A 72089-nucleotide genomic window follows, 5' to 3' on the forward strand; every position below is an offset into this window, starting at 1 on the left:
GACCTGAATCCTACAGAACACCTATGGGATGTTTTGGAACGCCGACGTCGTGTCAGGCCTCACCGACCGACATCGATACCTCTCGTCAGTGGAGCACTACGTGAAGAATGGGCAGCCATTCCCCAGGAAATTTTCCAGAACGTGATTGAACGTATGCCCTTGAGAGTGGAAGCTGTCATCAAGGCTAAGAGTGGTCCAACACCATACTGAATTCCAGCATTACCGATGGAGGGCGCCACGAACTTGCAAGTCATTTTCAGCCAAGTGTGTAGATACTTTTGATCGCATAGTGCATGTGTCAGTCGGTGATATAGAATCAGCGCACTGAGGTGGGCCGATGTGACATCGTGACTGAACGGCATAAAAGTGCTGTCGATTTGGACGGCCGCGACCACACCGTGTATGAAGTTGCTCTATTCGTTATTGCATCAACTCGGACTGTCGAAAATATCTACAACAAGTGGTGTACCAGACACGGTTATGTAACACTACGCAAGAACAAATGTAGTGAACAGGTCCTAAAAGACAATGAGTGATGAATCATGCACCTGTTTCAAACCAGGCAGGAATTTCTTCTGTCAGTAAATGCAGCTCCATCACCTCCAGTTTCCAAATGAACGTCGTGCGAAGGGACTGCAAGCAATGGAAGTTGCTCACAACGGCACATAAACGTGCACGTCTTCAATGGGCCAAAAGACGTGGAAACTGGACAGTAGCTGACTGGAGGTGTGTACTGTGGTCCTACCAGTCGCGACTTTTGTCTCTTTTCAAATAATGTATGGCTGCCCAATGAGGTGAATAACCTGCTGTGTTTGGATAATGGAGTTCAAGCTGGAGGTGGTTTTATGGCGTGTTTCTCGAACCATGCCGTGGGACCAATCATTCAGGTTTACATGGGTGTAGGTATTTCAATATTATTGATTGTTGTTTCCCTTCTTTCTACTGCTGTTTACGCTGTAGACACTCTCATCTTCCAAGATTACAACAGCCGTGATGGCAGGGCTGCATGCATAATCTCCACAGTCTGTGAACACTCAGGCATCCTATTGCACCTCGACTGGGCCTCTACATCATCCCATTTGGCACAATGGGTGAATGAAGAAATCAGCGTCCCTCTGCTTCCCCCTATCACATATGAAAGCTGATCGTCAATGAATGACTTCATTTGCCTACGGCATGCCTGAAGACATTTGTGAACTCTGTTTCTACAGTCATTATCACCTCAAGAGGCAACGTAACGCGGTACTAGAGAGATGTGTCGCTAGGGTGGTCGGGAGGTACTATTTATATATCTGGTGACATTTATTAGTGACTGAGGACAAAATACTGAACAACATTGCATCAGTACTTAGGTAATTCGCAGACTAATAATTATAACTATTAAGAGCAGTACGTTTTTAAGTTGGTTAGTACCTCCAAGTACATGTGGCAAGACCAAGGCATAAATGTCATTTTCGCATGGGCAGCAAGTCAGGTGTTGAAGTGTGGACACTTGTATGCAGAACGGTTAGTGCATGCTGTCAGATGTGGCCCACTTAATGGGGAAGTTAAGGACGAGCAGAAAGCATCAGTTAGTAAATTATGTGATGTGCTTGCAGGAAGACTGCTGGTGTAGAGAAAAAACAGCTGACACACTGAATTGGGTACATATTAAGGTAGAAGTGATGACAATATCTGCACTGGTACCCCATACATTCTGTATAAGCGCCGACATGTAGGCAAGGGGTAAGTGTAGCATTTTTGTCTTTCTGACATGCGTAAGGCGAATGCAGAAACGTGAATATACACTGTCTTTCGGGAAGTGCTCTAACATCTTAACACTGAAAGATACGACAGAGTGTTTCGACAATTTAAAAGATTCGTTAGGGCCAACATGTGCCTTGGTACAAAGTAACGTAGGCTTAGACTCGTCATGTCATGCCCTGCTGGCGATTTTCGTGTCAGTGTGACGGTACGAAGATAAGGACAACACAACACAACATCCACTGCCCGAGAGCAGAAATTCACCGACCCCGTCGGGAATGGAACCCGGACCATTTTTGTTAGCAATCTGCCGCTGTGACTCCACAACTACAGAGACGGACAACGTAGACTACATCGACGTTAATACCTAATGCGGCCAAACAGTACTACGTGCTGTTATTCTTTTCTTGGCTGCCGAAATACAGATATTGGTGTATATCCATCGGAAGCTCACTCATTTGTTACATAGTTTAATTCTTAATTTCTTTGCGTGTTTTTGGTACTTGCATTGTTTAATTCGTAAATTTCGGGCGTATTATAGTATTTGAGAGTTGTAGCATCGCGTTTTAGTACCTGAATAGTGTAAATTCGCGTAGTCGTTTGTCTACTGTTTTGTTTTGAACGGCCAGTGTCGGTTGGTCGCAGTCAGTGTGCTCCCTGCCGCCGTTGGATAAGCAGCTGCAGCAGCAAGTCGTATACTCCTAGCTCACTCATTTGTTACATAGTTTAATTCTTAATTTCTTTGCGTGTTTTTGGTACTTGCATTGTTTAATTCATAAATTTCGGGCGTATTATAGTATTTGAGAGTGTAGCATCGTGTTTTAGTACCTGAAGTGTAATTTCGCTTAGTCTCCTTCCGCCGCCGAGCAGTGTCAGCAGTGCGCAAGTAGCAGCATTACTGCATTTACTAGGCAATCTTGTATTTTAATAACCGTTTAAATTTTGTCGATTTGTTTGCGCTCTCTGTAGATTAGTTCAGACGTTCTTTGCAAAACAGTTTTTAGCATGGATAGGGACTGCAACTGCTGTGTTCGGATGCAGGCTGAGTTGGCATCCCTTCGCTCCCAGCTTCAGGCAGTGTTGGCTTCGGTCACACAGCTTGAGGCTGTTGCCAATGGGCATCACTGTGGGGGTCCGGATGGGGGTTTGTCGGGGACGGCCAGCTCGTCCCACGCATCCCCTGATCGGACTACGACTGTGGTTGCCCGGGATACTGCCCGCATTGAGGCTGATCCCTCACCTGTGGTAGAGTGGGAGGTCGTTTTAAGGTGTGGCAGGGGGCGAAAGACATTCTGGAGGGCTGAACGGAAAGCCTCTCCAGTTTGTCTGACGAACCGGTTTCAGGCTCTGTCTCAGGCTGATACTGATCTTCGGCCTGGCATGGCTGCTTGTCCTGTTCCAGAGGTTGCCCCTCAGTCTGCAAGATCCGGGCAGTCGCAGAGGGTGGGCTTACTGGTAGTTGGGAGCTCCAACGTCAGGCGCGTAATGGGGCCCCTTAGGGAAATGGGTACAGGATGCACCTATCTGCAGGTGGTCGCTCATGTCGGCACCAATGATGTGTGTCGCTATGGATCGGAGGAAATCCTCTCTGGCTTCCGGCGGCCATCTGATTTGGTGAAGACTGCCAGTCTCGCTAGCGGGATGAAAGCAGAGCTCACCATCTGCAGCATCGTCGACAGGACTGACTGCGGACCTTTGGTACAGAGCCGAGTGGAGGGTCTGAATCAGAGGCTGAGACGGTTCTGCGACCGTGTGGGCTGCAGATTCCTCGACTTGCGCCATAGGGTGGTGGGGTTTCGGGTTCCGCTGGATAGGTCAGGAGTCCACTACACGCAACAAGCGGCTACACGGGTAGCAGGGGTTGTGTGGCGTGGGCTGGGCGGTTTTTTAGGTTAGATGGCCTTGGGCAAGTACAGAAAGGGCAACAGCCTCAACGGGTGCGGGGCAAAGTCAGGACATGCGGGGACCAAGCAGCAATCGGTATTGTAACTGTCAACTGTCGAAGCTGCGTTGGTAAAGTACCGGAACTTCAAGCGCTGATAGAAAGCACCGAAGCTGAAATCGTTATAGGTACAGATAAATTCTGCCGAAATTTTTACAAAGGTACAGACGGTGTTTAGAAAGGATAGATTGCATGCAACCGGTGGTGAAGTGTTCGTCGCTGTTAGTAGTAGTTTATCCTGTAGTGAAGTAGAAGTGGATAGTTCCTGTGAATTATTATGGGTGGAGGTTACACTAAACAACCGAACTAGGTTAATAATTGGCTCCTTTTACCGACCTCCCGACTCAGCAGCATTAGTGGCAGAACAACTGAGAGAAAATTTGGAATACATTTCACATAAATTTTCTCAGCATGTTATAGTCTTAGGTGGAGATTTCAATTTACCAGATATAGACTGGGACACTCAGATGTTTAGGACGGGTGGTAGGGACAGAGCATCGAGTGACATTATACTGAGTGCACTATCCGAAAATTACCTCGTGCAATTAAACAGGGAACCGACTCGTGGAGATAACATCTTGGACCTACTGATAACAAACAGACCCGAACTTTTCGACTCTGTATGTACAGAACAGGGAATCAGTGATCATAAGGCCGTGCAGCATCCCTGAATATGGAAGTTAATAGGAATATAAAAAAAGGGAGGAAGGTTTATCTGTTTAGCAAGAGTAATAGAAGGCAGATTTCAGACTACCTAACAGATCAAAACGAAAATTTCTGTTCCGACACTGACAATGTTGAGTGTTTATGGAAAAAGTTCAAGGCAATCGTAAAATGCGTTTTAGACAGGTACGTGCCAAGTAAAACTGTGAGGGACGGGAAAAACCCACCGTGGTACAACAACAAAGTTAGGAAACTACTGCGAAAGCAAAGAGAGCTCCACTCCAAGTTTAAACGCAGCCAAAACCTCTCAGACAAACAGAAGCTAAACGATGTCAAAGTTAGCGTAAGGAGGGCTATGCGTGAAGCGTTCATTGAATTCGAAAGTAAAATTCTATGTACCGACTTGACAGAAAATCCTAGGAAGTTCTGGTCTTACGTTAAATCAGTAAGTGGCTCGAAACAGCATATCCAGACACTACGGGATGATGATGGCATTGAAACAGAGGATGACACGCGTAAAGCTGAAATACTAAACACCTTTTTCCAAAGCTGTTTCACAGAGGAAGACCGCACTGCAGTTCCTTCTCTAAATCCTCGCACAAACGAAAAAATGGCTGACATTGAAATAAGTGTCCAAGGAATAGAAAAGCAACTGGAATCACTCAATAGAGGAAAGTCCACTGGACCTGACGGGATACCAATTCGATTCTACACAGAGTACGCGAAAGAACTTGCCCCCCTTCTAACAGCCGTGTACCGCAAGTCTCTAGAGGAACGGAGGGTTCCAAATGATTGGAAAAGAGCACAGATAGTCCCAGTCTTCAAGAAGGGTCGTCGAGCAGATGCGCAAAACTATAGACCTATATCTCTTACGTCGATCTCTTGTAGAATTTTAGAACATGTTTTTTGCTCGCGTATCATGTCATTTCTGGAAACCCAGAATCTACTATGTAGGAATCAACATGGATTCCGGAAACAGCGATCGTGTGAGACCCAACTCGCCTTATTTGTTCATGAGACCCAGAAAATATTAGATACAGGCTCCCAGGTAGATGCTATTTTTCTTGACTTCCGGAAGGCGTTCGATACAGTTCCGCACTGTCGCCTGATAAACAAAGTAAGAGTCTACGGAATATCAGACCAGCTGTGTGGCTGGATTGAAGAGTTTTTAGCAAACAGAACACAGCATGTTGTTGTCAATGGAGAGACGTCTACAGACGTTAAAGTAACCTCTGGCGTGCCACAGGGGAGTGTTATGGGTCCATTGCTTTTCACAATATATATAAATGACTTAGTAGATAGTGTCGGAAGTTCCATGCGGCTTTTCGCGGATGATGCTGTAGTATACAGAGAAGTTGCTGCATTAGAAAATTGTAGCGAAATACAGGAAGATCTGCAGCGGATAGGCACTTGGTGCAGGGAGTGGCAACTGACCCTTAACATAGACAAATGTAATGTATTGCGAATACATAGAAAGAAGGATCCTTTATTGTATGATTATATGATAGCGGAACAAACACTGGTAGCAGTTACTTCTGTAAAATATCTGGGAGTATGCGTACGGAACGATTTGAAGTGGAATGATCATATAAAATTAATTGTTGGTAAGGCGGGTACCAGGTTGAGATTCATTGGGAGAGTGCTTAGAAAATGTAGTCCATCAACAAAGGAGGTGGCTTACAAAACACTCGTTCGACCTATACTTGAGTATTGCTCATCAGTGTCGGATCCGTACCAGGTCGGGTTGACGGAGGAGATAGAGAAGATCCAAAGAAGAGCGGCGCGTTTCGTCACCGGGTTATTTGGTAACCGTGATAGCGTTACGGAGATGTTTAATAAACTCAAGTGGCAGACTCTGCAAGAGAGGCGCTCTGCATCGCGGTGTAGCTTGCTCGCCAGGTTTCGAGAGAGTGCGTTTCTGGATGAGGTATCGAATATATTGCTTCCCCCTACTTATACCTCCCGAGGAGATCACAAATGTAAAATTAGAGAGATTAGAGCGCGCACGGAGGCTTTCAGACAGTCGTTCTTCCCGCGAACCATACGCGACTGGAACAGGAAAGGGAGGTAATGACAGTGGCACGTAAAGTGCCCTCCGCCACACACCGTTGGGTGGCTTGCGGAGTATCAATGTAGATGTAGATGTAGAATATGAAAAATAGTTATGGGGCAGCATACCTGACAAAAAATCACGGCTATGTAACGCTGCGTGACAAGGGCTGCTGCTGCTTCACGATAACGGTCTTCCTCATATCGCAAACGTCGTAACCCGAAAGTTGCTTCAACTCAAGTGGCAGACACTCGAGCAGTCGCCCTATGGTCCTAATTGGTCCCCATGAGATTATCACGCCTTCGGTCACTTAAAAAGGACCTTGAAGGATCGACCTTTCCTGTAGGACGAGAACAAGCAATAGGCAGTTACAGAGTTATTCACGCAGCACGAGACGGTATTTTATTTTACCGAACGGGTATTTTAAACCCCTTGCGTCAGTGGTATGATTGCCTCAATGCTCACAGCTGCTTTCTCTGACTGGCATGCCGATTCTGGTTCTTCGGCATCGCCGGCCGCTGTGGTCGAGCGGTTCTAGGCGCTTCAGTGCGGAACCGCGCTGCTGCTACGGTCGCAGGTTCGAATCCTGCCTCGGGTATGGATGTGTGTGGTGTCCTTAGATTAGTTAGGTTTAAGTAGTTCTAAGTCGAGAGGACTGATGACCTCAGATGTTAAGTCCCATAGTGCTTAGAGCAATTTGAACCATCTTCAGCGTTCGAAAGCAAACATCTTCAGCACTCGACTCGATTTACGATGTAGTGTTTTGTACAGGAAACTCAGCGTTGGAAGGATTCTCTCCTACGATGTTTTTGTAGGTGTTCTACATGACATCAACAGTATTGTTGCAAGCAGGAGGATAGCATTCAGTTGCAGTTAATGATGAAAACTATAATAAACTAGTTGTGTACAAGTGTACATGGTACCCGCCGCTACGCACCATACTGGTGGCTTGCAGAATATGTACGTAGATGTAGACGGCGGTAACGACTAATTAATTTTTGTTGCGTGTACAATTCTACCACGGAGCAGGACAGGCGCTGGCTTTCCGTATTTATTTTGAAACAATTCATACATAATGAGGCTTATTTTGGTGAAAACTTGCCGCGCCGCGCTGACTAGGCCATAAGCATCGAACTGTGAAGTAAACCACAAAGATTGATGACTAAAGTATTGACTTGTGCGATGACTGCTGATGACGGTATTTTTATCGTAAAATCTGAAGTTGAACTGAGAGGTTATTGTCCGGATAAAATATCGTTATGCTCAAAATAAATCAGTTGCTAGACTTGTGTGATCTGACTGTCAAAGAGATTCTCCTGTACATGTAATATTAGTATGTGAACAGCGCACCAAGTGAAGTAACATTATAGAACGAAAATCAAGTACTACCAGAACTGTGTTACTTTGAATAGTAGAATATCACCATTCCCCTCAGTATACAACTGCTATCTTGCACTTGAATATTACAGCATTTCTAGTATCAATAGTTGCACTACAGGTAGCGCCTTAAACCAAGGACTTTGAGCATCCCCGTTGCATACCTGCGCAGTGAGAGAATGAGTAAAATGTGTTTATAGTCGCATAGGCGGCTTAAAATGCTAATCAGCAGCAACCCAGCTGAACAGCAAGCTCCAGGGGTAGATTGAGATTAACTTTAGTTCATTTCCACCTTAATCCTGCGAGAGTTGCTAGTTTAGTAGACTGCGTTATTACACGTGGTTCTGCACCGATATTTAATAAAAAATAGTCACATTCATGAAATTACGTCTGCCGGTTGTTAGCCGAATTTTTATACAACGGCTGCACAGTACTGTAGTGGTTGTGTTATGTATTTTAAACAGAACCGACTGGCCTTACAAAGTGCACATCGGTGCTTACTTCCAACTGCATCCACATTCCCTGAATTATTGTTACAGCGAGAATGCGTTCCTCTTTGCCCATCCCCGTCCCCCGTCTCTTTCAGAGATCCGTCCCAACAAAAGTACAAAGAGGGAAAACGTACACAGACATACTCGTAAGTCTAAACGATGACTCAGCGGTGGGGATTTGTTTCAAGGTCAGAGTGACCGCCACCAGACACAGACACACAGTATCACTTGGACGAAGTGCACGCGTATTACATTCTCACGTAGTCCCACGCTGTGATTCGCCCCAGCTAACCTTAGGTTACCTCTCCGCATCTCCACGATCGGCAGCTGCCCCTTCAAGATGTGGCATTTCCCAGTGTCAAGTGAATCTCAGTCGAAATTTCGGAAGGAAGCTCTACTGAGCTGGACAGAATTCAATGAGAGAACCGAAAAGACTAAACCTAAGCCTGGATTGATTCCGAACCGGAGTCGCTGGGAGAAGTAGCACGTATTTTAGACGACATTTGGGCAACAACTGTTATATAGAATTCTGCAACCGACAAAACTCTAAACATTTATGAACAGGCCTCCAATGCTGCAGACTTAGTAGGCAGCTCTGCTGAAAGTGTTCTGTGACTTAGAGGCCCCCACTATGGAAGCAGCAGCTTTAGCAAGCCTTTGACTTTGGGGACCAATCAGCACGGAAAGAGGTCAGGTAATTCTTACGCACTGTATATCATATTTCGCTTCTCAACCACTAATGTGTCTTTAACACTAAACAAACTTGTTTTCAGAAATTTATATCTACGAATGTAGTCTCCTTTGTGTACTGGAACTTACTTTCCACGAAGGTCTAACTGAGGCAGGTCTATAATTCGTAATGGGTTGACCTTCAGTGATCTGGTTTTGATTGATATAGCTTCCACATTAATACAATGAAAAATACTTCGGAAACAAAAGAATTAAAGAAATACGTCCTACAGAACGCACTTTGCTGTAAGGAAACCCAAAGGAAAAGCGATAACTGCGGAACATTCACTACCAATATACCGGGTGATCAAAAAGTCAGTATGCATTTGAAAACTGAATAAATCACGGAATAATGTAGATAGAGAGGTACAAATTGACATACATGCTTGGAATGACATGGGATTTTATTAGAACTAAACAAATACAAAAGTTCAAAAAATGTCCGATAGATGGCGCTTCATCTGATCAGAATAGCAATAATTAGCATAACAAAGTAAGACAAAGCAAAGATGATATTTTTCACAGGAAATGCTCAATATGTCCACCATCATTCCTCAACAATAGCTGCAGTCGAGGAGTAATGTTGTGAACAGCACTGTAAAGCATGTCCGGAGTTATGGCGAGGCATTGGTGTCGGATGTTGTCTTTCAGCATCCCTAGAGATGTCGGTCGATCACTTCAGATAACCCCAAAGCCAATAATCGCACGGACTGAGGTCTGGGGACCTGGGAGGCCAAGCATGACGAAAGTAGCGGCTGAGCACACGATCATCACCAAACGACGCGCGCAAGAGACCTTTCACGCGTCTAACAATATGGGGTGGAGCGCCATCCTGCATAAACATCGTACGTTCCAGCAGGTATTTATCACCTAGGCTGGGGATGATGGGATTCTGTAACATATCGGCGTACCTCTCACCCGTCACGATAGCAGTTACAAAACCAGAATCACGCATTTCCTCGAAGAAAAACGGCCCGATAACGGTAGATGTGGTAAATCCAACCCATACCGTGACTTTCTCCTCGTGCAATGGAGTTTCCACGACTGTTCTAGGATTTTCGGTATCCCAAATTCTGCAGTTGTGGGCGTTGACAGACCCTCGGAGCGCGAAATGAGCTTCGTCGGTCCACAACACGTTACTCAACCAATCGTCATCTTCCGCCATCTTTTGAAACGCCCACACCGCAAATGCCCTCCGCTTCACTAAATCGCGAGGTAACAGTTCATGATACCAATGGATTTTGTACGGATAGCATCGGAGGGTACCCCTAAGTGCCAACCAAACAATAGTGTATGGAATGCCGGTGCGACGTGCAACTGCACTAGCGCTGACTTCCCCGTACATAGACAAACCCGCTACAGTCTCCATTTCTTCCTGAACCGTCTCAGCGGCATTACGCCTTGTGCTCAGTCGGCCACTACGGGGTCTATCGTCTAAACAACCCGTGGGTTCGAACTTCGAAATCATTCTCACCACAGGTGCATTTGTGAATGGACCTTTACCCATTCGAATCCCCTTCCTATGGCGATAGGATCGTAACGCTGAACTAGCACATTCCCCATTCTAATAATATAGCTTCAATAAAAGCGCCTTTTCTGGTAACGTCAACATGCAGCGACTGCTGGCGCATCTTACTCTCTCTCTCATTACAGCTCCTTTTATACACGATTATCATTCGCAGTCACTGACGTTTTACTGTCCTGCGCCATCTATCGGACATTTTGTGAACTTTGCTTTTTTTTTCGAATAAAACCCCATGTCATTCCAAGCATGTGTGTCAATTTTTACCTCTCTATCTACATTATTCCGTGGTTTATTAAGTTTTCGAATTTACACTGACTTTTTGATCACCCGGTATACAGGGTCCAGTAAATTTCGTGGAGTCGGACGCCACGTAGCGTTTCCTTGCATACTAACTATACAAAAATATTTGTAACAAAATTTCGTCCTGCACATATTTTCTGTAAAGAATGGAAGATCATGGAATGGCAATTTGGCGACAATATAATCACTTGTCCGACAAGCGCAGTGGTGCACAAAATCTATGGAAGAAAACGCTTTTCGCATGATGTGTCTCTACCACGTAGAATAGCTCGTCCATACACAAAAAGAATTGCGACAGTGTAGTATAAAAGGTAAATGAAAGATATATGGAAAGACATAGAAATAACACTTTTATTCAAAGACAATAATTACACTAAAATCACAGCGGTTTATAATGGTCACCTGGAACTACAAAAGGCAGGAAACGTTTCTTAATACGGTGTCTGACCACCACTGATGGCACTGCATGCTCCACAACGTGTTTCCACGCTGATCGTAAAATTGGTACGAAGTACTGGTGGTAGAGCATTCCATTCTTCCAGCAGCATGTTTGACAGCCGCTGGGCAGTAGCTCGTGCACGTGAACGTGTTGCAGTGCGTCTCCCAAAAGCAGCCCAAATGTGCTTGATGAGATTTAAATCGTCGTAATAGGCAAGGTAGTTCATTCCGTCTGGTTCCAAGAGGTCCTCCACTTGCACTATTCCATGCAGACGCGCATTGTCACCCCTGAAGACGAGATCAGACCTAATGCATCCCTGAACAGACGCACGCAGGGATGGAGTACGGTGTCACAATAACGTTGACCGATGGGTGTACAGCATTCGGAGATAGGAGGTCAGCATGCCAAAGAAACACTATGACCCTTATACCATAACACCTCGTCTATGTGTCGCGAATGAGCTGCGTGAATATTGTGAGTCTATAGCTAAACAGCTTAGTGAACGCATTATTGTGGCCAAGATAGATACGAAGCCCACACCTACTACACTAGTACAAGTTTATATGCCAACTAGCTCTGCAGATGACGAAGAAATTGAAGAAATGTATGATGAAATAAAAGAAATTATTCAGATAGTGAAGGGAGACGAAAATTTAATAGTCATGGGTGACTGGAATTCGAGTGTAGGAAAAGGGAGAGAAGGAAACGTAGTAGGTGAATATGGACTGGGGCTAAGAAATGAAAGAGGAAGCCGCCTGGTAGAATTTTGCACAGAGCACAACTTAATCATAGCTAACACTTGGTTTAAGAATCATGATAGAAGGTTGTATACATTGAAGAACCCTGGAGATACTAAAAGGTATTAGATAGATTATATAATGGTAAGACAGAGATTTAGGAACCAGGTTTCAAATTGTAAGACATTTCCAGGGGCAGATGTGGACTCTGACCACAATCTATTGGTTATGACCTGTAGATTAAAACTGAAGAAACTGCAAAAAGGTGGGAATTTAAGGAGATGGGACCTGGATAATCTGACCACAATCTATTGGTTATGACCTGTAGATTAAAATTGAAGAAACTGCAAAAAGGTGGGAATTTAAGGAGATGGGACCTGGATAAACTGAAAGAACCAGAGGTTGTTCAGAGTTTCAGGGAGAGCATAAGGGAACAATTGACAGGAATGGGGGAAAGAAACACAGTAGAAGAAGAATGGGCAGCTTTGAGGGATGAAGTAGTGAAGGCAGCAGAGGATCAAGTAGGTAAAAAGACAAGGGCTAGTAGAAATCCTTGGGTAACAGAAGAAATATTGAATTTAATTGATGAAAGGAGAAAATATAAAAATGCAGTAAATGAAGCAGACAAAAAGAGATACAAACGTCTCAAAAATGAGATCGACAGGAAGTGCAAAATGGCTAAGAAGAGATGGATAGAGGACAAATGTAAGGATGTAGAGGCTTATCTCACTGGGGTAAGATAGATACTGCCTACAGGAAAATTAAAGAGACCTTTGGAGATAAGAGAACCACTTGTATGAACATCAAGAGCTCAGATGGAAACCCAGTTCTAAGCAAAGAAGGGAAGGCAGAAAGGTGGAAGGAGTATATAGAGGATCTATACAAGGGCGATGTACTTGAGGACAAAATTATGGAAGTGGAAGAGGATGTAGGTGAAGATGAAATGGGAGATACGATATTGCGTGAAGAGTTTGACAGAGCACTGAAAGACCTGAATCGAAACAAGGCCCCCGGAGTAGACAACATTCCATTGGAACTACTGTCGGCCTTGGGAGAGCCAGTCCTGACAAAACTCTACCATCTGGTGAGCAAGATGTATGAAACAGGCGAAATACCCTCAGACTTCAAGAAGAATATAATAATTCCAATCCCAAAGAAAGCAGGTGTTGACAGATGTGAGAATTACCGAAGAATCAGTTTAATAAGCCACAGCTGCAAAATACTAACACGAATTCTTTACAGACGAATGGAAAAACTAGTAGAAGCCGACCTCGGGGAAGATCAGTTTGGATTCCGTAGAAACACAGGAACACGTGAGGCAATACTGACCTTACGACTTATCTTAGAAGAAAGATTAAGGAAAGGCAAACCTACGTTTCTAGCATTTGTAGACTTAGAGAAAGCTTTTGACAATGTTGACTGGAATACTCTCTTTCAAATTCTAAAGGTGGCAGGGGTAAAATACAGGGAGCGAAAGGCTATTTACAATTTGTACAGAAACCAGCTGGCGTTATAAGAGTCGAGGGATATGAAAGGGAACCAGTGGTTGGGAAGGGAGTAAGACAGGGTTGTAGCCTCTCCCCGATGTTATTCAATCTGTATATTGAGCAAGCAGTAAAGGAAACAAAAGAAAAATTCGGAGTAGGTATTAAAATCCATGGAGAAGAAATAAAAACTTTGAGGTTCGCCGATGACATTGTAATTCTGTCAGAGACAGCAAAGGACTTGGAAGAGCAGTTGAACGGAATGGATGGTGTCTTGAAGGGAGGATATAAGATGAACATCAACAAAAGCAAAACGAGGATAATGGAATGTAGTCGAATTAAGTCGGGTGATGTTGAGGGTATTAGATTAGGAAATGAGACACTTAAAGTAGTAAAGGAGTTTTGCTATTTGGGGAGCAAAATAACTGATGATGGTCGAAGTAGAGAGGATATAAAATGTAGACTGGCAACGGCAAGGAAAGCGTTTCTGAAGAAGAGAAATTTGTTAACATCGAGTATAGATTTAAGTGTCAGGAAGTCATTTCTGAATGTATTTGTATGGAGTGTAGCCATGTATGGAAGTGAAACATGGACGGTAAATACTTTGGACAAGAAGAGAATAGAAGCTTTCGAAATGTGGTGCTACAGAAGAATGCTGAAGATTAGATGGGTAGATCACATAACTAATGAGGAGGTACTGAATAGGATTGGGGAGAAGAGGAGTTTGTGGCACAACTTGACCAGAAGAAGGGATCGGTTGGTAGGACATGTTCTGAGGCATCAAGGGATCACCAATTTAGTATTGGAGGGCAGCGTGGAAGGTAAAAATCGTAGGGGGAGACCAAGAGATGAATACACTAAGCAGATTCAGAAGGATGTAGGTTGCAGTAGGTACTGGGAGATGAAGAACCTTGCACATGATAGAGTAGCATGGAGAGCTGCATCAAACCAGTCTCAGGACTGAAGACCACAACAACAATAGCTAAGGGTAGAATGTTGCACAAGGTGTTCCACTAAAGGAGTATACTAACATCAGCAGGAACGCTACGAAGCACAAGGAACTGCGTCTTTGTGATAAGGGTAGTGTGGGCTACGTGACCAGCTGTATAAAAGCTTCTGGAAAGAGGCGAGGTCAAGAGGACAGTGCGTGATAGCATAGGAGGCGCGACGTGCCAGCACTGCTGGAGATTCAGATTCAGATTCCGATCTCAGTTTGCTGCAGATGCTGGACCTGCATCACTCTGCCCCCAGGACGGGACTTCGTTTCTTGTGGCACTTAGCTGGACAGTTACGTGCAAGATAACACAACATAGTCAATGTAATGGTGTGTCGTAGGATTTGTCAATCGTTTACAATCCTACTCCATTCTTCAGTCTCAGGTATTATTGAGAGTTCCTCGTCCTTTTCTCACCGAGTTTCGTCATATGAAAATATTCCATGTTGTATTCTCAGGCCCCAGGTTTACGAGCTTACGACCCACTTCACTATTGGCGACAGCGTCAGCTTCCATCCTGATCTGCTTGTAGGACACTACAACTGGGAGCACCAAAATTATCACTGTCGACAATGTTCCTGGGTGCTTTGCATATCTAAACCTCTTGCCATATGATGGTACGTAAAGCTCCCAGGCATAATTGTTTTGGTTACCAAGGTGTTATAATGTCGAAAAGCATAATGTAGCACGTGTGCACTGACCTCCAGATCTTTGAACACAGTACACTCGCCCCCAGTCAATGGTACTGCGACACAGTACTCTTTTCCAAAGTACATCTTATTGGGGTGTGCATTGACTTTATTTCTCTGCACGGCTGCATCGAACAACGCTGGTGGAGGAGCTCCCGCAACGAGAGAGTATTCGCCGAATGGACTGGCCTGCCCCTTCCGCCGACTTTAATCCCACCGAGCGCGTGTGAGATGCGTTGGTGAGCCGCTCTGCAGTCCGCCGTCGTGCAACAGCGATCATCCAGCGGTTGTCAACTGCACTGGTGGAGGAATAGAACGTTATACATCTAGAACTGCTTACAAACCTTATGAGTGGTACTGAAGCACTTTGCAAAGCACGTATTGCCGTCTGTATTAATCACACACCTATTAAGAACCATGCTCCGCATTTTGTAACGTCTAGTGAACCATCATGAAATGCGATGACTTTAGTGCAATTATTGGCTTTGAATGAAACTGTCATCCGTGTTCGTCTCATTGTGTATTTCTTTCAGTTACCTTCTGTATTATACTGTAGCAGTTCTTTGCATGTATGGTCCAGGTTTCATCGAGCTATGTTAACTGACTGTGACATGTCATGTGTAAGTTGCGTTCCTCCGACAATTTCAAACACAGCTGTGAGACACCAACCGTACAAGAACTGATAGGTATAAAACAGCCAACCGACTGCAGCGAAGTTTTGCATTTACCAGGTTTCGACGCCGACTGTGGGTGTTTTCAACACGATTTCGTGTGCTAAATGACAAGCGAATTTAAGAACAATAACGTTCTGATGACGTAAAATACGTGTTAATAAGTTAATGTTGAAACCACATAAAATTAAAGACATTGAATCTGACATAAAGCTGGTAAGTGTCAATAAAGCAATAGCCACAGGAAATAGCACGGGACACGTCAATAAGGGCTGCGAGAGATAACAGATGGTGGGATCAGATTAAGCTCAGGAGGGCATCCAGGGACTCCACCAATCAGTACCTTGTCGAATAACTCCTTGAATAAGGGCCAGTGTGCACCAACACGTTATTGAATTGCTCAATTTGTGAAGCTCGTTCTCTTGAATAAATCACCACAAATTGTCCGCCCCCTGTAGCTGAGTGGTTAGTGCGACAGAATGTCAGTCTTAAGGGCCCGGGTTCGATTCTCGGCTGGGTCGGAGATTTTCACCGCTCAGGGACTGGGTGTTGTGTTGTCCTAATCATCATTTCATCCCCATCGACGCGCCAGTCGCCGAAGTGGCGTCAAATCGGAAGACTTGCACCCGGCGAACAGTCTACCTGACCGGAGGCCCTAGTCACACGACATTCGATTTACCAGAAATAGTAATCATCTGTTTGCCTGTAAATGTACATCGCATCTACAGATTTCATCCCTATTCGCATAATTCCTTCGTGGTGTGTTGGCTTCTTGGAGTGTATAAAAAGAATTAAATGTGTGTGAAATCTTATGGGACTTAACTCTTAAGGTGATCAGTCCCTAAGCTTACACACTATTTAACCTAAATTATCCTAAGGACAAACACACCCACCCATGCCCGAGGGTGGACTCTAACCTCCGCCGGTACCAGCCGTGACTGCAGCTCCTCAGACAGCTCGGGTAATCCCGCACGACCTTAGAGTGCATAGCTCAACCAACGTCATGAACTGTAGTTTTGGTTTAAACGAAGTGAAAGCTCTTTGAACTGATCACCTCTTGCTACTCATCGAACAGGGTGTGGACTTGTGCGCGGAAGTTGTAAAATATCCATCTCATACGAGCAGTGTACTTGTCACAGAAGAGGCGAGTTTTACATGTCGGGCATTATCGTTGGTTTTGATACTCATAACTTTAGCTAAAACTTTGTATTCTGTGAGTACTGACATCCTCCAGAGCTTTAACAGTGCTCAAGCACACTCGCATTCACTAAATGGCAACGCCGACGAAGGAAGCGGAGAACACAGTTGTTCCACAGAAATGGCCAGCCGCTCGTCTAATGCTGTTCGATCTTTCAAGCTGCACGTAATTCGTTTAGAGAAGGTTCGATCAGAAATAATTATTGGATATCCGATTTCTAAGAGACGCTATCGTTCATTATGATCCAATACCTAACATATATGTTGCTGAAGTAAAATCAGATAAATGTATTTAAAAGTATAGTGACGATCTGAAACGTCAGTGCTCAGCGTGAAACTGAATACAGCTAGTAACGTTGCGGTCACGTGACACGGTAAGGAAAGCACATAAGCTGAGCAGAAGCTAACGGTCAATCATTCTAGCGGTAATTCGGACCGAAAATGGAGAAAACCACTGACACAAGCAACTTTGATAAAGGCCAGATTGCCGGGGACTGAAACACCGAAGCTGGTCGGATGTATGCATGCTGCTGTCGTAGGCATCTGTGGAAAGAGTTTAAAAGACGTTGAAACCACGAGGAAGCGTCAACGTTTAATCGGAACGTGGAGGTCGGGGTGTTCCCCAACTCTGCCAACTCTGTATAGCAGTATAGAACTGAAGGCAGATGACAACGCTGGAGTAGGTACGAGTGTTGGGAGCACATCGGTCAGCGCACTTTGTTGAACATTGGACTTCCGAAGACGAGCCCAAGTGGCTATATGTTGACTCAACAACATTCATTCTCGGTTGATGCCATCCCCGACGCCATCTTCCAGCAAGATAACTGTCCTTGTCACAAGGCCATAACCGCACTACAGTGTTCTGAGGAGCATGTAGTCACTCGTATTCATGTCTTTCTCATTAAATTCGCCTTATCTGAACTCAGTTGTACGCATCCGAGACACTATCATGTGCTATCTCTTCCCCCGCAAACTAACGGTCCGCAATTACGTGATCTCTGTCTAGATGTCTGGTGCTACATACCTCCGGAAACTTACCACTGACCTGCTGAATACATACCACGCAGAATCTCTTTTGTATTGCGCTCCAAAGGTGGACAGCATTCTGTTAAGTAGGTGACCATGATCCATAGAGCATATTCACTCTGCAGCGGAGAGTGCGCTGGTATCAAACTTCATGGCAGATTGAAACTATGTGCCGGACCGACATTCGAACTCGGGACCTTTGCCTTCCCTGGGGAAGTACGCTAACTAAGCCATGCCTCTGCAGTATCCTTTCTTCCAGGAATTCTAGTACTGCAAGTTTCGCAGAAGAACTTCTGTGAAGTTTCGAAAGCCCGAGATTAGATATTGGTCGAAGTACGGCTGTGACGACGGGTCGTGCGTGGGTAGCGAATTTAAGGTGAAAACAATTAAAAAACGAGTTGTCAACTGAAGACGGCCTGAGAAACCGAAAGCCATTCGTGACCAGTATAATTTTGTAGAACGTTAGGAAGTGTTTTCCTTTTTAATATTATTAGCATGTTCCGCCAAACAGCGACGTTATAGGTGTTACTCACTGGAATTAAGGAAAACATGTAAGGGAGGACCCACCAATGTAACTTTCTTTTCACACAACCTGTTTATTTAACAATATATAAACTGTGTTTTATACATAAACGAAGCACTTAACCATAAAATTTGCAAAATTCTTTTGACCTTATACCTTAAGTTGAATAAGCTTTTAATCTTTGCAAAGGAAATCTGATGTGCCGTATTGCAAAACAGCAAACAATATGACAACGATTACAAGATGGTCGGACCTGCAGCCCGCCCGTTATCGGGTGAAACAGCGGTGTTTACTACAGCGCTAGTCTGTCTTATTAAATGCCCTTCTGCAGCACATGGAAACGATATAAGCGCCACTGAAACAAGAGTGATCCAGTTACTCAAAACAGATGACTTAACCTTTAATTTGAAAGCTGTATGTAGGAAGCTTCGGTGTTAAGATATGCACATGTGCTTAAAGGTTAAACAGATTAGGAAACAATATAACAATGATAAGGCTTACTTCAAAGCAACCAACCTCTTAATTTCAATCGGCAACCAAGGTGCGTCGCGTTCCCAACCTGTCACTTCTGACAATTTTATTTTGACTGAAGCCCTGGTGGCATTTGTCTGTTAATATATTAAAAGTTAAACTGATCGTCAGTTGTTAAGACCGCTCTGAAGGAACGTCTTAAAAAATCACTTGTGAACACTTATTACAAGAGAACCCACTCGACGGAACCACAAGATCCAACTAAAATACACCAATAATAACCCGGTCTTTCAAACAAGGAAACAAACAGTTTAGTAAAACAGGTTGTTCAGCTTATAACTGACGACTGAAAAATGCAATTACAATCAAAGAACTGAACCGGTTAACAGCTAAATCTAACCACAAGGTCCCTCTTATATTTTACGGCAACATGTGCCTTAGTACAGTAGTTCCGGCTGTATTTACGACCAAGAGCTGATTAATTAGAACATTAACACTTTCGCTGCAGCTGACGCTTATAAGCGTCACAACAAGCCATGAGCCAGTGCGGTTGACGCTTATAAGCGCCCGCGCTTCAGTCTGGTTGGAGTGCCTAAGATAGCATCAAAGCATGTAAACTTTTGTTTTGTGTGGTCAGTTATCGAACGTATATGGTTCGTAATGGCGGATAATGAACCGACACCTGGAGCTTCCAATGTGAAAACGAGTAGGAAAAGTGTTAAATTGACAGAGGAACAGTTACTTAGTGTACTAGACGACAGTGTTTTTCTGTGTAGCGAGGACGAGTCATACCACGGAGATTGTCACTTAGAGGCTGCAGAAGAATTGCAGAGTGCTGATAGCGTGGAAGCACAGCTTTCGAATCTGTCTCGTGACAGATCCGAATCTGACGATACGGATCACGACGATTGTGTGGAAATCGACGACGATAAAGAGCCCGACCTGTCACAAGGAGATAATCCAGTTAGAGTCCTCGCATAAGGAACCACATAATATGCAGTATCACCCATTTACGAAGGAAGAAGTTTTGCAAATTCATCCTGCTGGCAATTGTCCTACGGATATCTTCATATTATTGGTAACAGACGAATTGCTGCAACTTATATTTGACGAAACGAACGATAACGCAGTCAACATATTGATGAGCGGAAATACAAAAGAGGGATCTAGGATCTGTAAATGGAAACCTCTAAGTATTGGCGAATTACTTGTCTTCCTGGGTGTTTCGTTACAGATGGGTAACGGTAAATATCCACAATTAAAAGACTACTGGAAGAAAGAACCGCTGTTTGAGAATAGAGGAATAGCGATGAGTATAAGCAGAGACCGGTATTTTATCATATTACGCTCTCGGCATTTTGCAAAAATCCACTTCCAGGAAACCCGAAACCAGACGATCGTTTATAAAAGATACGACCTATACTGGATTATTTTAACACGATAATGTCTCAAGTGTATTACCCGGGAAGAGATTTATCAACAGATGAATTAATGATTCTTTGGAAGGGAAAATTGTCATTTAGACAATACATAAAAAGCATACGTAATAAATATGGCATTAAGATGTATATGCTCAGCAATCCAGACGGTTTCATAAATAAGTGCGCTTTGTAAACGGGAAGTAGTGGAGATATGGGGGGAAAAGGTCACGCTGAAAAGGCCGTTTTGCATTTGATCGCACAAAAGCTGCATTTGGTCATCACATTTACTTGGATAATTATTATAACAGTTTTCATTTACCTACAACTCTGTTGAACCTAAATACACTTTCGCCCGCATCTCGTGGTCGTGCGGTAGCGTTCTCGCTTCCCACGCCCGGGTTCCCGGGTTCGATTCCCGGCGGGGTCAGGGATTTTCTCTGCCTCGTGATGGCTGGGTGTTGTGTGCTGTCCTTAGGTTAGTTAGGTTTAAGTAGTTCTGAGTTCTAGGGGACTAATGACCACAGCAGTTGAGTCCCATAGTGCTCAGAGCCATTTGAACCTAAAAACACTTTCCACGGGTCTCTGAAATTAAATAGGAAATATACCCCCGAAGACGTTGTATCGGCAAAACTTGGGATAGGAGAGACAATTGCGAAGTATTATAATGGAGTTATGATTGGAAAATAGAAGGATCGACGAGAGGTTTCCTGCATTTCCACAGAAGATCTCAGTGTTATAGAGCAAGTGACAAATGTGCACCAGCAAATAGTCACGAAACCTTTGCCTACTATTAGGTACAATGCGTGTATGTCTGGGACTGATAAACAAGATCAGATGTTATCGTATTATTTACGTGAACGAAAGACTATCCGCTGGCCGAAAAAACTATTCTTTCATGTCAATGACGAGCTAGTTTTCAGTTGTCTATATCTGTAAAACAAATACTCAGGAAATAGAATGACGTTGTACGATTACAGAATGAACATTATAAAGGGCTTCCTTCCACCAATGGACGTTTCACGAAATGTGATCAAGAAACATCACAAACAAACACACGTTGTGCAAAAGCGGGAAGCCGCTGCAAAGAAGAAGCAAGTTATGAGGAAGCGGTGTAAAAAGTGCGCCGAACAAGGCAAGCGCACTGATACACCATTCGGGTATACAACCTGCCCGGACAAACATAAATACTGCTTGAACTGCTGTATAATTTCCCATAAGTAGCAAAAGCGCGATAATATCATGGAAATTCCGATTATCAAAAGACAACCTCTTCTATTTCTTTTGACATTGCATGGTTTCTTTTTATGACGTGAAAGGTTAGAACATTTCTTCGCGAGTCCTCAGGAAATGAGGTTTTCTTTTGTGTTAACTCGACTTATTTCTTATTGCATTGTAAAGTGTTCACTTCAGTTTTTTGCGAAAGAATTTTGTAGTGATAAATTTGTTTTAATAGCACCGCAATTGAAGTGATGCGGGACACGAGAGAAGCCTCTACGTAGGGTGTGTTTCACTTACAAATTTTTACACATCCGGGCGTCCCCTGGGCGTCTATGATAAATGTAGACGGCTAATTCTCACCAGCAGCAAACATGCTACTAAATCGACGACCTCTATCAAAGTCAATCTTAAAAATGCACATTTGAAGTAAATATAATTTCAAATGAATCCAGTTTCCTTTTTCCTTTTTTTCCTTCTTAAGAATTTGCGTTTTGGAATCCAAATTTTTACTGAATGAGGTGGATTTGTTGCTTGTTTGAATTGTATTTTTTGTTACATTAACAACGAATCGCGAACATTTGAATGACGCCTGTGACCCCTATAGGTGTCACATAGCGAACAGACTTTAAAACATGACCACAATACAGTCGAAGCTTATTTGAAGTAATGCATCTAAGGTGTCATCATTAAGTCAGGATAGAACATGGTCCTAGAGATCTTAAAAGGTCTTGACGTCAGCCTGTAGCTCAGGTGTGCTTAGGAGCGTAGGCTCCGAGCGGTACCTGCCGTTTCAGAGTGTTACCGGCCTGCACTGGCACGTTGCCGGGACGCACTGGAGAGTTGCGATCCTGCACCTATGCCGCAGCGAAAGTGTTAATGATAGGGTACAAACCAGAAAGGAAAGGAAATGTAATACCGGGACAAATTTTCAAACGAAAACTAGTGTCTTAGTACAATACTACGGCCTATATTTACGAGCAAACAGCCGACCGAGTAAAACTCTGAGGGTCGGGTACAAACCAGAAAATAATAAGGAGGGCAGGTAGACAAAGAAACAAATCACCACGAGGATTACAGAATGTTCCTCCCCATTATCAGCAAGCAATTCCATGGATCCACGGTGCGTCACATCGGCTACTGAGTGGTGCCGATGAAAGCCAGGTAGGAGAGGGCAGCCATGCCGCGAGCGGTCGTCTGACACGAATGTTGCCAACCAACGACGGAATGACGGCCTGCTACTTCTAGTCGACGCTGACCCCAGTGAATATATATCGGCAAGCAAAGACCTTCTAAGCACACAACCCACAGATACCGACACTTCCTCATAGATATTGGCACTGGGGCCGCAAGAAGGATAGTCGATACTAGACCTGAGCCGGTGGCTCCGGACAAAACAGTCTACTAATGCAATGGCGCCAAGGCAAACGACGGAAAATTCAGTAAATTTTACAAAGCATATGCTGACAGACACGTGATACAGGAGAAAGGTCTGGTTTATGGGTGGATGTGAAGCTGGTTGGACAGGGGCAAAGCCGGTTTAGGGATGAAGAATTGCAAGATTATCAGGGCCTGAAGTACGTCTCAAAAGAGTGGGTTTTGTATGCTCATCAAAAAGTAAAATCTCTTGCTCGAGAGAAAGTTGGCCATAATAAGAATGTAAAGTTACCACGTTTGATAGGGCTGCAATGGCTAAGTGAATTAGATCTGCAGTGCCTTATATAAAATATCCAAGAGGGAGCTGATTCGGACGGTGATGGAGCATTGACATTTCCAGGATTTGAGCATATAATTTCAGAATCATCTTCTTTCAGCATTCACCTGTAAAGAAACTCTACAAATTGGTATATGGTGATCTACAAATTGCTGAAGAGTTTTTTGGAGGTTATGCCAGTTGATATTGACTGTAAAACTGTGGGTGCTAGTAGGAATCTCGCTAAGGGTTGCCATATTTGAATATTTAAACGAAAAAATCTGAGACGCAATTGGTTTTTATGCACATTGTGTATATAATTACGGTGCCAAGTCCTTCCTCGTACAAGACGCCTTCAGTGTGATACATAAATATTGATAATCTCACGAGACAAATAACCTGAAATCTGGGGTTCAGACAAGACCCCTGTTCTTTCAAAACACAAATGATTTGTAAAACATGTAGAGCAAGAATAAGTCTGTAGTACCTGGGGTTCATACAAGACCCTTGTACTCTTAAAGTACAAATGATTTATAAAAGAGTCTCTAGTACTACAAAATTTGTTCAGAAGGAAGACACTTTCAACTATTATTGATCAGCGAAACTTTTTCATCGAAAGGACATGTGTGCAAGAAAATACAGTTTGTAGAAAGTTATTCTCCACCATGAGTATAAAAACGATATGTTGATGAAAGTAAACTATCTGATTTCCTCAAGATAAGTTAAGACATTAGATTACGTAATGGTTGTACATGATGAAAAGTGAAAAATGTATTTTCCATTTTGTGAGTAAATGCCACTAAATAGACCCGAACTTATTCGGTTGTGATTGAATACTTTTTAAAGCAGACGACATTATTCTTGTAACTTTGCGCTAACAAGTGAAATTTCAAACTACAGTACCATTACACGCATTGGTTCTAGCTTGAAATAGTATTTAAATGAACAAATATTTACTACTGAATAGTATTCCTAATCACTATTTATAGCTGCAGTTATTTTACAACAATACTCTTATTCTTGACAGTTATGCATTTAGCTTTGCAGAACATATATTCTACTCTTGATTCATTTTTGAGAAAATATTATATAGTAATGGTAAAAAAATGATAGTTCAGATGGTGGTGCATTTCCCGTGGAAGACATGAGTTCGAATATCGGTCCAGTACACAGCTTTCATCTGCCAGGGAGTTTCAGGTGGCTATGCTTCGGCTCACACTTGAAGCACCGTACTCTGGAATAAGTGATCTCCTGTTAAGGAAGTGCGAGATTCTTCTTCTTGGAAAAAAAAGGACAGAGATGAGGGTTTAACGTGCTTTTAGCGACGAAATCAGTAGAAAAGTTGAAAAATCTCGGATACGGCAAGAGTAGAGAAGAAATTGCCATGTCCTTCTCAAAGGAATCATCCTGGTATCCAGTTTAATCAATGCAGGGGAAAAAATGGAGAAGATAATCAGGATGGCCGGACAGGTATCTGAATACTGGACCTCAAAACTAGAAGTCCAGTGCCTTAACCATTGTACCCCATCACTCAGATGTCTTCCAGCTCTAAAGGGCGGGCATATGATAAATATTTGTTCGTCGTAAATCAGATACTAGCATCAGCGAGTAGATTCTCTTTCGATTACTGCTCTGCCTGAACGAGAGGGGAAGACTGTCCGGCCTTCTACACTATGTGAGCAAAAGTATCCGGACACACCCAAAAACATACGTTTTTCATATTAGGTGTATTGTGCTTCCACCTACAGCAAAATACGCCATATCAGCGACCTCAGCAGTGATTGCGTGTCACTTGTGTCATACGTCTGTACGCGAGATTTTCACACTCCTAAACACCCCAAGGTCCACTGTTTCCGATGTGATAGTGAAATGGAAACGTACAGCACAAAAACGTAAAGGCCGACCTCGTCTGTTGACTGACAGAGACCGCCGACGCTTCAAGAGGGTCGTAAATTGTAACAGACACACATATACCCAGACGATCAAACACGAATTCCAAACTGCATCAGGATCCACTGCAAGTACTATGAAAGTTAGGTTGGAGTGAGAAAACTGGGATTTCATTGTCGAGCGGCTGCTCATAAGCCACGCATGACGCCGGTAAATGCCAAACGATGCCTCGCTTGGTGTAAGGAGCGTAAATATTGGACGACTGAACAGTGGAAAAACGTTGTGTCGAGTGACAAATCACGGTACACAATGTCGCGATCCGATGGCAGGAGTGGGCATGGTGAAAGCCTGATGGACGTCATCGGCCAGCGCTTGTAGCGCCAACTGTAAAATTCGGAGGCGGTGGTGTTATGGTGTGGTCATGTTTTTCATGGAGGGGGCTTGCACCCCTTGTTGTTGTGCGTGGCACTATAACAGAACGGGCTTAAATTGATGTTTTAAGCATCTTCTTGCTTCCCACTGTTGAAGAGCAATTCGGGGATGGCGATTGTATCTTTCAACACGATCGAGCACCTGTTCATAATGCACGGCATGTCGAAGAGTGGTTACACGACAATAACATCCCTGTAATTGAATGGCCTGCAGAAAGTCCTGACCTGAATCCTATAGAACACCTTCTGGATGTTTTGGAACGCCGAATTCGTGCCAGGCCTCACGGACCGACATCGAAACTTTTCCTCAGTGCAGCACTCCGTGAAGAATGGGCTGCCATTCCCCAAGAAATCTTCCAGCACCTGATTGAACACATGCCTGTGGGAGTGGAAGCTGTCATCAAGCTAAGGGTGGGCCAAAACCATACTGAATTCCAGCATTACCGAACTTGTAAGTCATTTTCAGCCAGGTGACCGGAGACTTCTGATCACATAGTGTATCTACACTGAATCGCCAAAGAAACTGGTATAGGCATGCGCATTCAAATACAGAGATAAGTAAACAGAGAGAATAAGGCGCTGCAGTCGGCAAAGCCTGTATAAGACAACAAGTGTCTGGCGGAGTTGTCAGATCGGTTACTGCTGCTGCAATGGCAGGTTATCAAGATTTAAGTGAGAGCACGAGCGATGGGACCCAGCATCTCCGAGGTAGCGAGGTAGCGATGAAGTGGGCATTTTCTAGTACGACCATACCACGAGTGTACCGTGAACATCAGGAATCCGGTAAAACTTCAGGTCTCCAGCATCGCAGTGACCGGAAAAATATACTGCAAGAACGGTGCCAACGACGACTGAGGAGGATCGTTCAAAGTAACAGGAGTGCAACCCTTCCGCAAACTGCTGCACATTTCAGTGATGGGCCATCAATAAGTGTCGGCATGCGAACTATTCAACGAAACATCATCGATATGGGCTTTCGGACTCGTGTACTGTTGATGACTTCGCGACACAAAGCTTTACGCCTCCCCTGGGTCCGTCAAAACTGACATTGGATTGTTGATGGCAGAAAACTGGTCGGACGAGTCTCGTTTCAGATTGTATCGAGCGGATCTACAGGTACAGCTATGGAGACAAACTCATGAATCCCTGGACCCTTCATGTCAGCAGGGGACTGTTCAAGCTGGTGGAGGCTCTGTAATGGTGTGGGACGTGTGTTGTTGGAGTTTTATGGGACCCCTGATGCATGTAGATACGACACTGACAGATGACACGGACGGAAGCATCCTGTCTGATCACCTGCATCCATTCATGTCCATTGTGCATTCCGACAGACCTGGGAAATTCCGGCCGGCCAATGCGACACTAACACGTCCAGAATACCTACAAAGTGGCTCCAGGAACGCTCTTGTAAGTTTAAACACTTCAGCTCGTCACCAAACTCCCCAGACAATAACATTACTGAACTTACCTGGGATGTCCTGAAACGACGTGATGTTCAGAAGAGATCTCCATTCCCACTTACTCTTAAGAATTTATGGACAGCCCTGAAGGATTCATGGTGTCAATTCCCTTCAGCTCTACTTTAGACATTAGTCGACTCGATGCCACGTCGTGTTGTGACCCTTCTGAGTGCTCGTGGGGGTCCTGTACGATATTAGGCAACTGAACCAGTTTCTTTGGCTCTTCAGTATACAAGGGAATCATGTTGGTTGGTTGACTTGTGAAGAAGGGATTAAACAGCAAGGTCATCGGTCCCATCTGGTTCGAGAAGGAAATCGACGGTGTCCTTTCAAAGGAAGCATACCGGCGTTTGCCTGAAGCGATTTTAGGGAAATCACAGAAAACCTAAATCAGGAAGGCCAGACGCAGGTTTGAACCGTCATCCTCCCGAATGCGAGTCCAGTGTTCTAACCACTGCGCCATCTAACTCGGTACGGAATCATGTAAGCTTCAGCCTACGTAGTTTCGTGCTTAACGATTTATTTTCTGTGGTTTTGGACGGGAATGAGGAAGTAGATATTCGCCTCGAGAGGCGAGGATAATGGTTAACACTTGTCTCTGAAGTTAGCACACTACGCATTACGTAGAACGTAGAGCATCCGTTATCTTTTATTTTTCTGTTTTGTTCTCAATTGCATGCGGAGCTATAAACATGAGAAGTTATCTGAATCTATTAACTCAGATAAACGCTGCAGTGTTGTTGTTACACGTACCTGAAACGAAAAAGCTGTACATCAAAGCAATTACACGGCCGACGAGCAATTTTCTAGGACTGCGCAAGACGTCAATGGCCGCAATAGAAATCATCAGTTATGAGACTAAATTGAGCAACGCTCTTGCAAATCAACTCACGACCTTGTCGCTCATAATGATGGTATCACTGGAATTGCTAGGATAAGTGTTGCATTTACGAGCTATTACAGGTACCTAACACATTCAGACTCTTTTTTCTTTTATTTGAGTAAATTTCTTCAGATGACTGGTTCGAGAGATGGACAGAAATTCTGTGTTTCTAGATAAAATCTTAAATTCCGAGGTAATGACTCCGCTACGCCCTTAACCTTGCAGACCTCAGCAATAAATCTGACGAGCCAACATCGACCTCATTGCGTCAGACACTCTGCTTACTTACACGTGAGGTACAGCAGTGAATATTTTGCTGTCGTACTCGATCCAAAAGGATGCAAATTACAAATACACCAGCCCTCAGTTTACGCGACAAGTGGAGTTAGAGCGAGCGGGAGCACTGTAACAACTGGAACACAGTTTTGCCAGCCGGCCGAAGTGGCCGTGCGGTTAAAGGCGCTGCAGTCTGGAACCGCAAGACCGCTACGGTCGCAGGTTCGAATCCTGCCTCGGGCATGGATGTTTGTGATGTCCTTAGGTTAGTTAGGTTTAACTAGTTCTAAGTTCTAGGGGACTAATGACCTCAGAAGTTGAGTCCCATAGTGCTCAGAGCCATTTGAACCATTTGAACAGTTTTGCCAAATAAGATACTAAAAGTTCCATAAAAACACGGGAGAACTGCCGGATATCAGTAACGTCCTGCCACGATATTTCGGCGCTGAGCTCTGCTATTTAAAGCTATAGTGAGGTGACGTTGCGCATGCGCTGCTCAGCGTGCGCGTTCACAACAATTCCGTGCGTTGCGCCTCGCGCCCTCCACGGTGAAATCTTGGCGTATCGATATCAGAGCTCAGCGCGAACTCGCCAGTACTACATAGTAAGAAGGATCCTTTATTGTATGATTATATGATAGCGGAACAAACACTGGTAGCAGTTACTTCTGTAAAATATCTGGGAGTATGCGTGCGGAACGATTTGAAGTGGAATGATCATATAAAATTAATTGTTGGTAAGGCGGGTACCAGGTTGAGATTCATTGGGAGAGTGCTTAGAAAATGTAGTCCATCAACAAAGGAGGTAGCTTACAAAACACTCGTTCGACCTATACTTGAGTATTGCTCATCAGTGTGGGATCCGTACCAGATCGGTCTGACGGAGGAGATAGAGAAGATCCAAAGAAGAGCGGCGCGTTTCGTCACAGGGTTATTTGGTAACCGTGATAGCGTTACGGAGATGTTTAATAAACTCAAGTGGCAGACTCTGCAAGAGAGGCGCTCTGCATCGCGGTGTAGCTTGCTCGCCAGGTTTCGAGAGGGTGCGTTTCTGGATGAGGTATCGAATATATTGCTTCCCCCTACTTACACCTCCCGAAGAGATCACGAATGTAAAATTAGAGAGATTAGAGCGCGCACGGAGGCTTTCAGACAGTCGTTCTTCCCGCGAACCATACGCGACTGGAACAGGAAAGGGAGGTAATGACAGTGGCACGTAAAGTGCCCTCCGCCACACACCGTTGGGTGGCTTGCGGAGTATAAATGTAGATGTAGATGTAGACTACTACCGTGGTACTCACCTGAAGATGGCCAGAATACTCTGCGCCGAAATATCGTGGCAGGACGTTCCTGACATCCGGCGGTTCTCCCATGGTTTTACGGAACAATCAGTACGCCGGGAAAGCTTTAAAGATCACATCAAGATACTGAAACATGGGAACGAGGAGGCAAATGCTTCTCAGATAAGCGAAACACACCACTCTCTTTAAATCGTGAGAATAAACAGCAAAGCATGTTTGTTGGATTCTATTTTAATGAAAGACGGACAGTAAGGCAACATTTTGACACGGTATTGATTCAGCAAGTAGTTCTGTGTCTGAAAAGGCCGTTGGAGACGGGCAATGGCTAAAATGCAGCGGAATGAAAGAGTCCGCTGGAGACTTTTGAAGGAAACATTTCACTAATCAGCTAATGAGGCATTGGGGAATAACTTGAACTATAAATCAAATAGGCTGAACAAGAACTTGATCTGCTACACAACTAGATTTGAGTCTCTAATCGTCAGTTACAGAAGGTCAGAGTTAAGCGAGCGACTAGAGCAGCCCTGCGATCAGAATCAGACAGGTGTATGTAAGTAAGCCGGTGGATCGGAAGCAAGGCGACGTGGAAGGTAACGGCTCAGAGCAGAACTGAGGGGGTCTACATTTTCGCTAATTTAGGGCGCTTAATCATTTTAATTTATGCCGATCTCTGGGTTACTGGCATCGTCATTTCAACACATAGAACTCGTTAAGCGATGTTCAAGGTCAGTTTCAATAACACCTATGCATTACATGGTTGTTATCGAGTTCCAAGCAACTGCGTCAAGTTCCATGTTGCAACAAACGCACACACACACACACACACACACACACACACACACACACACATAGCGCGCGCACACAGCGTCGCCACGTAGCAAGATGCATACTGGAGCACTTGAGCGAGGTAAAGTAACAAAGAAAGATGCACCAGTTCACTAAAATCAGATTTGTAAACAACACGTTAGTGTATTAAATTTCTCATGAAGAATATCTCCTCAAACATAAAGCAGAGAGAAAAGATTTTTAAATGAGAAAATTGCCGTGATTTGACTGCGTTTATTATTTATTTATTTCGCTATCGCGATCTCGGTTGCAGAGCTATTTTCAAGTACAAGGTTAAAATAAGACGTAACTGATGATATGTGGTAGAACCGTGATCTCTTTTTTATAGTAAATAAACAAACACCTCCTGGATCAAACTTTTTTTAGTATCGACTGTTGCGCTGCAAAGGGCCGCAAGATGCAACGGTGTGCTGTGGTAAGAACGAACCAAGTCACTAACATACACTGGTCAGTGTCCCGTAATACAGGATGGGCCGAATGTCATGAAGGGTTTATAATTGTTTTCAAAGTAAAGCATCAGAATTTTGGTTCGCTAAACGGTGCGAAATTTTTCGATGGTCAATATTCTGTCCTTCCTCAGACACAATATGAAACAAAAGAAAGGAGAAAAGACGAAATAAAAGCGAAGCACAGTTATAGCCCCTTGTTGACATTCCCGCGATGTATTTTGTAATACACTACTGGCCATTAAAACTGGTATTCATTGGACAAATATATTATACTATTACTGACATGTGATTACATTTTCACGCAATTTGGGTGCATAGATCCTGAGAAATCAGTACCCACAACAACCACCTCTGGCCTTAGTAACAGCTTTGATACGCCTGGGCATTGAGTCAAACAGAGACTGGATGGCGTGTACAGGTACAGCTGCCCATGCAGCTTCAACACGATACCACAGTTCATCAAGAGTAGTGACTGGCGTATTGTGAGGAGCCAGTTGCTCGGCCACCATTGACCAGACGTTTTCAATTGGTGAGAGATTTGGAGAATGTGCTGGCCAGGACAGCAGTCGAACATTTTATGTATCCAAAAAGGCCCGCACAGGACCCGCAACATGCGGTCGTGTATTATCCTACTGAAATGTAGGGTTTCGCAGGGATCGTATGAAGGGTAGAGCCACGGGTCGTGACACATCTGAAATGTAACGTCCACTGTTCAAAGTGCCGTCAATGAGAACAAGAGGGGTGATACTCCAGTATGGCGATGACGAATGCTCGCATCCAATGTGCGCTCACCGCGATGTCGCAAAACACGGATGCGACCATCATGATGCTGTAAACAGAACCTGGATTCATCCGAAAAAATTATGTTTTGCCATTCGTGCACCCAGGTTCGTCGTTGAGTACACCATCGCAGGCGCTCCTGTCTGTCATGCAGCGTCAAGGGTAACCGCAGCCATGGTCTCCGAGCTGATAGTCCATGCTGCTGCAAACGTCGTCGAACTGTTCGTGCAGATGGTTGTTGTCTTGCAAACGTCCCCATCTGTTGACTCAGGGATCGAGACGTGGCTGCATCTTCATGCTACAATGGATGCCTACCGCTGTTTGTCCTTTGGCAGCCATGAGAAGACTACGTGCATGTTGGTCTTCTTTGGACGAATTTGGTAATAACGTCGCTATAGCTTACCCATCTACGTTTTCTGCAGGCACGTTGGAAAGACATGAGTGTCACACCAATAGCTTGCTACATGCCGGTGCTTATGTACTCACATTGGAGTCGCGCTACATAGCATATATGCTGCAGAAACGCGCTCAAATGAGAGCTTTCTGATCACCCCTTATAAATAAATATTAATAACTTACACTCAAACGGTGGAAATGATTTCATTTAAAAATTGTACTGTAACTGTGGGTCCCAAACAGGAAAGAATCATCAAAGGGGAGTAAAGAAATTTCTTATATACTGCTGAGCAGTACCCCCAGAATGTGATCTACGACACAATCATTGTGAGAGAGCTTACACATTTTTCCAAAAATAAGACAAACGTTAGAATTAGCCGAAAATTTGAATGACACCATCTTCTTCAAAGATGCTCCTTGAAACATTAACGTCCTCCTTTACTTTGGTTGGCGCCTCGGTAGGACTGTGAACCTCTGAGGAACGAAGGCATTACCTGCTTTTTGTGTTTCAGCAGGTAGAACTTGCTCACTGTCTTTCTCAGCTGTCCGCAGCTCGTCGTCTCGCGGTCGCGTTGTCGCTTCGCGAGCAAGGAGTCCCGGATTCGATTCCCGGCGGTGTCAGAGATTTTCACCTGCCTCGAGATGACTGGGTGTTTGTGTTGTCCACATCATTCCCTCATCATTCACAAAAGTGGAGAGATTGGACTGAGCAAAGGTTGGGAGATTTGTGCGGGCGCTGATAACCGCGCAGTTGAGCGCCCCACAAACCAAACATCATCACCATCATCTTTCTCAGCAGTTAGCAAGAGACCCGTTATTTTAGGTCGCAAGCTTATCGAATAGCGATTAATCCGTCGTCACAAAACTCTGGGACGTGACCGTCGTCACCTCATTCTCCTTGTTTGGACATCGGCAGCTGGACATTTGGCATGGTAACTGTTTTGTCATTCAGTTGCAGGCACTTACTACCTACAGCCTCTTATAATTTTTACTATTCGTTACCTTGGATGGAGTCATGTAATGACGACCATAATAACGCGCCCTTTGAGTTCCCACAATATAAAAAAAGTAAATAAATAAATAATAATTTTAAGTCCGCAGCTCGTGGTCGTGCGGTAGCGTTCTCGCTTCCCACGCCCGGGTTCCCGGGTTCGATTCCCGGCGGGGTCAGGGATTTTCTCTGCCTCGTGATGACTGGGTGTTGTGTGATGACCTTAGGTTAGTCATTGCAGATCTGCGGTACACAAAACTGTGGGACAGTGGGTGCCTCAAATGCTCACTCCTGACATGAAACGGAAGCGATTGTACGTTGCCAACAAATTCATTTGCGTGATGGGTTCCTTAAGTACATTGTGACAGGGGATGACAGTTGGGCTCACCACTGTGACCCCGAAAACAAGAGAACATCTGCGGAATTCCGGCACAAGGGATCACCTACGCCAAAAATATTCAAGATTATGACATCAGCAGGCAAAACCATGCTCACAGTATTCTCGGAGGTTCAAGAGGTGGTGCATTTTCAATTTATGCCTAAAATCGCCACCATAAACTCTGAAAGGTGCTGCAAGAGACTCATAAAACTGAAAGCACGAATTCTAAGAATTCATTCACACACACACAGCACCCTCTCCTTCAGCATGACAACGTCAGATCACACACTAGAGCTGCGACTTCGGCAACATTCCGATATCTTGGATTCACTGCGAATGATCATCCTCCATACAGCTGCAACTTGGTCCCATCCGATTTTCATCTGTTTCCAAAACTTAAAGAACACCTTCGAAGACTTCACTTTGACGGTGATGAAGCGGTGTAAGCAGAGGTGAGGTTGTGGCTCCGTCAGGAACGTCAGACATTCTGCAGTGACGACAAGAACAAACAGGTCTCTTGTTTGGAGAAATATGTTCGTCGCCAGGGTGCACTATGTTAGGAAATAAATATGTAGACATGAAGAATAAAGATGTAGAATGTTAACAACGTCTGTCTCATTCGATATACTTTAGTAGTTTCCATATCAAAAATTCAAAGACATTACTTCTCAGCGCGCCCTCATAGCAACAAATTGATCACCTAGCTGTGGACTTGGGAGGAAGGAAGGAAACGGTTTAACGTCTCGACGACATCAAGCTCATCAGAGACCGGTGAAGGAAATCGATCGCGCCCTTTCACAGGAACCATCCAGGCCTATGTTTTGAGCGATTTAGGGAAATCACGGAAAACCTTAAGAATGTGAATGTGACAATAGAATTAACAGTGGAAGCTGGATAATATTACGCCCATAATTAATTGTAAGTATACAACTTTTATGAGCTACATAAATAATTTAAATTATACTACAAATTCTTTGTTGCAGTAACATGTAAAAGAATGCGTTCGTTTGAATATGATTTGTAAATGCTGTTTGAAATCGTAACATGTGCACAGTGTATATTAAGCCACCTATAAAAAAGCCCTTCAGAGAATCGTTCGCAACAACGAGCAGAAAACCCGTTAAGTGGCAAAGTGTAGAAGCAATTAGGTGACACGGCATTGTCACAAATCGAGTTTGCCACTCGGTCAGCGTCATAGCTCTTAACTAATAAGAAGAATGTTAAATGAAATAAAAACGTAGAGAGTGTAGAGACCACTGGTTTTCCAGCTGACGTCATTGTAAAACTCTCCATGGTGCTTCCGCGAAGTAGCTGCTCGTTATCTCGGCAGCGGAATGTGACGTGCGGATGCTTTGTGGAAATCATGGCCACTGAGAAACCCGACAATTCTGGAATCGATTTATGCTTATGGAAAGTTTCAAACACGAGTAATAACTTATTGAACACCCTGCGAATAGCTATACTTCTTTCGAACGGACCTCGGAAGGCCCAACGGTATCGACAGAGCGCCGTGTCATCCTCAGCCGATAGGCGTCACTGGATGCGGATATGGAAGTGCATGTGGTCACCACACCGCCCTCCTGGTCATTGTCAGTTTTCATGACACGAGCCACTACTTCTCAGTCACGTTTTTCCTCCATTGGTCTCGCAAGGCCTGAGTGCACCCCACTTACCAACAGACCTTGACAGATCCGGGAGGTCACCCATCCACCTGCTAGCCAAGTCCGACGGCGCTTAACTTCTGTGATCTGACGGGAACCAGTGGTGCCACTGCGACAAGGCAGTTGGTGCAAATTAAATTTAAGAATGCAGTTTAAGAAGACTGAAAGTACGGAGCACACTGTGATCTTTTTGCATCACAGTTACATATCATGCCCGCGGTGAGTCCAGTGTACGGTAGTCAAAAGTTGTAGGACTTCTTATTTAAGCCCATGCATAAAACAATCCACGTGAATTGGTGACCGCTTTAGATTGGTAAACTACACTACTGGCCATTAAAATTGCTAAACCAATAAAAAATGCAGATGGTAAACGGGTATTCATTGGACAAATGTATTATACTTGAACTGACATGTGATTACATTTTTACGCAATTTGGGTGCATAGATCCGGAGAAATCAGTACCCACAACAACCACCTCTGGCCTTAATAACAGCTTTGATACGCCTGGGCATTGAGTCAAACAGAGACTGGATGGCGTGTACAGGTACAGCTGCCCATGCAGCTTCAACACGATACCACAGTTCATCAAGAGTAGTGACTAGTGTATTGTGACGAGCCAGTTGCTCGGCCACCATTGACCAGACGTTTTCAATTAGTGAGAGATTTGGAGAATGTGCTGGTCAGGGCAGCAGTCGAACATTTTATGTATCCAGAAAGGCCCGTACAGTACCTGCAACTTGCGGTCGTGCATTATCATGCTGTAATGTAGGGTTTCGCAGGGATCGAATGAAGAGTAAAGCCACGGGTCGTGACACATCTGAAATGTAACATTGACTGTTCAATGTGCCGTCAATGCGAACAAGAGGTGACCGAGACATATAACCAGTGGCACCCCATACAATCACTCCGGGTGATACGCCAGTATGGCGATGACGAATACACGCTTCCAATGTGCGTTCACCGCGATGTCGCAAAACACGGAAGCGACCATCAAGATGTTGTAAACAGAACCTGGATTCATCCGAAAAAATGACGTTTTGCCATTAGTGCACCCAGGGTCGTCGTTGAGTACACCATCGCAGGCGCTCCTGCCTGTGATGCAGCGTCAAGGGTAACCGCAGCCATGGTCTCAGAGCTGATAGTACATGCTACTACAAACGTCGTCGAACTGTTCGTGCAGATGGGTGTTGTCTAGCAAACGTCCCCATCTGTTGACTCAGGGATCGAGACGTGGCTGCACGATCCGTTGCAGCCATGCGGATAAGATGCCTGTCATCTCGACTGCTAGTGATACAAGGCAGCTGTGATGCAGCACGGCGTGCCGCATTACCCTCCTGAACCCACCGATTCCATATTCTGCTTACAGTCATTGGATCTCGACCAACGCGAGCAGCAATGTTGCGATACGATAAACCCCAATCGCGATAGGCTAAAATCCGACCCGTTATCAAAGTCGGAAACGTGATGGTACGCATTTCTCCTCCTTACACGAGGCATCACAACAAACTTTTCACGAGGCAACGCCGGTCAACTGCTTTTTGTGTATGAGAAATCGGTTGGAAACTTTCCTCACGTCAGCACTATGTAGGTGTCGCCAGCGGCGTCAACCTTTGGTGAATGCTCTGAAAAGCTAATCATTTGCATATCACAGCATCGTCTTCCTTTCTGTTAAATTTCGCGTCTGTAGCACGTCATCTTCATGGTGAAGCAATTTTAATGGCCAGTAGTGTATCTTCACATCAAAACGTTCACGGATGAGGTGGCATCATTGGCAAGATTCAGTACTGAGCCAAAACATTACCATCAATGCACACTGCGTGACTCGAAGTCGCCTGGTAGTGTAGCCGAGGCGTGATGTGCTAAGGTAAGTATAGCAGTCGATAAAATGTTTCCGTTCGAATGCCGTACAGTCGAAATCGCCGTGAGCATTCAGGCAATCATCCCACGGCGCACCAGGCTGAAGACACCCGTTTGGTAAAAGGGTGTGTCCTGCTGCGTGAAGAAGTCTGTAACTGCCAGCTGCCCTTCCTCGTCCGACAGGAATCGTTGAGCCTTCAAGGCCTTTTGTAAGGGACCGTGGGATTGATAATCGCATGGGGAGAGATCAGATTATAGGGCAGGTGCTTGAGTTTGTCGCACCTGAGTTGACACAACATATGCCTCACATTTGCGGTATGAGGTAATGCCTTATCCCGAAGCAGCAGCACCCATTGTCGCGCCATAACACAACGGTATCTTCTGGCACACATACTTTATTCCTAGATGGATGACTACTGTCAAGAACAAAATAACACCGCGTTCGTCCTGTTTGGACTCATTTGTTAATGACGTAGTGGTAGTTCACGTTTTCAGATTTACAGCAGGCACGTCGGGAAGACCAATGCCACACAAATGCATTGCCTACATGTCGATGCTTCTATGTCCGCACCGTAATCGTACTACGTTGCATATAGGTTGCAGCAACGGAATCGTTTTGATCTTCCCTTATACACAGGTGTGGCAGAAATGATTGTGGAATTACTCCAGTGAAGATAGGGGTGCAAATGAGCCAATGCACTCACGTAGGAGACTTTGATAAAGCACCTAATGTTATGATCGGGAGCCAGGAACGAGTGACTCAGAAACTGGGAAACTGACCGTCTGTTCACATGCTGCTGTTGTGAGCATCTATGAAAAATTGAAGGATGATGAAACCAAGAGTAGCATTAACGTGTTGGACGTCCAAGCCTTATCAAATAACGTGGAGGTCGGAATGCTCCCTGCACTGTAAAGTAGCAGAGATGGCATTTGCGACGGGGCGGTAAATAATAAAGAAGTGCGGTTGAAGGGAGTTCACACGAATGTGCATATACAAATGTTGGTTAAAAAATGTTATTGCAAATTTTAGCTCTCACGTAAGTTTCAGGCGATGATTTCCACACTTGGTGCATTAGCACACTTACACACCCGCACATTTGTTATAGTTTTTGAATTAATTACTAGCTCAGACATAAGTACAGTTTATGCTAGGGAACAAGAATTAGGCGATTATTACACTAAAATCAGTTTTTCACGACACAGTTCAATCACTATTTATTGGCGTTGTTCTTTTCTTTCACACAGTGAAATTAGCACTGGTGAGACGGTTTACAGTTTTACTTTAATAAGAATTTGACTCCGAGCCCGCAATAACAGTAACGTAAGCTGCTATCAAAGAAAATTATTCAAATAATTCGAACAGAATCACAAGTCCCACTGTTCTTTTTGTTCTAATAGTTTTGGCGCGAAATCACAGTTCGCCACATGTTCACTTACGACGATGTATACCTCGTAAATCGTACTCACACAAATAATCGTAGCACTTCCAGTTCACCAAATATATGCTTAAACACTTGCTCTCTTAAACAACACTCTTTGGCGAAATAAATCGCAGCGAAAAAGAATTGCCGGCCGGGTGGTCGAGCGGTTCTAGGCGCTACAGTCGGGAACCACACGACTGCTACGGTCGCAGGTTCGCATCCTGCATCGGGCATGGCTGTGTGTGATGTCCTTAGGTTAGTTAGGTTTAAGTAGTTCTAAGTTCTAGGGGACTGATGACCTCAGAGGTTAAGTCCCATAGTGCTCAAAGCCATTTGAACCATTTTTTAAAAAAGAATGCTCAAACGACCACATGGGCCACTCTCAAGTGGGGCTTGCTCACCACCCACCCTCCAAAACGACTGACCAACGACTGACCCCTGACCAAGATGGTCGCTCGCTTATACAGGCTCGGATGTCCAACCACCTGGTTATTTAAGTACCAGTCTCACCAGTTAAGGCTACAAATTTTGATACATACATCCCTCGACAGAAATAAGTACATCATCGGAACCGCACTAAAAAGCACATCTTATTTACAATTTTACATTAATTTGTAGGATTATTTCATCATCCGTAAATCAAGTTTTAGTTTTTGCAAAGTTTCGCCACTTAGCGCAAATTTGTTTGTTTACATCTGTGCTGCAAAGTTTTAACATAGAACTGCATATAGCACCGTTTTTAGACGTAATGTATAGCGATCTACACATTGCGCTGCTCAAAATCTTCATATCTATAATAATAAATTAATTATGGGCGATAAAAGTTAATAATAATTTGCAAACAATGAAAACTATTGCAAGTTAAGTGTATAGTACAACTTAACTAGTTTAAAATACGTGTGATGCCACCCAAAATATTATATAGTGCCGTTCTTTACGTCACGAATTTTCTATCGAATTTTGTGATCAGTTTTCCGCCAAACATTGTTTATTGCTCTTTACGGGCTTAATTATTTATGAATCTTAACACATGACTACGGCACTCGATCCGCTATGACGAAACGTTTTTAATGAGTTATTTACTATTTTTATTAATCTTTCAGTATTCGTGATATTAACCGATTTTGAGGTTACTATAACTTTTGCGTCTCGTGACTTGAAATAAAGATCGGTCTTTCAGAAGGTGCATATTGCTGTCCACAATCCACTGCCGCATCGCTCTTCACCGTAAGTTACATAGTTCTCGCGTAATGCGCGAAAAACCAAACAATGCCCCAAGCTGCAGGCCACGCGGCCGCCCGGCAGCGGAGACCGTTGTATATCTCGCGCAGGCGCGCCACGCGCTTCTGCGAATCGCGCACCATGTCGCGCGCTCGCTCTCCACAAAGCAATCCTTGCATATTACAAATATTCATCTAGTAACGGGGGTTTGTACCGTTACACAATCTAGGGCAAACCTGACGTCTGAGTATAATGGTATGCATCTGTTTCGGAGTACGTCGTTCAAGGTACGTTGCTGAACATGTGGTTCCGCAGCAGACGACCCCTATGTGCACTTGTGCCTTATCTGATGAATCACGTTACTTTTTACACAGAACAATTATCGTGTCCGGGTACAACGTCATCCAGGGAACGGCTGCTCGATGTATGCAACTCGCCATGAACACAAGCCTGTGGGAGCAGTTTTATGCTACGAGGAACATTCACCTGCACTTCCTTGGAACATACGGCTGTAATCGAAGGCACCATCGCTGCTGCGAATAACGTGGACGTTATTGACGACCACATGGATGCCTGTACGCCTGATTTCTTTCATACATACGTACATGCATACATAATACATACATTAATACTTCTTCCATAGATCATGAATACGATATTTTCTAATGATATGGAAAGTGTCACCTTAACGTAAGTTTTCGTTGCACAAAATAATTAATTAATTTTTTTCAGTTACTACATATCTAAAAATTCATCTATTGAGTGGAAGGACTTGTCATTCAGAAATTCTTTTAAATTGCTTTTAAATGTTTGTTGGCTATCTGTCAGACTTTTAATGCTGATTGGCAAATGACCAAATATTTCTGAGGTAGCATAATTCGCCCCTTTCTGTGCCAAAGTGAGATTTTATCCAGAATAGTGAAGAACATCCTTTCTTCTAGTGTTGTATCTATGCACTTCGCTGTTATTTTTGAATTGGGATGGGTTATTAACAACAAATTTCATAAGTGAATATATGTATTGGAAAGTTATTGAGAATATCCTGAGTTCCTTAAATAAATGTCTTGGGTGATTCCAGCTATTATTCTGATTACATGCTTTTTTGCAATGAATACTTTCTCTCTTAATGACGAATTGCCTCAAATTGTGATACCATAGGAAAGCAATAACTCTAGTAGCATAAGTAGCTGAACCTAACCATTTCAGCAGATCATCAATGTGTTTCTTCCAATTCAATTTCTCATCAATGCACACACCCAGACATTTTGAATATTCTGCCTTAGCAACAGACTTCTGTTCATACTCTATATTTATCAATGGTGTTATGCCATTTATGTAACAGAATTGTATAAACTGTGTTTTCTCAAAATTTAGTGAGAGTTCATTTGCAGTGAGCCACTTAATAATTTTCCAAAAGACATTATATACAATTTCCTCAGTTGATTCATGTTTGTTGAGTATGAGTACTAAACTTTTATCATCAGCAAAATGAACTAGCTCTACATCTTCATGTAAATATAGTGGCAAGTCATTAATACAATAAGAACAATAAGGAACCCAAAACTGATCCCTATGGGACATCATTGTTAATACCTCCCCAGTTAGAGGCATCTGCCGATTTTTGCAGGCTACCTGTACTGTTAATCTAAACCTTCTGAAGTCCTCCAGTTAAATATGAATTAAACCATTTGTACACTGTCCCACTCATACCACAATCTTAAATTTATCTAGAAGAATTTCATGATTCACACAATCAAAAGCGTTTGAGAGATCACAAAATATCTCAGTGACCTGTGAGCTGACCAGAGAAGACGTAAGTTTTAGGAAGTTTTCCACATCTGACTATGTGAATACCACATTGGTACCGAAGTCTGTTGAGCAGGACTGCTGAAAACCAAACTGACATTTTGTTAGTACTTCATTTTTAAAAATGTGGTGCTACTCTTGAATACATAACTTTTTCAAGAATTTTATATAAAGCTGTCAGAAGTGAGATTGGACGCCACATCTGACTATGTGAATACCACATTGGTATCGAAGTCTGTTGAGCAGGCCTGCTGAAAACCAAACTGACATTTTGTTAGTACTTCATTTTTAAAAATGTGATGCTGCTCTTGAATACGTAAATCTTTCAAGAATTTTGTATAAAGCTGTCAGAAGTGAGATTGGACGGTAGCATCAGACCTATCCCCTTTTTTACTCAATGGTTTAACAGTAGCGTATTTCAATCCATCTGGAAAAATGCTCTGTTCCAGTGAGTTACTATATACTGAGAATCCTATTTATTTGTTGGGAACAAGTTTTTAGTATTCTGTTGGAAATACCATCAATTCCATGTGATCTTTTACTTTTGAGTGAATTTATTATTTTCGTAATTTCAGCAGGAGAGGTCGCTTGAATTTCAATTTTAGCAAATTGTATAGGTATTGCCTCTTCCATAAACTGCTTTGCATTTCCTAATGAATAACTGGATCCTACTTTATCCACAACGCTTAAGAAATGATTATTAAAAACGTTTTCTACGTCTGACTTCTTATTAACAAACTTCTCATTGAGTTTGATAGAGATTCAGTCTTCCTGTACTGTTGGTTGCCCTGTTTCCCTTTTAACAATATTTCAAATTGTTTTAATTTTGTTATCAGCTGTGCTAATCTCAGACATAATGCACATACTTCTGGACTTTTTAATAACTTTTCTTAATACAGTGCAGTAGTTTTCATAATGTTTCACTGTTTCAGATCTTTACTCCTCCTACCTATAAGATTGTTTCCCTTTTCTGTTTACAAGATAATTTTATCCCTTTAGTAAGCCATGGCTTTTACATGGTTTCTCAGAGTTATTTTTCATTGTTTGCTTAGGGAAACTGTTTCCAAATATACTCACAAAGATATCATGAAATAAGGTAAATTTTAAATTAGCATCAAGTTCTCTGTATGCCTCATCCCAGTTTAACTGTTGCAAGCTTTCCCTAAATTTTTTCAATTTGCTAACTTGTTAATTGAACGCACTATTTTGGAGGACTTTCCAGGCGGCAATGACGTCTCCTATCAACATAACTGTCCGTTTCACAAGACCAGAATTGTACTACTGTCCAGAACCGCGCTGCTGCTACAGTCGCAGGTTGGAATCCTGCCTCGGGCATGGATGTGTGTGATGTCCTTAGGTTAGTTAGGTTTAAGTAGTTCTAAGTCTAGGGGACTGTTGACCTCAGATTTTAAGTCCCATAGTGCTTAGAGCCATTTGAACCATTTTGCTATAGTCGATTGAGGAGTATAATAATAAAATCACGTCGATATCTTGTCCACAGAATTCCCTTGATCGAAACCCTCTGGAACACATCTATCAGCCACCAGTTCTGTGTGCACAAATCGTAAGTCCGCTATTTACTACAGTTTCATGGCCTGTGCACAGACATCTGGGGCCATGTACTTCTGGAAACCTACCCAAGACTTTTCGAATCTGTGCCACCAGAATCACTGCTATTGCGTTCCAGAGGTTGACCAACAAGCTTTCAGGTAACAGGTGGTCAAAATGTTTTGATCCATCATTGTAGATGGCAAATATCAGTTAACTGTGTGAAGTAAGACCTTTGGCCTGAAAAGTGTTATTTAACGGAGGTGGTCACCAAGTATTACTAAAGGTTATTTATTTTTGTAATTACCCACTGCTTCTTTAGATGCTACATCTAAACTTACTTCATCTAAAATGTAGCACATGAAATTTATATCTGTTACAGGCGTGTTCGTACGACCCACCCTGATAGCCGCAAGCATTAGCACGCAGCTGCCAGGTTTCACAGAGGCGTACCGGCCCCGGATCGAATCCCCCTGACATATTAATGACGGAGGCCTTTGTGCCGGCAGGCGAAGATGTGAGTTTTAGGAGGTTTTCAACATCCGATTACGTGAATACCAGGCTGGTACCAAAGTCTCGCCTCAGTTACACGATTCGCAAAACCTTCGAATATACACTCCTGGAAATTGAAATAAGAACACCGTGAATTCATTGTCCCAGGAAGGGGAAACTTTATTGACACATTCCTGGGGTCAGATACATCACATGATCACACTGACAGAATCACAGGCACATAGACACAGGCAACAGAGCATGCACAATGTCGGCACTAGTACAGTGTATATCCACCTTTCGCAGCAATGCAGGCTGCTATTCTCCCATGGAGACGATCGTAGAGATGCTGGATGTAGTCCTGTGGAACGGCTTGCCATGCCATTTCCACCTGGCGCCTCAGTTGGACCAACGTTCGTGCTGGACGTGCAGACCGCGTGAGACGACGCTTCATCCAGTCCCAAACATGCTCAATGGGGGACAGATCCGGAGATCTTGCTGGCCAGGGTAGTTGACTTACATCTTCTAGAGCACGTTGGGTGGCACGGGATACACGCGGACGTGCATTGTCCTGTTGGAACAGCAAGTTCCCTTGCCGGTCTAGGAATGGTAGAACGATGGGTTCGATGACGGTTTGGATGTACCGTGCACTATTCAGTGTCCCCTCGACGATCACCAGTGGTGTACGGCCAGTGTAGGAGATCGCTCCCCACACCATGATGCCGGGTGTTGGCCCTGTGTGCCTCGGTCGTATGCAGTCCTGATTGTGGCGCTCACCTGCACGGCGCCAAACACGCATACGACCATCATTGGCACCAAGGCAGAAGCGACTCTCATTGCTGAAGACGACACGTCTCCATTCGTTCCTCCATTCACGCCTGTCGCGACACCACTGGAGGCGGGCTGCACGATGTTGGGGCGTGAGCGGAAGACGGCCTAACGGTGTGCGGGACCGTAGCCCAGCTTCATGGAGACGGTTGCGAATGGTCCTCGCCGATACCCCAGGAGCAACAGTGTCCCTAATTTGCTGGGAAGTGGCGGTGCGGTCCCCTACGGCACTGCGTAGGATCCTACGGTCTTGGCGTGCATCCGTGCGTCGCTGCGGTCCGGTCCCACGTCGACGCGCACGTGCACCTTCCGCCGACTACTGGCGACAACATCGATGTACTGTGGAGACCTCACGCCCCACGTGTTGAGCAATTCGGCGGTACGTCCACCCGGCCTCCCGCATGCCTACTATACGCCCTCGCTCCAAGTCCGTCAACTGCACATACGGTTCACGTCCACGCTGTCGCGGCATGCTACCAGTGTTAAAGACTGCGATGGAGCTCCGTATGCCACGGCAAACTGGCTGACACTGACGGCGGCGGTGCACAAATGCTGCGCAGGTAGCGCCATTCGACGGCCAACACCGCGGTTCCTGGTGTGTCCGCTGTGCCGTGCGTGTGATCATTGCTTGTACAGCCCTCTCGCAGTGTCCGGAGCAAGTATGGTGGGTCTGACACACCGGTGTCAATGTGTTCTTTTTTCCATTTCCAGGAGTGTATTATCACACTTTCACAAGGGATGACACTAGACAGAGAGAGATGGGGTACAATTCCCTCCAGCGGCGAAGGGGTGGCGAGATGAAGAGCATCCGGCCACTCTTTGCTACCAACATTGCTAAAGCTAGATTAAAATGCCGACCTCTGAACACAAGTCATAAGGCCGGGAAAAAGAAGAAGGGAGTAGTCACGTATTTACACCTGGTTCAGTGGCACTTTTGAGTGCCACTGAAAGAGACAAAATCACACTGGTCTCACATTAAGAGGGTGGTCATACCCCACATGGCTGATACAGTGCACAGTTTTTTGCAATTTCCCTGTCATTTCAAACGACTACTTAAACTAACTTGACGATTGTACTTCTTCATCTAGGTACTTGTCGCAAACTACTGGTACTCATTTGTGTTTTGCTTTAAACTAGGCCTCTGCACTCTGACAAGTTTCAACGTTCTCCATCGTCTCAGTGAGAGTGCGCGACGAGTTTACTTCAGGTGTGTTGCGCCCCGCCAGAAAATATTGTCAACATTATTCTTACAGTATACCTGTAGTGCAAATTTCTGTACTTGCGAAAAAGGAATGCTTCCGAATTTTTCATGTGAAAAATCTTTACACATTTTAAATAAAACAAACGTTATTAACATTTTACGTCTCTACTCCTCACGTCTACGTATTTATTTCTCAGCATTGTCACCCTGGCGACGAGCACATTTCTACAAATTAGAGACCAGTTTGTTTATGCCGACTTACAGCAGACCACGTCCGACACACAAAATAAACCACGTGCCTGATACTCTTGACGTCAGTTTGATTAACTGTCACACAAAATTATTAACAAAAAAGGACAACAACGCTCTCCAATAAAATATTTACTTAGTTTACTGTGCTTCAAACAAAGAACACGACTAATTATGTCCTACTCACTCACAATGATAATATTCACACACCAATGTCTGTTTATTCCGAAGAACCCACAGCCTCTTCACGTCAGTTCTTTACAAAACCTAATCATCAGTCCAGTAATTTCGCCTAAAAATCATTCCGCCTGCTAGTGTCTGCGCTAGGAATGGATATTCACACCAATCGCATAAGTTCCCGTGTGGTTCTCTAAATTCACTTCTACCCAGTGAGGCTCAGTTTCGAGCTCACGTCTTCTCCTTTACCTTCGCGTGTTAATTAAATATTCCCTTCGACACAACTGCTAAATACTTTCGACTTTAAAACTTCAGATGTCCATTTCCCGTGACTCTGTCACCAGAAGTAGTCTGACCGAGTCAAAACTATTAATACACTCTCAAATCCAGACAACACTTTGCGCTGTGGCTGATGAGAGTAACAGCAAATGGGAAATATGTTTACGATCGCTCCCATCAGTCACCACGCCGAGTCTGAAATTGATTTGCGCGATACAAAAAAAAAAAAAAAAAAAAAAAAAAGCTTACGTCCACCAGAAAAAGCGCTTACTGACAGAAAATCCTGGTTGGTAAGGCTCACCGGCTAGCACATGCTGACAGGTAGATCGTTAATAATGTTACCGCTTACGATACCGCTACAACATGTCTCTTATTTGTTCTGGACATTGCAGATAATATCTGTGCATGTCATTTTCCGCGAGTCTGGGAAGGATCTGAGCTGACTTGCTTCCGGAAAAGAACAGTATCAATGTGAGAAGACAATTCAAGATGATGATTATGATGATGATGTTTGGTTTGTGGGGCGCTCAACTGTGCGGTAATCAGCGCCCGCACAATTTTCCAACCTTTGCTCAATCCAATCGCGCCACGCGCATGAATGATGATGAAATAATGAGGACAACACAAACACCCAGTCATCTCGGGGCAGGTGAAAGTCTCTGACCCCGTCGGGAATCGAACCCGGGACCCAGGGCCCGGGAAGCGAGAACGCGACCGCGACACTACGAGCTGCGGACACAATTCAAGAAGAAAGCGTATAATCGCGCACTAATCAGCGACAGCAAATACTGTCTTAGAAATTTGCGTAGACTTTTCTATTTTGAATATATGTACCAACCGAGATAGTGAAGCAATCATATACTTTGGTACAATCTGGGGATCAGAATCATGTTTTCGAACCCTATGCTCATTTGGTCCGAACTTGATAGTCTGGTTTAGAAGTGTCCCACACTACTGACGTAAGCTTTTCTATCTTTAAAATGGTCGAATTCAGAATTACGGTGGACGACTAGACGAGACGTTACGTCCAGCATATAATACGTTAGGCTACCCTGGAGAGCGCCGGTCCGAAGAATATGCATTCGAAGTTCTTGAAAATACGACTTCAGTAACATAAGGTTCGATAAGGCTGGCGTTGAAACATTTCGCAGTATAACCGAAAAAAGTTTTAAAAGTGAAAGGCACGGCAGACGAGGTCGGATGTTGCGTTGTAAACGTTGCAAAGTGAGGCTCCGCGTCAAACGCCATCATTATATGATTCGTCTGTCTACTTATTACCGCAAAAGTAGTTCATTCAAAGTATATACACACATTCAAATTAATTTTCCTAAACCCATTCTGATACATCAGAAGGCAGAACATACACGCATCAACAAAAGTTTCGCATCTCCCACTTCTTTCGTAATGCATGGCACAGAAACAAAAATGGCTCTGAGCCATGCATCTAGATTCGTTTGCGACGTGCCCTGGCAGCAAATCAAACAAACAAACATTTGTGTAACAGCAAAATCGTCTGCTTTAAGCCGGAGGTTTGTAACGGCACTCCAGGACAACGTTAATACGTGGAGGATCATTTCGTTGCTAGGGTTCAGGCTTGACACCGTTATGGCGTACTCTTCAATAGCGATTCTCCGAAAGTTGCGCGGATTACGTGGTCGTTATCGACATCCAAAAACGACTCGTTTCTGTCGATCCCGCACATTTTCAGTGAAGGAATGTGTTCACAGAAACAGCAAACATGAGCACGCGGGTTATCATCCATCAAGCTGAAATTGTCACCAAAATCGGTTGCAGAATCTCTTCGCTGTACCGCAGAGCAGTGAGACTGCCCTCACAAAGTGTGTGGTTATCAGAATCACTGAAGAGCCAAATAAACTGCTACACCCGCTTAATACCGTGTAGGGTCCCAGTGAGCACCAGAAGTGCCGCAATACTACGTGGCATGGACTCGACTAATGTCTGGAGTAGTGCTGGAGGGGACTGACACCATGAAAATCCTGCAGGGCTGTCCATAAATCCGTAAGAGTACGAGGGTGTGGAGACCTCTTCTGAAGAGCACGTTGCAAGCTACGCTCAATAATGTTCATGTCTGTGGAGCTTGGTGGACAGCGGAAGTGTTTAAACTTAGAAGAGTCTTCCTGGAGCCACTCTGTGCCCATTCTGGACGTGTGGAGTGTCGCATTGTCCTGCTGGAATTGCCCAATTCCATCAGAAGGCACAATGTTCATGAATGGATGCAAGCGATCAGAGAGGTAGCTCACCTATCAGACTCCTATCTAGAAGTATCAGGGGTCCCATATCACTCCAACTACACACGCCCCACACCAATACAGAGCCTCCACCAGCTTGGACAGTCCCCTGCTGACATACAGGGCCCATGGATTCATGAGGTTGTCTCTATACCCGTACACGTCCATCCGTACGATACAATTTGAAACGAGACTCGTCCGACCAGGCAACATGTTTCCAGTCATCAACATTCCAGTGTCAGTGTAGATGGGCCCGGGCGAGGAGTAAAGCTTTGTGTCGTGCAGTCATCAAGGGTGCACAAGCTGGCCTCCGGCTCCGAAAGTCCATATCGATGACGTGTCGTTGAATGTTTCGCACGCTGACTCTTGTTGATGGCCCAACACTGAAATCTGCAGCAGTTTACGGAAGGGTTGAACTTCTGTCACGTTGAACGATTCTTTTCAGTCGTCGTTGGTCCCATTCTTACAGGATCTTTTTCCGGGCGTAGCGACGTAGGAGATTTGATGTATTACCGGATTCCTGATGTTCACTGCACATTCGTGAAATGGTCGTATGAGAAAATCCCCTCTTCATCGCTACCTCAGAGACACTGTTTCCCATCGCTCGTGAGCCGACTGTAACACCAGGTTCAAACTCACTTAAATCTTGAAAATCTGCCACTGTAGCAGCAGTAACCGACCTAACAAGTGTGACACACTTGTTGTCTTGTATAGGCGTTGCCGACCGCACCGCCGTATTCTCCCTCTTTACCTACCTCTGTATTTGAATACGCTTGGCTATACCACTTTCTTCGGCGCTTCAGTGTACAATGCACTCTAACATCACTTTGTTGCACATGCGAGACGCGATGTTGGAGCCGTTCTATATTACCAGTTTGTCGCGATACACGTTGTCTGCGATTATCAGTATGCAAACAGAATTTTTCATTGGAACTACGTATATCAACAAAAGTTTTCCATCACACTGTTATGTTGAGCAGGTATGTTGCTATTCTGACCATTCCTCTACCGATCAGAAGATCGTCTCTGATGTACTTTGTAAACATACACACATTTGACATGAGAGCTTCCTACGAGTAGAATGTCGCACTCAGATGGATTTTAGCATTTCAGTTTAAAGTGAAGCACCACTAGGTATACATTAGTGACCTTTGTGGAACAGCAGAGTAAACATCTGTCATGCCACGGAGAAACACTACCACTGATCGGGTCCGCATGACTAAGCTACAAACAGAAGTTGTCGACGTGTGCATCGGCGCCAAAGAGATACACTGCAGCCATGAAATTGGTTCTAATTGACAGGTGGTATTGAGCACTTATACTACTCAAGCACTACACGTTCGACAATAGAACGATCGATATCTACGACTTCTGAGTCAAGGGAAGCCTAACCTAAGGGCTCCAGAACTATCTTAGGCGTTATAAGATGTTACAGGACGTCATATATTGGATCAAACTGTTCTGAGATGACTGAAAGATGCGATTAATCATTCCTGGCGACCATGGCGAACTGTAAAACACCGCGGAGAAGGAATCACGCAGAACTGACGTCCAGGATGGGCGTTGGGTGTTGCTTACGGGCGAAACTCAGATCTGTTTGTAACCTGATAATTGCATTCAACGTGTCTGGAGACAACCTGGTAATATCGAATGCCTCCAACGCCGTGTCTCGCGTGTACAGATAGATAGTAATAAAGTGATGGTATGAGGTGGCGTTACTTGGGCTACCGCAGACCTCTCGTGGTCGTTTAGACCAAATTTGACCACCTGTAAAAGCCTGAATAACCATCTACTGCAATGTGGGCAGGTGCGAGACCACCAGTAACAGAGTCAGTGAGGTTTTGGAAGCTACTGACAGGCATGTGAAGCCGTGCCGACTCAAGCACCATGACTGGCTGCGCTAGATTTCTCGGCTGAGGACCTATGGCATGAACAGCTCGATCGACGTTGTCCCACAAATTCTAGATTGGGTGTAAATCCAGGGAGTCTGGTGGCCACGGGAGTACGGTAAACCCATCTTGGCTCATGTTAGTGCTCTTCAAACCACGCACATGTACTGCGAGCTGTGTGACAAATAGATTTTCCTGCTGGTGCATGCCATCGCGCCAAGGAAAAGGAAACTGCATGTAGAGCTGGACATGGTCCTCAAGGGTAGATGCATAATTGTGTTCATCCACTGTGCCTTCCAGAATGACGAGATCACACAGGAAATACCACGAAAACATTCCCCAGACTATAAAGCTCCCTCCTCCGGCCTCAACGCTTCCTATGTACGTTGTAGGGTGATTACTTTCAGACATTTCACGCCGATGGAGCATAAAACACGTTTCATCTGAAAAGGTCGCCTGTCACTGCTCAGTGGACGTCCAATCGAGCTACTGGCGGGCAAAGCCCAGACTTCGTCGCCGACGGACAGCAGTCAGCATTGGTGCATGAACCAGGCACCTGCTATTGATGTCCATATGCAGCAATGTTCGCCTCACGATCGTCGAAGAGACACAATTGGTAGCTCCTTGATTCATATGGGCGGTCAGTTGCTCAGCAGTTGCACGTCTATTTGCTCGTACACATCTCCGCAGCCATCGCCCACCCCTGTCATTTATGCCCAGTGGTGCACCACAGATTCCTCAGCGTCAGTTTTGGATACCGCCATTTAACCATGCATGATGTACTTTAACCATGGCGACACGCGAGCAGTTTACAAACTTAGCTCTTTCTAAAATGCTTCCACACTCCGTCCGGAAGCCCATTTGGACGTCAGATACGTAGCCCCTTTTCCACATGGCGACAACGACTGCACTGGTTCCACCTCCCCTGGACATGCATTATCCATCCTCCACTGATAGTACTTGCCACCTGTCGTCCGTGAGTGGATACTGCTCGTTGATGTCGTACATAGATGGTAGTCAGTGTCATTGGTCCATGTATATACAGCCTGCCCCAGGGAACTACTGATCGGTTCTCCGTTATTCCAACCCACAACACGCAATATGCCTTGACAAGTGCTGGAAGTGTCCCACGCACATGATAAATGAGGGCAGAAGGGACATAGAGAACTTTGTTGCACCACCAAACTGTAGGCCGGCCGAAGTGGCCGTGCGGTTAAAGGCGCTGCAGTCTGGAACCGCAAGACCGCTACGGTCGCAGGTTCGAATCCTGCCTCGGGCATGGATGTTTGTGATGTCCTTAGGTTAGTTAGGTTTAACTAGTTCTAAGTTCTAGGGGACTAATGACCTCAGCAGTTGAGTCCCATAGTGCTCAGAGCCAGTCACCAAACTGTAGCTCTCTGAATTCTTCCCAACGATATGGGACGTGTCCCCCCCCCCCCCCCCCACTTGCTTACTCACTGGCTGCCAGAACGTCACAGTAACCGATCGGAGACATCAGCGATGCTTACGTTTACAAGTCCCTCATCTCCGGAACGCAATAAAATAGACAGTGCATTACCTATAAAAGCGTCAAGCACTAGGCTGTATTATACGCTCTAATATGTTGCGTCACACATATCGCGTATCTCTCTATCATCTGAGAATATTTTCAGTAATGAGTCATTATTAAAATCATTACATGACAAGTGAACAATCATCCAAAATTGTACCATTCCTTCGCTGTATTTCGAAACTTCATTCCACAGCTACATATTGGTGAGTTCATATGATTTCCACATGACAGTGACGAACCGATAACAACGGTTATGGTATCGTTGACTTTGTATTTGTTTACATAACTATGCAGTGGTAAACTGTGATCGGTGTATCTGATGGGCTCTATAACGACAATGCCAGTGATCGTTTATCACATATCATTGTGCAACATGTGTCCTCATATTGGTTCCGATGATGTATTGGCAAATACTGTTACCCACAAATGTTCTCTCTGAATAAAAACGAAATCCAAAATAAATAATAAAAATTTTTTACTGTCTCCCCCCCCCCCCCCGCCCCAATAATGGACAAAATGACAATAAAGCTGTATTTTATAAGGTCAGGCGATGCAGCGGTCCCAAATTAGTCAAGTTCGAATTTTTTTTTTAATCGGTTTACGCTGATGAGCCAAATCATCATGACCGCCCACTTGTTTGTCCGTCTTTGGAACTACACTCCTGGAAATGGAAAAAAGAACACATTGACACCGGTGTGTCAGACCCACCATACTTGCTCCGGACACTGCGAGAGGGCTGTACAAGCAATGATCACACGCACGGCACAGCGGACACACCAGGAACCGCGGTGTTGGCCGTCGAATGGCGCTACCTGCGCAGCATTTGTGCACCGCCGCCGTCAGTGTCAGCCAGTTTGCCGTGGCATACGGAGCTCCATCGCAGTCTTTAACACTGGTAGCATGCCGCGACAGCGTGGACGTGAACCGTATGTGCAGTTGACGGACTTGGAGCGAGGGCGTATAGTGGGCATGCGGGAGGCCGGGTGGACGTACCGCCGAATTGCTCAACACGTGGGGCGTGAGGTCTCCACAGTACATCGATGTTGTCGCCAGTGGTCGGCGGAAGGTGCACGTGCCCGTCGACCTTGGACCGGACCGCAGCGACGCACGGATGCACGCCAAGACCGTAGGATCCTACGCAGTGCCGTAGGGGACCGCACCGCCACTTCCCAGCAAATTAGGGACACTGTTGCTCCTGGGGTATCGGCGAGGACCATTCGCAACCGTCTCCATGAAGCTGGACTACGGTCCCGCACACCGTTAGGCCGTCTTCCGCTCACGCCCCAACATCGTGCAGCCCGCCTCCAGTGGTGTCGCGACAGGCGTGAATGGAGGGACGAATGGAGACGTGTCGTCTTCAGCGATGAGAGTCGCTTCTGCCTTGGTGCCAATGATGGTCGTATGCGTGTTTGGCGCCGTGCAGGTGAGCGCCACAATCAGGACTGCATACGACCAAGGCACACAGGGCCAACACCCGGCATCATGGTGTGGGGAGCGATCTCCTACACTGGCCGTACACCACTGGTGATCGTCGAGGGGACACTGAATAGTGCACGGTACATCCAAACCGTCATCGAACCCAACGTTCTACCATTCCTAGACCGGCAAGGGAACTTGCTGTTCCAACAGGACAATGCACGTCCGCATGTATCCCGTGCCACCCAACGTGCTCTAGAAGGTGTACGTCAACTACCCTGGCCAGCAAGATCTCCGGATCTGTCCCCCATTGAGCATGTTTGGGACTGGATGAAGCGTCGTCTCACGCGGTCTGCACGTCCAGCACGAACGCTGGTCCAACTGAGGCGCCAGGTGGAAATGGCATGGCAAGCCGTTCCACAGGACTACATCCAGCATCTCTACGATCGTCTCCATGGGAGAATAGCAACCTGCATTGCTGCGAAAGGTGGATATACACTGTACTAGTGCCGACATTGTGCATGCTCTGTTGCCTGTGTCTATGTGCCTGTGGTTCTGTCAGTGTGATCATGTGATGTATCTGACCCCAGGAATGTGTCAATAAAGTTTCCCCTTCCTGGGACAATGAATTCATGGTGTTCTTATTTCAATTTCCAGGAGTGTAAATACGTGACTGACTTCGTGTTTCAGTGATCCGACAGGTTTTTCGTAGGTGTGTGGAGGTATGTGACGTTAGATGCCTACACACACGTCATGTAATTCACGTAAATAACGGGCCGCTGAACTGCATACGAGAAGTTGGCACCCTATAGCGACATATACGATTTACGTCAGGTGAACTTGGTCGCCGAGACATCAACGTCAGTTCACTATAATGCTCCCCAAACAACTGTAGCACTTCTATGGCTCTGAGACACGGACAGTCATGCTGCTGAAAGATGACATTTCCATATGGAAAGACATCAACCATGAAGAGATGCAGTTGGTTTGTAGCCGTCAGCGTGTCTTCAATTACTACCACAGGACCCAAGCAAGGCAGGAAAATGTTCCCATAGCATAACGCTGCTCCCAACAGCCTGCATTCGTGGCGATCCGCAGTTCATCTCGATGATGGCGTTTGTGGAGACAACCATTGACATAGTGTAGCAAAAATATGTTTCGCTTGAAGAGCCGGCACGTTTTATTGAGTGACGGCGAATCATGTTTGTCTCGTTCCCACTGCAGTGGCAGTTGATGGTGTCGCTGTGTCGATATGCGAACACGTAGAGTAGTCCGTTGCGGAGCTCCATATTCAACAATAAATGATGAACGGTGTGCTCCGAAACACTTGGGCTTGTACCAGCACTGAGTTCTTTCGGCAGAGTTGCCACGGATCACCATCTGTCCAGCTTTACAGAGCAGACAAGCCTCGAACCACACGTTGTGGAAGAGTCGTGGACGTTCAACTATTTAGTGCATAGTGGTAGTTTCACTGTCCTTCTACCTCTTTCCTTAGATGCTCACGACAGTAGCACGTGAACATTCGAGCAGCTTCGCCGTTTTCCAAATACTCGTTCACAGGCTCTGCGTAATAATAATCTACCCTTTGTCAAAGTCGCTTCTCTCAATGGCTTTCCCCATTTGTAGCCCATATCTCCATTAGGGTGATCCCCGGTCCGCTTATATACTTTGGTACCGCATCACGTTACCACAACACCACCAGGCGGCTTCCAACGTCCCGGTGGGCATTGGTAATTATGTTTTGGCTGATCAATGTATACGTCAATAGGGACATTGAACAACACGAAGAATTACAAGTATCTCCAATAAACAAAAGTACTAATTTATACATGTCAGCTTTAGAATTCGTTTCTCCTCACACAGCAGCCCCATACACGTATACCTCGTTTGTAACCTAAACTTTTCCTTAGTAGAACTTATTACAATGGCCCACGTTAGTAAATAGACATCTACTAGTGAACACTAACAATGGATGTGTCTCAGGTATTTTAAAAAGAACGAGAAAATACTATTGGCAGGGTTGGGACATGTGTGCAAAAGTTGGGAGTATTTTTCTATTTCATAGTTCCGTCGGGTACTTGTTCGGACAGACGCATAAGCAGTCCCTCAACTGATTTCTAATCTCCGCAGTAAAACAGGCTACCCTGAAAGAGCGACAACATAGTTCTCGCAAAACTTTGCAGGGTAATTTTAGGGAGCATACGTGCTTGTGCGCTAATTCTACTACTCTCATCACAGACCTCGCGTTGAGGTCATAGGAAAAATATCGTTTATACGAATGATTCACTGGTAGTAATGAAATGCACTCTTTGAAATAAAAACTGTTTGTTACCAGAACTAAACTAGACACAATGTCTGAGAATGAACGTCTAGAGAACTTGGCGGCTGCAGGCAGCCTGACTGTACACACTACCATTACAAACTACTTCCGAGGTGAGGCAGGTTCCTTACGTGTTCCGCGAGGCATAGACTGAAGTGTGGTGGACGAATTGCTGGGGTCCAGCCCTGTGCATACCACAGTAAGAGAGATAGATAGTGCAAAAAGTAGATTTAACAACTCGCGGTCCGTATCGCTTCACAATATTACATGCAGAGGAACGAGATTTGTAAATGGTTAGCCGGCCGGAGTGGCCGAGCGTTTCTAGACGCTTCAGTCTGGAACCGCGCGACTGCTACGGTCGCAGGTTCGAATCCTGCCTCGGGCATGGATGTGAGTGATGTCCTTAGGTTAGTTAGGTTTAAGTAGTTCTAAGTTCTAGGGGACTGATGACCTCAGATATTAAGTTCCATAGTGCTCAGAGCCATTTTGTAAATGGTTAGCGGATTATTCGCTTTTCCCACAAGCTTAGATAACGGATACGTAGTACAGAAGCACATTTGAAAATCAGGAAGACGAAATTTGCTGGATATCTCAAAGAGAACAGTTTTTTAATGTTGAGAATATAGACAGAGTTATATTCACTGTTATTTAGAACAATGATCAAAGAAGCCTTTAATTTTAATTATAATGTGCTCAGTACAGTTTTTGCATTATATCAGATTTCGACGAGGTTCGAGTACATCCAACCTCCCCCCTCTCCCCTCCCCCCCGCCTACCCCCCTCCACATATCGAAACAGTGAGTAGTTGTCCCTTTTAATTGCCTGATAGTGCACTATGTGATTTACATACGTTTTCTAGGAATTTAAACTTCCTTCGAAATACAACCGCTTTGTGAGACGATCGTAGTGTCTACACAGACTGTACCAAGAAAATAATATTCTTAACACCTGTATGCCACCTTATGGTGTGTGGTAGAGAGTGTATTAATACACATCATGCTCCACACCCGTCGAAAGAATGGCTGCCGATAAATTTCCCTAATTCCTCAAAGTAGTAATTACATTAGACCTGTGTGTGAAGAAGTAGAAAGCGCCACAATGTACTGTCCTGAATTTTTTCTCAATAGTAGACCGCTCCAATGTACACAACACATCTAATGCTACAGCTGATGCTCGGGTGTAGATTTAGAAGTATTAAAGTGACGTTTGTATTGTAGCTTGCCAGGTATATTGTATCACTGTGCAGTAAAGTGATAATGCAAGTCTTTGCCCTGGTTGTTAACAAAATGCCACTGTGTGACTACCTAACTTCAAATCATAACTACACTACTGGCCATTAAAATTGCTACACCACGAAGATGACATGCTACAAACGCGAAATTTAACCGACAGGAAGAAGATGCTGTGATATGCAAATCATTAGCTTTTCAGAGCATTCAAATAAGGTCGGCGCCGGTGGCGACACCTACAACGTGCTGACATGAGGAAAGTTTCCATCCGATTTATCATACACAAACAGCAGTTGACCGGCGATGCCTGGTGAAACATTGTTGTAATGCTTCGTGTAAGTAGGAGAAATGCGTACCATCACGTTTCGACTCTGATAAATGTCGGATTCTAGCCTATCGCGATCGCGGTTTATCGTATCGCGACATTGCTGCTCGCGTTGGTCCCGATCCAATGACTGTTAGCAGAATATGGAATCGGTGGGTTCAGGAGGATAATACGGAACGCCGTGCTGGATCCCAACGGCCTCGTATCACTAGCAGTCGATATGACAGGCATCTCATCCGCATGGCTGTAACGGATCGTGCAGCCACGTCTCGATCTCTGAGTCAACAGATGGGGACGTTTACAAAAAAAACAACCATATGCACGAACAGTCAACGACGTTTGCAGCAGCGTGGACTATCAGCTCAGAGACCATGGCTGCGGTTACCCTTGACGCTGCATCACATACACGAGCGCATATGATGGTGTACTCAACGACGAACCTGGGTGCACGAATGGCAAAACGTCATCTTTTCGGATGAATCCAGGTTCTGTTTACAGCATCATGATGGTCGCATTCGTGTTACGTGACATCGCGGTGAACGTACATTGGAAGCGTGTATTCGTCATCACCATACTGGCGTATCACCCTTCGTGATGGTATGGGGTGCCATTGGTTATACGTCTCGGTCACTTCTTGTTCGCATTGACGGCACTTTGAACAGTGGACGTTACATTTCAGATGTGTTACGACCCGTGGCTCTACCCTTCATTCGATCCCCGCGAAACCCTACATTTCAGCAGCATAATGCACGGCCGCATGTTGCAGGTCCTGTACGGGCCTTTCTGGATACAGAAAACGTTCGACTGCTGGTCTGGCCAGCACATTCCACAGATATTTCACCAATTGAAAACGTCTGGTCAATGGTGGCCGAGCAACTGGCTCGTCACAATACGCCAGTCACTACTCTTGGTGAATAGTGGTATCGTATTGAAGCTGCATGGGCGGCTGTAGCTGTACAAGCCATCCAATCTCTGTTTGACTCAATGCCCAGGCGTATCGAGTATCAAGGCCGGTATTACGACCAGAGGTGGTTGTACTGGGTACTGATGTCTCGGGATCTATGCACCCAAATCGCGTGAAAATGTAATCACATGTCAGTTCTAGTATAATATATTTGTCCAATGAATACCCGTTTATCATCTGCATTTCTTCTTGGTGTGTAATGTTAATGGCCAGTAATGTAGTATGGAATCAATAACGTTATTTACAACTCATATGTGTATTTTACTGTATATGTAATGGTTGGCTTTGGCAGTTTGCATTGTGCGTTGACGGAAGTTGGTCCACGCAAATCGAGCAGGACACTTGCTCGTATACACTCTACTACAGTACACGCAGTAAGGTGGCATTCAGGCGATACAAACCTGATTTTCACGCTACAGTCCCATACAAACACCTTGATCGTCTCGGAAAGCTGATGTGTTTCGAAAGCTATGAAGTACCTAAAAAGCACATGTACGAGTAGATAAAACAGCGTACTATCAATCATCAAAAAGGGATGAGTGCGTGCAGTGTCCATGGGGGAGGGGGAGGGGGGGAGGTATATAGTCTAATGTAGTCAATATCTGATATCATGAAGAAACCGTGGTAAGGTAAGGAAAATTAAAGGCTTCTTTAATAATTGCTCTCGAAAACTATGAATCCACCTATATTCTACCCATTAAAACAATTATTGTCTTCGAGATATACAGAAAAATTTCGTCTTCTGAGACACTGTTACATTATTATCGTTAGCAGATGTATTTCTGTAATTGTTACATCAGAGTTTGCCAACAGTTCAACAGTTCAGAAGGTACTTGGTACAGATTTCCTGTTGATAATATTAAGAAACACCTATGCTTAAAGACGATTGTTACATTGTATCTAAATGTGCATCTTGTTATTCCACAGGTCTCACGAAAATGTGGGATGTATCGAATAGAGTTAGGCAGATCACTATTAAGGAAATTACTTTGAGTTTGTTGAAGCAAATGGAAGAGGTACGAAGTATATGCTGTTCTACCACAAATGCAATATCGAAGCATGAGGGAAAAAGGAATAATACGCTAAATCTTTACGTACCACTATCTTCTGCGTGCAAACTATTAATTGGTACAGATAGTCACATCATTAAATCTAGTTTTCGCTCCATCTATCCATCGTATCTTGTTGCTATGGCCTCTGTGCGAGATAAACGATGACTCGGGTAGAATTATTGTACAGGCTATCGCAACCGCATGCTCCCTAAAATTACCAAGCAGAGCTGTGCGAGAACTATGAGGCGTGCTGAAAAGTAATGCCTCCAGTTTTTTATTTTGTTCTCTATATCTGCTGAGGTATTATACGTCATGCATATTACTCGGTTGACTTTCCCGCTTCGCGGGCACACGTTGCAACCCTCTGCCCATAATGGGCTTACGAACGGTAGCGTGTAACATCACAGTATGAAACATAACTATGTCGGTGCGTGAGAAACAGCGAGCTGTAATCCAGTTTCTAACCGAGGAAGAGTTCGTCCACACATGGAGAACGCTCTCCTTCAACATGACAATGGCAGACCACACACCAGCGCTGCTGCAGCAATCCGACTCCATGGGTTCACCGTCGCCGATCATCACACATATAGTCATGACCTGACCTCAATCTATTTTCGTCCGTTTTCAAAACTTATAGAAGCCCTCGGAGGACTTCACTTTGATAGTTATAAAGTGGTGCAAGCAGACGTGAGGCTGTGGCTCTGTCTACAGTGTCAAACACTGTGCAGTGACCGAATCAACAACAGGTCTCTTGCTAGGAGAAATACGTTCATCGCCATGGTCACTATGTTGAGAAATAAATATGTAGACTTGAAGAATAAGGAGTAGACTGGAAACATACTCACATGTCCCAGTCTTGGCAGTCTCTCCCTACATCTTCTTCTTCTCTCTCTTTCTCTCTCTCTCATATTTTTAAAGTACAGTCTGCGGTTCGACTGTAAGAGACATCCATTAATAATGTCTCTTGATACTACCATAGAAAATTCTAAAATGTTATACTAAGAAAAAATCGAAAGATACAAACGGAATTCGCTTATGGAGGTGCTGTGCAAACAGGATCGTACTGGGAAGCGGATGAGTGTAGATTAGTGCTTTGCTATGTTGAGAATACTAACTATTATTCGTTCTCTTTATTGTCCCTGTGGACATCTAAAACCGATTAAACAAATATGGAACCTGAGTAATTTTGGACCGTTGTGTCGATTGACTATGTAAAATACCGCCGTGAAATCATTTTATTCGTAAGTGGGGGACCATAAAATTTAACAATTATTCCAGCTTTCGTTTTTCATCATATAGGACGACAGTGGGTTACAAGATCTGACAATACGTTGTAGGAAACAATGTGTGGACACGTTTTCCACAGTCAGTTGTGATACATGATCAGTAACATTGTCACTGGACAGCTAATTGGACACATTGTTCATAGTTCACTACTGCAACATTTTACATTTTTCTACATTTAGAGGTAGCTGCCATTCATCACACTAACTAGAAATGTTGCCTAGGTCATCTTGTATTCTCCTACAGCCACTCAACTTTCACACATTATTATCAAAAAACTGCAAATTGCTGCCTACCCTGTCCACCGAATATTTTGTGTATGTAGAGAATATACCGGTTCTATCACACCTTCTTGGGGCACTCCTGACGATACCTTTGTGTCTGATGAACACTCACCGTCGAGGACAACATATTGAGTTCTATAACTTAAGATGTCTTTGAGCCACTCACATAACCTGTGAACCTATTCCATACCTTTGTTAAACAGCCTGCATTGGGGCACCATATCAAACGCTTCCCGGAATATAGAATCTGCCTGTTGCTCTTCATCCATAGTTCGCGGTATATCATATGAGAAAAAGGCAAGTTGAGTTTCGTACGAGCGATGCTTTCTAAAACCGTGTTGAATCGCTGACAAGATTCTCGGCATCAAGAAAATTTAATATATACAAACTGGGTCGTAGGTTCGAATCCTGCCTCGGGCACGGATGTGTGTGATGTCCTTAGGTTAGTTAGGTTTAAGTAGTTCTAAGATCTAGGGGACTGATGACCTCCGATGTTAAGTCCCATAGTGCTCAGAGCCATTTGAACCATTTTTTATTCAAACTGAGAAAATGTTCAAGGATTCTGCAGCAAACCGATGTGAATCAACGGATGTAAATCAGCGGATTTAGTGTGGCTAATACTATTGCGGCGACAAAGACCTGCATGACGGCTGTATTTTATCATTTTACAGACAAAATTCACACCTACGTAGCTTGACAATGGCCAATCGGATGAAATTAGCTAATAGCGAAAAATTGTGAAATAAAGTGTTTATTTCAAAAATAAAAACAGCCTCAGCAGGACAATTACATCTCTCGAGAAACATCATTTTTATGTCACGCAATTGCCCGAGGGCCTTGGGCGGGTTATTAGGTTACATCCTGACGTTAAAAGTAGCTCACACAAGTACTCTACATCCATAGGAGGGACATGTGACACGTTATCAGGTTATATCCTGACCGTGAAAGTACCTCACACAATCGCTAGACAGGCGTGGGTGAAGGGGAGTTCCCCAGGAATGTGGGCGTAACCTTAAGTTGAGAACGTTATCAAGGGTGGATTGCTCACCGTTACACTGCTTAGGCTTATATTCATACAATATTCTAATGTATATAGGTTTTAGCAGTTATGCATAGATGAAGAGCATTGCGCATGGTATATCATGGAAACATCCGCCAAAGTGTCAACTGTGTCGCAAAATTACTCTGTTAGCCGTAAAATATGGTGTATTGAATTAGTCGCGACGATATGCGACGAACGAAGGCACCAGTGACGCACACTCTTATCGCTGTGACATATGCTCTGCCATATACTGTGCATCGATGTGTTCTGGTCGTTTCCGCTGAATAATCACTTCTGCGCGGCAAGAAATTACTCCTGCTTTTCTACAGAGGAAGTGTAAGGATAATTAGCAAGAAGGTAAGAGCCATTAACAGCTGAACAATCATTTCCAAATTGTTTTAGAAATTACAAGTATAAGAAGTGGCAAACGTCAGTTGTGTGAAGATGAGGGCATTTCAGTCCACACCTTTCTTACATGTACGTGTTGCCTGAAGTATGTCAGTGGAAATTGGCATTCACTAGCATATAAAATAAAGTAATGGGTTAACATCGTCCTAAACTCAAAAACAAGATAACATGCTGTTGTAATACAATGTACCACATCAACCACTCATTCTAGCACAGGATTTCGATGCAACACTCTAACGGAAAAAAATGAATAAAGAAAGTAAAAATGCTTCTCGTACGCCACAGAGGGACAAGTCACAAATGGTAGTAGGTACCATTCCCCAGTACGTTTTCATCTCGGTTTGTTGGAAACCGCAAGACAACGGCAGCAGCCACGCCTCGCACGGGACTTGATCCCTGAGCCCACGGGCTGTGCAGCTGTCCTTGTGCCAGAACATGTTACACTCAGCTGTGCACAACCGGTTCCCTCCCGCATTTATTCGTCTGCTCTTTGTTGAGGACTGTACTTTTTCTTCTTGGTGATGTCGTAGCCTTGGCTTTACCAACAACGGCTTGTGGCTTTAGCCGTGTATGGAACGCTCCTATGACGTGATTACCAACGAAACGTGTTCACTTTCCTTCGTACACACTACTGTCTAGCAGAATGCGAAGCGTGCTCTGACAGTCGCCTGTAGAGTGACACATCTCAGGTAGTCCGCTGTAAGACTGAAGTGGTCTTAGCTGATGGTACACATACCACAAGCATTCTTCTCCATATGTGCAGACAAGTGCAGAGATTTTCATACACTCAGTCTACTCTACTGTCTTATCAATGTACACTGTCCCTCATAGCTCTCCTATACCTTACACTCTTGCTGAACAAAGGGCAGAAATACTCGCTCCCATCAGGGCAAAATCCCACCTGTCCCACACCATCACTCAATCACTTTGCCAAAGTCCTTTTCAATAGCAGGAAACCGATTCTGGAATAACCTCCATCATTATATCAGAGATCTGAATGATATCTTCACTTTCAATAGACAGTTAATGACACACCTACTGAAGCAACAATTATGTCTACCTATGTCTACACTTGTTACCCCATTATAACTTTCTTTCAAATCATAAATCCTTACACTGAGGTGACGAAAGTCGTGGGATAGCTATATACACTTACAGAGATGGCGGCAGTATCGCGTACACAAGGATAAAAGGACAGTCCATTGGCGGAGGTGTCATTTATATACAGGTTTTTTTTGTTTCTTTACAACATGCCCCATTATAACTTTTTTGTAATACTACCTGTATGTATTGTGTGTGTGAGTGAGTGAGTGTAGAGTATAGTGTGATTGTGTGTGTTGTATGATGATGCGAGAAGGGAAAGGGTGAAAACCGGCGTTAGCACATAGCCTAGTCCTTGCGAATAACAGCAAGGGGAGCGCCAAGCTTGACACTTCCCCCCCCCCCCCCCCCATCAACAGTACGCTGTGAAGAAGTTTGGCTTTTAAATCAGTATATCTGCGCCAAGTCCGGTGATCGACAATTTTTCGCCACCACCTCTCCTCCCCTTGCAGCGTATGGTAGAGTTCGAGTGTGGCACAGACCCAATGAAGCTATGGACCCAAGCTGTCAACGAAGCACTGTCCAAGCTGGTGGTGGCTCCTTAATGGTGTGGTAGTGTGGGCTGTGTTTACAAGGAATTAACTGGTTGCTCTGCTCCGACTGAACTGATCATTGACTGAAAATGGTTTTGGACTTCATGTTCCCACCCTATGATGGAATTTTTATGGATGACAATGCACCATGTCAATGGGCCACAATTGTTCGCTATTGCTTTGGAGAGCATTCTGGACATTTAGAGCGAATGATATGGCCACTCAGTTCACCCGACAGGAATCCTATCGAGTAATTACTGACATAATCGAGAGGGCAGTTCGGGGTCAGTACTATTTATTTACATTGTCTGTATGTAGGCTCATCTCATTTCATTACTATTTGTCATGAAACATACCCAATGTGTGAAAACATGGTCCGAAGTAAGAAAGGGCCTCAAGCTCCTAATCTGGTCAGCTTAAATAAGTACATAAATAAAATAAATAGAGACTCAAAGTGATTTCACAATCACAAAAATGTATAAAGGCAGAGGATGATCTTTTACAACTTATCTTGCAGTGTTGTAAATTATATTAAATTCTGAAAGTACTATTTACCTCCAGATAAAATGGTGGTTTTTGAATGTTCATGTTACTGGCATTGGGTGAACTTTCATTTTGGATATACGTTTTTGACGGGTTTAGCTATCTGAAGTAGTCTGAATATTCCCTAAAAACTTAACGTTGCTGTAATCACTGGAATTTTAACCTGTCACATAAGCTGCATTTTATATACTTTCTATCTGGGTTTTAAATGAAACCAAAAGTACATTTACCACCGAAATATATAAGCGGATTCTTATACCGACGATATGACTTCAATGAACATATCTTAATTTAACTCAACACATTAGAGCAAACTGCACACAAAGAATAAAATACAGGTTAAAAAAACTGGATGGGCGAAAAGTTATATTCAGACACGGACTGTAGTAACTGTTATGCTGCACACAAAACTTGTTTATGTGACGTATATTAGTATATTAATATGTGAAACCTCAATGAGAACTGAGCACGGCGAAAAGAATTGCAAAGCAAACTACGAACACAGTTCTACTATTGTGTATATATATATATATATATATATATATATATATATATATATATATATATATAACTGGGGACCCCTAGAAACGACGGAGAGGCTTCGTCCCGCGGTGTTCACAACCCCACAACAGACCACGCAGTCCACCCATTCTATCGGCTCTCCACACCGAACCCAGGGTTACTGTGCCGTTCGCGGCCCCCAGTGTAACCCCCCCCCCCCCCCCTCCTTCCCCGGGAATCTCTCATACCAGACGAGTGTAACCCCAGATGTTTACTTGGTAGAGTAATTATGGTGTACGCGTTCGTGGAAACGGTGTTTGGGCACCAATCGCCGACATAGTGTAACTGAGGCGGAATAAGGTGAACCAGCCCGCATTCACCGAGGTAACTGGAAAACCGCCTAATAAACTATCCACAGGCTGGCCGGCACACCGAACCTCGACACTAATCCGCCGGGTGGATTTGTGCCGCGGACCGGCACGTCTTCCCGCTAGGGAAGCAGAGCGCTAGACCGCGCGCCTAGCCGGCTGGGTGTACTTCCATAACGTCTTACCCATTAAATGCAATGTTTTTAAATCAACCGCAGTGAAGCAATTAACATCCTACATCGGACCTAAGCAACAGAAACTACTTGTGTCTCATCACGTTATCACCATTGACTCCCGCGTGTTAATACATGAACCCAGTACGTTGTCCTCGATGGTGAGTGTTCATCGGAGGTGACGGTACCATCAAGAGTGCCCCATGAAAGTGTGCTTGGTCCGCTGTTGTTTTCTATCTACATAAATGATCTTTTGGATAGGGTGGATAGCAATGTGCGGCGGTTTGCTGATGATGCTGTGGTGTACGGGAAGGTGTCGTCGTTGAGTGACTGTAGGAGGATACAAGATGACTTGGACAGGATTTGTGATTTGGGTTAAAGAACGGCAGCTAACTCTAAATATAGATAAATGTAAATTAATGCAGGTGAATAGGAAAAAGAATCCTGTAATGTTTGAATACTCCATTAGTAGTGTAGCACTGGATACAGTCACGTCGATTAAATATTTGTGCGTAACATTGCAGGGCGATATGAAGTGGGACAAGCACGTAATGGCAGTTGTGGGGAAGGCGGATAGTCGTCTTCGGTTCATTGGTAGAATTTTGGGAAGATGTGGTTCATCTGTAAAGGAGACCGCTCATAATACACTAATACGACCTATTCTTGGGTACTGCTCAAGCGTTTGGGATCCCTATCAGGTCGGATTGAGGGAGGACATAGAAGCAATTCAGAGGCGGGCTGCTAGATTTGTTACTAGTAGGTTTGATCATCACACGAGAGTTACGGAAATGCTTCAGGACCTCGGGTGGGAGTCTCTGGAGGAAAGGAGGCGTTCTTTTCGTGAATCGCTACTGAGGAAATTTAGAGAACCAGCATTTGAGGCTGACTGCAGTAAAATTTTACTGCCACCAACTTATATTTCGCGGAAAGACCACAAATATAAGATAAGAGAGATTAGGGCTCGTACAGAGGCATACAGGCAGTCATTTATCCCTCGTTCTGTTTAGGAGTGGAACAGGGAGAGAAGATGCTAGTTGTAGTACGAGGTACCCTCCGCCACGCACCGTATGGTGGATTGCGGAGTATGTATGTAGATGCAGATGTATATCTCCATCTGTATACATGAGTACATAGCGCACACAGTAGTGGCATATTAATCTTTAAATTGGCCACCTTAAAGACCCACCCCTAGAATCCGCAGAAGGTTGATTACGGCACTCCACTGTTTCAACTCCATATCTCTTCCAATTGTTTCGTACAAAAAATTTATGCACTCCTATTGAGTTGTGAATAGTATGATTATTCGATGCCATTATGGTCCTTAACAGGGCAATAGTCTAGGGGGAAACTGGATATTTGTTTATTTGGTCAATCTATTTTGTTGCTGTATATAGGCCGGCTTCTGTGGCCGAGCGGTTCTAGGTACTTCAGTCAGAACCGCGCTGCTGATACGGCATGCCTCGGGCATGGGTGTGTGTGATGTCCTTAGATTAGTTAGGTTTAAGTAGTTCTCAGTCTAGGGGACTGATGACCTGAGATGTTAAGTCCCATAGCGCTTAGGCCCATTTGAACCATTTTTGAGCTGTATATAGCAAGAAAAACAAACTTATTATTCGTCAACATTTTCCATTAGCATTACCGCGTAAGCTACTGTCATACGACGAAACAGACTGTTCATTCCATCCACAATATGACCTTCCTAAAGTTATTCTTAATTTAGACTAATATTGGAGCACTCTTTATGGCAATCGATTCTCTCCCATTAGACGTGGGACTTTCTCATACATTGACTGATCAAAAGGATTCGCACACATCTATGTAACGCGGAACTGATCGCTAGATGGTAGAAGAGGTAGACACAGGTGTTGGTCGGTTAGAAGAGCTCAGTACTTCGAAAGTCATTGGATGTTACCTGACTAGCAGACCCCTCAGGAACATTTCAACGCCTCTGAAGCTGCCCAAGCAGACTGTTGGAGTTGTGACTGTTAGGCGGAAATGCGAACGAACAATCACAGCTGAACCAAGACCAGGCAGATCCTGCATACTGACGGACACGTACCGACGAGTATCGCCGAGGATGGTTGTAAAAATTCACATCAAATCATCGGAAGGAATCACTCGTGAGTTACAAAGCACTACCATTAGTCCAGCCAACACAATGGGCGTCCGTAGGGAGTTACGAGGACTCGGCTACAGTGGTCGAGCAGTTCCTCATAAGCCACACATTTCTGCCGGCCGGGGTGGTCGAGCGGTTCTAGGCGCTACAGTCTAGAGCCGCGCGATCGCTACCGTCGCAGGTTCGAATCTTGTCTTGGGCATGGATGTGTATCACGTCCTTAGGATAGTTAGGTTTAAGTAGTTCTAAGTTCTAGGGGACTGATGATCTTAGAAGTTAAGTCCCATAGTGCTCAGAGCCATTTGAACCATTTTGAACCACACATATCTGTAGTCGATACTAGGCGGCGCCTGAGTTGATGTGAAGATCTATGCCTCTGGACAGTGGAAGATGGGAACAGACTGATTTTTGGTGATGAATCACATTAAAAATCAATCCAATGCTGGGTTTGGCGAATGCCTGGAGAGCTTTATTTTCCGTAATGTGTAGCTGCAACAGTGAACTACAGAGAACGTGATATTACGATATGGGAATGTTTTTCGTGGGAAGAGTGCTGTCCTCTTACTGTGCAAAGGACGTCCTGAAAGTTAATACCTCCTAATTTTGTAAATCGCAGTCTTCGGTTACCTTTCCCCATGTTGCCTATGTGATCGGTCCAAGTTACTCGTAACCGTAATCCCAGAGTATTTAGACCAGTTCGCAGCTTTAGATCTGAGAGATTTATCGTGTAGCCGAAGTTAAGCGGATTCCTTTTAGTACTCATGTGGATGACTTCACCCTTTTCATTATTTAGAGTCTATCATTTTCTACACCACACAGATACGTGGTGTATATCATTTTGCAATTGGTTTTGATCAGCTGATGACTTTACAAGACGGTAAATGACAGCGTCATCTGCGAACGATCTATGAGGGCTGCTCAGAGTGTCCCCTAAATCGTTCACATAGATTAGAAACAACAGAGGGCGTATAACACTTTTTTTGCGAACGCCACATATTACACTACTGACCATTAAAATTGCTACACCACGAAGATGACGTGCTACAGACGCAAAATTTAACCGACAGGAAGAAGACGCTGTGATATGGAAATTATTAGCTTTTCAGAGCATTCACACAAGGTTGGCGCCGGTGGTGACCCCTACACCGGTTTCCAACCGATTTCTCTTACACAAACAGCAGTTAACACGCGTTGCCTGGTGAAACGTTGTTGTGATGCGTCGTGTAAGGAGGAGAAATGCGCACCATCACGTTTCCGACTTTGATAAAGGACGGATTGTAGCCTATCACGATTGCGGTTTATCGTATAGCGACATTGCTGCTCGCGTTGGTCGAGATCCAATGACTGTTAGCAGAATATGAAATCAGTGGGTTCAGGAGGGTAGTACGGAACGCCGTGCTGGATCCCAACCGCCTCGTATCAATAGCAGTCGAGATGAGTCAACAGATGGGGACGTTTGCAAGACAACAAACATCTGCAACAGTTCGACGACGTTTGCAGCAGCATGGACTATCAGCTCGGAGATCATGGCTGCGGTTATCCTTGACGCTGCATCACAGACAGGAGTGCCTGCGATGGTGTACTCAACGACGAACCTGGGTGCACGAATGGCAAAGCATCATTTTTTCGGATGAATCCAGGTTCTGTTTACAGCATCATGATGGTCGCATCCGTATTTGGCGACATCGCGGTGAACATTGGAAGCGTGTATTCGTCATCGCCATACTGGCGTATCACCCGGCGTGATGGTATGGGGTGCCATTGGTTACACGTCACGGTCATCTCTTGTTCGCATTGACGGCACTTTGAACAGTGGATATGACATTTCAGATGTGTCACGACCCGTGGCTCTACTCTTCATTCAACCCCTGCGAAACCCTACATTTCAGCAGCATAATGCGCGACCGCATGTTGCAGGTCCTGTACGGGCCTTTCTGGATTCAGAAAATGTTCGACTACTGCCCTGGCCAGCACATCGCCAGATCTCTCACCAATTGAAAACGTCTGGTCAATAGTGGCCGAGCAACTGGCTCGTCACAATAGGCCAGTCACTACTCTTGATGAACTGTGGTATCGTGTTGAAGCTGCATGGGCAGCTGTAGCTGTACAAGCCATCCAATCTCTGTTTGACTCAATGCCTAGGCGTATCGAGTATCAAGGCCGATATTACGACCAGAGGTGGTTGTACTGGGTACTGATGTCTCGGGATCTATGCACCCAAATTGCGTGAAAATGTAATCACATGTCAGTTCTAGTATAATATATTTGTCCAATGAATACCCGTTTACCATCTGCATTTCTTCTTGGTGTAGAAATTTTAATGACCAGTAGTGTACTTTTGTTTTGCTGGATACCTTTCCCACAGTTACCATGAACTATGACTTTTCTGACAGTAAATTACGAAACCAGTCGCACAGCTGAGGCGATACTCCGTACTCACGCAATTCAATTAGAAGTAGCTTTTGAGGAACGGTGTAAAAAGCCTTCTCTAAATCTAAAAATTTGGAACCAATTTGAGATCCCCTGTTGATAATAGTCACAACTTCGTGAAGGTGTGTTTCACAAGAATGTTCTTTTCTTAATAACTGTCTGCTGTATATCAATAAATCGTTTTCTTCGAGGTAATACATAATTTTCGAACGCACATTATGTTACAAAATCCTACTGCAAGTCGACGTAGATATGCGGGTCTGCAATTCAACGGATTACTCTTATTTCCTTTCTTGAGCGTATGTGTGGCCTGTGCAACTTTCGAGTCTTCAGGTACAGGGGATAGGCAAAATAATGTGACCACCTGTACTTATTCGGGAATGGTTTATTAATATGGGGTCGGACCCCCAATTGGCCATAATACAGCTGCTATTCTTCTTGGAATACTGGCATATAATGATTGTATAGTCTCCAGTGGATCGTTATGCCATTCTTCGATCAGATCCTCTTCTAATTCCTGTAGGGACGAGGAAGGCAGATATCTGCTCTGGAGTTTGCGCCCCAATACCGCCTACAAGTGTTCGACAATCTTCAAGTTCGGGGACTGTGCTGGCCAGGGAAGACGCTGCAGTTCAGTTTCATGCTCCTCATAACACGATTGTACTGTCCTGGCTGCTTGAATGGGTGCATTATCGTCCTGAAATTTGGCATCATTATTGGGGAACAACATTTGAATCATCGAGTGCGCTTGATCACCTAAAATGTTCACATAATCGTTGGCTGTAGCATGGACTTTGAGAGCAGATTACCATGATATGGCTGCCCACACCATCACACTTGCGCCCCCTTGCTTAACCGTTGGAATCAAGCAATCAGGATTGTAGGCTTCTTTTGGGGTTCTCCAGAGGTAAGCGGGCCCGATGCTGAAAATAACGGAAACGTTGACTCGTCGGACCACTGAACAGCCCTGCAGGATTTATACTCCTGACACCATCTTTTAAGCTTCTTTGCTTTGCTTTCTTGTCGTCACTTATGGTTTCGATATAGCAGCTCGTCCATGACTGTTTGCTTTATGGAGTTCTCGGCGGACAGTGTCGATAGATACGGATCTAGAAGATCGCTTTTGAGCTGTACAGTCGCTTTATCCGATGCAGTTTTGCGTTGTTTTGACAAAATGCGTGTTATCGTACGACGATCTCTGTCATTTAGTTTTGATTTGCGCCCACTATTACGTTTACACGATGATGTCTTTCCATGTTTTGTGTAGGTTGTCATGACTCTTGAAACAGTTGCTCTTCAAACATTCAATAAGTTGGCTGTCTTGGTTACTGATGCTACAGCTAATCGGACCCCACAATCTGCCCTCTTCGGAACTCTCTGTTGTGTCTGTCATTGCACTTCGGTCTCTGAATGCAAATACGAAGTGTGCACTACCCGTAAACAACCTACACTGATACCTAGGCCAACTGAATATGCTCAGTCCAGCGTGACATGTGCCTTACCTGCGTTGTTGACCGTAAAAACAACCATCCCATTACTACTACTGCCCACATTATTTAGCCTATCCCCTGTACGTATCTTTCAACGAGCGAGCGATTGCATATAATTGCGTAGTACCGGTACTTTGATGGAACAGCTGGTTTGTTTTCAAGGTCAATAAAAGCTTTAAAAATGAGAAAAATTTGTTACATTCAGTGATTACTTCAAAATTTAAATCATGACTAACAACACAAAAATCATAATAAACCTTTAAAAAATAATTAGTATTGCCAAAATGTCGAAAGAAAAAAGACTTGTTACTAATGGTGTCATGTAGGAAGACGCTTTAGTGAACACAGGCGGATTGGTAGGCGGGGAGGGGATAAGGTCTGCGCATGCGTTGCGGCAGTTAGTGGGTAAACAAAGTCCATGTTGCCAACTGTTTTGCTGTTAGCAACAATCATGTTCATTTTCCTACTTAACATCGTATTAAACGTTCAAATCTATACGGGAATAATAAATTTTAAAAGCAATATCGAAAAGTCGTCATGAGAGAAATCTTACTTCACGTCTTGACAACGTTGCGTCCACTGCTCCGCAACCTAATCTGCGTGACGCTGGAGGGCGAG

Source organism: Schistocerca serialis, chromosome 2, assembly GCF_023864345.2.
Source record: "Schistocerca serialis cubense isolate TAMUIC-IGC-003099 chromosome 2, iqSchSeri2.2, whole genome shotgun sequence".
Lineage (NCBI taxonomy): Eukaryota > Metazoa > Arthropoda > Insecta > Orthoptera > Acrididae > Schistocerca > Schistocerca serialis.